Source organism: Andrographis paniculata, unplaced genomic scaffold, assembly GCF_009805555.1.
Source record: "Andrographis paniculata isolate CXL003 unplaced genomic scaffold, ASM980555v1 Contig37END, whole genome shotgun sequence".
NCBI lineage: Eukaryota > Viridiplantae > Streptophyta > Magnoliopsida > Lamiales > Acanthaceae > Andrographis > Andrographis paniculata.
Window position 1 is genome coordinate 2,681,435 of NW_026137570.1, and position 72,089 is coordinate 2,753,523.

The 72,089-nt window shown below is 31.6% G+C and overlaps 4 protein-coding genes and 1 long non-coding RNA gene across 9 annotated transcripts; all 5 read right to left on the bottom strand.

The window, feature by feature from the left end:
- Nucleotides 1-5,195: 5,195 nt before the first annotated feature.
- On the bottom strand, nucleotides 5,196-9,422 carry LOC127250447 (cation/H(+) antiporter 15-like). The gene is made up of 3 exons (XM_051273731.1): nucleotides 9,207-9,422; nucleotides 7,952-8,947; nucleotides 5,196-6,416 (listed from the first exon to the last, which is right to left on the bottom strand). Exons 1-3 carry the CDS (start codon nucleotides 9,420-9,422, stop codon nucleotides 5,196-5,198), a joined length of 2,433 nt encoding a protein of 810 aa, XP_051129688.1.
- Nucleotides 9,423-12,636: 3,214 nt separating this feature from the next.
- Nucleotides 12,637-15,692, bottom strand: LOC127250530 (expansin-like B1). Its single transcript, XM_051273860.1, has 4 exons — nucleotides 15,491-15,692; nucleotides 15,011-15,117; nucleotides 14,079-14,387; nucleotides 12,637-13,075 (listed from the first exon to the last, which is right to left on the bottom strand). Exons 1-4 carry the CDS (start codon nucleotides 15,630-15,632, stop codon nucleotides 12,872-12,874), a joined length of 762 nt encoding a protein of 253 aa, XP_051129817.1. The 5' UTR covers nucleotides 15,633-15,692; the 3' UTR covers nucleotides 12,637-12,871.
- Nucleotides 15,693-33,331: 17,639 nt separating this feature from the next.
- On the bottom strand, nucleotides 33,332-36,185 carry LOC127250632 (sm-like protein LSM36B). The gene is made up of 4 exons (XM_051274017.1): nucleotides 36,020-36,185; nucleotides 35,783-35,917; nucleotides 33,715-33,828; nucleotides 33,332-33,618 (listed from the first exon to the last, which is right to left on the bottom strand). Exons 2-4 carry the CDS (start codon nucleotides 35,883-35,885, stop codon nucleotides 33,572-33,574), a joined length of 264 nt encoding a protein of 87 aa, XP_051129974.1. The 5' UTR covers nucleotides 35,886-35,917; nucleotides 36,020-36,185; the 3' UTR covers nucleotides 33,332-33,571.
- Nucleotides 36,186-37,804: 1,619 nt separating this feature from the next.
- Nucleotides 37,805-43,328, bottom strand: LOC127250633 (uncharacterized). 4 transcript variants are annotated; one of them, XR_007838709.1, is made up of 3 exons: nucleotides 43,042-43,281; nucleotides 42,582-42,721; nucleotides 37,805-38,964 (listed from the first exon to the last, which is right to left on the bottom strand). It is a non-coding gene; the product is annotated as an uncharacterized LOC127250633 (long non-coding RNA). The 4 variants fall into 4 exon arrangements; XR_007838706.1 differs by having other exon boundaries at nucleotides 37,807-38,983; XR_007838708.1 differs by having other exon boundaries at nucleotides 37,808-38,872.
- Nucleotides 43,329-43,806: 478 nt separating this feature from the next.
- LOC127250634 (eukaryotic translation initiation factor 4G-like) lies at nucleotides 43,807-54,264 on the bottom strand. 2 transcript variants are annotated; one of them, XM_051274019.1, is made up of 11 exons: nucleotides 54,091-54,264; nucleotides 53,732-53,970; nucleotides 53,394-53,527; nucleotides 53,013-53,195; nucleotides 52,510-52,580; nucleotides 52,332-52,388; nucleotides 50,786-51,556; nucleotides 50,256-50,636; nucleotides 47,120-50,172; nucleotides 44,523-44,717; nucleotides 43,807-44,436 (listed from the first exon to the last, which is right to left on the bottom strand). In XM_051274019.1, exons 2-11 carry the CDS (start codon nucleotides 53,899-53,901, stop codon nucleotides 44,106-44,108), a joined length of 5,346 nt encoding a protein of 1,781 aa, XP_051129976.1. In that variant the 5' UTR covers nucleotides 53,902-53,970; nucleotides 54,091-54,264; the 3' UTR covers nucleotides 43,807-44,105. The 2 variants fall into 2 exon arrangements, with proteins under 2 accessions (XP_051129976.1, XP_051129975.1); XM_051274018.1 differs by having other exon boundaries at nucleotides 52,510-52,586.
- Nucleotides 54,265-72,089: the final 17,825 nt, after the last annotated feature.

The following is a 72,089-nucleotide window of genomic DNA, read 5'->3' on the forward strand; positions in this document are numbered from 1 at the left end:
CAGCAGCAAGGTGAGATCGTTTAGGTTTATGCATGAACTGACTTAAAACTTGAACAGAAAATGCTATGTCAGGCGAGTCATAGTGAGATATATCAATTTTCCGACAAATTGTTGATACACGGCAGGATCAGATAGAAACTTATCGCTTTCAGTCTCAGTATTATCAAGTTTCAAATTTTGTTCCATTGGAACAAGAGCTGATTTGCACCCCAAAACACCATATTCTGCAAGCAGCTCCAGGGTGTATTTTCTCTGACTAAACACAAGGCCCTTACTACACTCAATTGCCTCTATTCCTAAAAAGTATTGAACTAAACCAAGATCTTTAATTTTGAATCTATCATGCAAGAACTGTTTAAAGAAAGAAATAACACCTATATCATCCTCTGTGATTAAAATATCATCTACATATACAAACGCAACAGTGATAAGACCATTTTCAGTTTTAATGAACAGAGAATAATCATGAAGAGACTGAGTAAACCCAAACTTTATCATTGTTGTTTTCAGTTTTTCATTCCATTGGCGAGGGGTTTGCTTTAGTCCACAAAGAGACTTTTTCAAGAGACAGACCTTGTTCTTAAACAAGTCAGGATACCCTTCCGGAGGTAACATATAAACTGTCTCATTAAGATCTCCATGTAGAAAAGCATTATTAACATCTAGTTGAAAGATTTTCCACCCCCGACAGACAGCCAAAGAGACAACACAACGAACTGTAACCATTTTAACTACAGGTGAAAATGTTTCATGAAAATCAAGACCCTCTCTCTGACTATAACCTTTGGCAACAAGGCGTGCCTTGTATCGTTCAACACTGCCATATGAATTATATTTTACTTTGAAAACCCACTTACAGTCAACTGGTTTTCTATTACTTGGTAAATTTGAAAGAATCCAAGTATTGTTCTCAAGTAAGGCTTGCATTTCAATATCCATGGCTTTCTTCCATTTTGGATATTGTAGGGCTTCACTCACAGAATATGATTCAATTGCTTTATCAAGATTAGCAAGGAAACAGGTGGCTGTTGGAGAGATTAACTTTGGAGTTTGACAGACCTTGGTTATTGGATATCTCACACTAGCGTGTCCAAGAAACACTTCACAGTCTCTCAAATAGGTTGGAAGCTTAGAGACTCTATTAGACTTGCGCCTGCTTTAAATTGCCCCAGAAGAGAGAGTGTTTGTGTCTGGTATGTGAGAGTCCTCACTAGAACAATCTGTGTTGTTGTCCAAGGTTGCAGATTGTTATGAGTCCAAGTGAGAGTCTTGGACATCAACAACAGGTGCCATCAATGGACTGCCTTCACAGGGTTGAAGAATATCATCATAGGCACTAGTAGGGGGTGCTGGAGTATAGTTTTGAAACTGCAGAGGTGAAACTAGAAGAGTATCCTTGAAAGGAAAAATGGACTCATGGAATTTGACATCACAAGATATAAAAATAGTATTTGACTCAAGATCCAGCACCTTGTATCATTTTCTATTTTCAGCATAGCAACAAAACAACATCTAGTAGCACGTGCTTGAAACTTATCGGTGGGATTTACCATTGTTGCATAACACAAGCAACCAAACACTTTTAGCTTTGTAAAATTAGGCTTGCACCGATGAATTAACTCAAAAGGTGTTTTACCACCTAGAAGAGAGGTAGGCGTTCTGTTTATCAAATAAACAACAGTAAGAACAACATCTCCCCACAGAAACAGAGGGCAACTACTGTGGAACATAAGAGCACAAGCAACATTGAGAATATGACGGTGTTTTCTCTCAACAATTTCATTTTGTTGAGGGGTATACACAAAAGATTTTTGGTGAATAATTCCTAGAGAGGAGAACAAAAAGGATAGGGAGCTGTTTAAAAACTCAGTCCCATTATCAGAGCGAAAACATTTTGTTGTTTTTCCAAACTGAGTTTTTATGAGAGACACAAACTCTATGATACAACCACTCACATCAGATTTAGCAGCAAGTAAGTACACCCACACAACGCGAGAAAAGTCATCCACAAGTGTTAGAAAGTATTTAAAACCTCCTCTAGACTCAACTCGATACGGTCCCCACACATCTCCATGAATGAGATCAAAGGTTGAGGTGGACTTATGATCACTAAGGGGAAATGGTGTCCTAGTTTGTTTGGCCAGGTGACAAACATCATAGACAACACTTTTCTTACAGGAGAACTCGAGGTCAGAATCAAGGAGACTTAGATTAACATCAGAGGGATGTCCTAAACGAAGGTGCCAAAGATCGTATTGGTCTAAGGTATTTACACTACAGGATTTGTAAGAAGATGACACTTCTACCGGTAGTGTATAGAGACCATTATTGAGCTTGGCAAAGAACATACTTGAGCCATCAATGATACTGTAGATGGTAAAGCCATTCCTAAAAAAAGAAACAGAAAGTGTCCTAAGGGAAACAAGCTTTCCTATTGACAACAGATTGAGAGTGAACTCTGGAACAACCAAAACATTTTCAAGGACAATGTTATTCCTAAACTGGAATTTCCCACATTCAATAACCCTAACAGTTTTTCCAGTAGGTAAGGTAACATGCAGAGGGCCACTTGAAAGCTTTCTAACATCAAAGAGGATATTTCTATCGGCTACTATATGATTAGTAGTTCCTGAGTTTAAAATCCACTCACAGCACATAGGTGAATTACAAGAAAAAGTTGAGGATATAACATTAGCTGATGAATTCTCAGTACCAACAGTCAAAAATTGGCTAGATGAAAATTTTGCAGAATTACCCACATGTTTATTTTGTCTAGGAATTTGTTTTCTATCAGGATAGCCAATTAATTGGTATCATTTCTCAACTAGGTGACCTGAGCGACCACAGTGATAACATTTCAAATTTGAATTTTTTGCATTTGATCTGAATGTTTTCTTAACAACAAAAGCACCTGTTTGTTTAGGTGATTCTGTGATTGCACAGATTTTTTTGTGTGACTTTTCTTGTGAAACTATGTTATAGGCCTCAGACACAGAAGGAGAAGGGTCCATAGCAAGTATTGTGCTCCTAACAACAATATATTTATCATTTAAACCCATTAGGAACTGCACAAGTCTTTGAGTTTGTTCATATTTATCTAAGGAGTACTTGGCAGTACACATGCACATGTCAACAACCTTAATAGAAGCTACATGATCCCACAAAACTCTCAGGTTTGAATAGTATGCACTTACACTGTCATTTCCTTGAACACAATTACCTAGTTCTTTCAAGAGAGCATATACATTGGCTGCGTTACTCTTTCCATATGTTTTCTTATTTTCCGTCCATATATCTGAGGCTTTGGTATGAAAAACAAGAGTTCTATAGATGGATTTATCTACATAATTTAATATCCAAGACATGATCATAGCATTACACATGCTCCACCTTTTAGACAACTCAAGATCAGTAGGCATAGGCACATTACCTTTAACAAAGTCCAGCTTATTCTTTCGTAATAAGGCTATAGTCATCGCTCTATCTCAAATTATATAGTTCTCACAACCGGTGAGTACACATGAAACCAAGGATGCACTAGATGAATCTGAAGCATAAAGGTAAAGAGGATCAAAGTAATTCAGACTCACCATATGAGGAACATTAGACAAACCTGAAGTTTGAGCAGAAGTCTCACCCATAGTGACTAGGGTGAAAGAAGAAACTAAAAAATACCAGTTACAGTGGTCAGCTACTGGACCTCTTATAGAGACTAGCCAGTTACTTGTACACCTAGACTTTCCTAAACACTTAGAAGGAGGATGAGACTTACAGAACTCTTGTTGAGGTCATACAGTACCTACGAAGACAACGAGAAGTGAGTTAAACTTAGCTCTGATACCATGTTAACAACTAAAAAAAAATTTAACACACAAATTTGTAGCAAGAGTGAGGAACACCTACACTCCAATCTCTATTATTAGAGAAAAAGAAACCACATCGGTGTACATAGGCAGCGATAATGAATGAGTAATCGCTAAAGTCACACAGGATCACAAACTAAGTAAATCGACACATGAATCAACAAGGAAAGCAACGTGTTCTCACAGGAACACATCCAACAGTTCACAGTCAGTCATAAACCAGCAGACATCAAGGTAATAAGAAATGATACAACCAGATCTGTAGTGAACCAGATGTATGTATCACACCAGTTGCTTTCCATAAGCCTTGTAGACCGGAACTTCAAGGTACATCACATCAACTCACTGGATCAGATTAATAGCCTGCGAAGAGAAGAGAAGTGATAGAAACTCTAACAATAATATGTATAAGTGATGTATTAGCAAAGATGAAGTGAAAGAAGATCGATACAGAGATCGATTAGAGTGCGAACGAATGATGGATGCGTAATGAAGCGATTCGAGTAATCGCGTGTAGATTGTGCACAAGTGAGAACAGTGTATGGATTAGAAGTGAAGAGCGATTGATGTTAGGTGCTTTGTGTGTGATGGCAAGTGTATGAAAGAGGATGATTGCGACTGCGATAAGTGCACCGTGAAGCAGTGTATGGAAGGAAAGGGCAACGAGTGCAGCGGCGTAAGGTGAGAATGAAGAAGATGAACTCTATATGCCCTAAGGGGCTGGTTTATATATATATATATATATATGTTCTCACAATGGGTTGGCCCAATAAGTGTATGACCAAGTATCAATTTTAACATATTATTTCATTATTAATTTTCATATAAATACATTATTAATTTCTCTTAAAAGATATCACATTCAATCATTATATAAACAAACATAAAACACAAACGTAGCAAACATACCCTAAATCATTTAAACATGCTACAATTAATTCATTTTCTTTCATTTAAATTGTTGATTCATAACAAAGCAGTTGGTTTTTGTTTTAGTTTGAACTTCTTTTTTAAATTTAATTAGTATTTTAATATGATATTTTATTTAAAAAATATATATATTTTTATAAAAAATCCGTATAAATAGAATAGTAAAAGAAATTTAGTTTAAAACACAAATCAAACCAAACAAACCCATGCATGAACTTTTATTTTCACTTTTTTCCCCAAAGTGATTGATCGATCCATCCAGCAATGTAAACAAGACTTGAATGTGGTGAACTATAAGTATCACACTACATCATAATAAAATAGAAAGCTTACTACGTACATTTGGCTTTTCTATACCCTAATTTCTAAACATTAGGGTTAATCTCCGGCAAGCCTTTAGGGTTACGGTTGATGACCAATTTTTTCCTCCGGCGCCGGCGACGGCCGAGCCTCGTCGTTGTGGTGCTCATTAGGACTTTCCGGCATGTTAATGGTGGCGACATCACCGAGTACCTCATCCCCTTGGTATTGTTGCACTACGAGCACCGAATAGGTCGACGTGAAATCCGGCGAGGCCAACAAATCTCCTATTGCGCCGAGCTCCGGACACTCGCACCAATCGCTAAGCCCCGCCGTCACCGGAGAAGTCACGCCGCGCCCCCGACCTACTATCACCAAGTCATGGTTTTTGTTCATCGACCTTATGATTCCGACGGTTTCTTCGCCATGACTCACCTCTCTTTCCATGTATGCAACCGACGAATTGTCTTCGGTCCCTTCGCAAAATTTATTTATGTACTTCTCATCAAGATCTTCCTCGAGCCCATTGTGTGACGTATTTTCTCCTGTTGTAAAACGTAGTATAGTGAGGTTGTTCCTTTGGTGCTCGGAGAGCCTCCACGCGAAGGCCAACGCCTCTCTATCATCGGGCCCTCCAAAAAATAGCACGGCGACGTGGTGGAACTTATTGTTCCCGGAGAACGATCTCGCCGGCCCATTGAAGCCTCTATCGACAAGAATTGCCACACTACACGGCGCATTGTCGAGCACATTTACATTAATAGTTCGAATGGCCGGATTGGTGACTTCCATTCCACCGTCGACGGTTTGTTGCTTGTGGAAAGGCAAGACGATGAGCGTGACATGCTTGTCCTCGGCGACGCCACATATGTCTTCATGCATTGTGGTCGGGGGAGATATCGCCGTGAGCGGGTTGAGCGTGATGAACTCTTCTTGTTGCACGAAGTTTTCGAAGGCTTTGAAGATATGGTACGATTTGTTGTTGGATTGGTTTGTCGCTAATTTTCGCATGTTGTGGACAATGAGCATCGCGGATTGGCGACCGGTGACCTCGAGGAGGTGGAGGATGTACGCGCGAATTGGCGAGTTTTTAGTCGCGTTTGTGGCCTCGAGGAGATGGATTATTGTCGGGACATTCCTCGGCGTATGTATGCATACTAATAGGCGAAGCTCACCGCCGGGCTTTGCTTGTTGAACGGTTCGCCTCTTGTAAGGGACGTATTTTCGACCCGGTTTTTGTATGTTCGTGATGGCCGGTTGGACGATTGCCGTCATGCAAGTCGCTACTACGATAAGTATCGCGAAAGATTTGTCATCCAAAACCTACATTCGAATACCAACATTGATGTTATTTTTCAAGGTAATGTCAATGGAAGATTACAAATTTAGTTCTATACATACGGTTAATTATTACTACCTCTGTGTGATTCTAATAGTCTCATTTACCTTTTACGTGTTGATATTTAAATATTAATTATTATTTGAAAACGTAGTTCAAATTAAAGGAAAATAGTAAAAGTACTTGTATCAGTGTCTTATAATACTATTATAATGATATTTGTGCAAAAAATTATATAAATATAAGGATATTTTTAGCGTTAAGTATAATGACGCAAAAGGTAAATGAAACCTTAGGGCCGGACGGAGTGAACACTTTTTATCTTCGATTACACTATTATTTAGTCCCTTAACTTCATTTATCATTTTAGAATATAAATAAATTATACTCCTTCCGTCCCAAAACTATAGTTTGGGTTATTTTTTGCACGAGATTTAAAGAATATTGATATTATATTGGTAGTGGGTGAAAAATACGGGTAAAAGATTTTTTTGTCCTTGTGAGTGTATTAATGTAAAAAGCAGTGACAATTGTGGTAAAGGTAATTTTATAGTGATATGATTATTTATGAAAATAAGACTATTATTTTAAGACGGACAAAAATGATAAACAGAACTACTGTATTGGAACGGTGAGAATATATGAAAACAATTCCACAATAATAAAAAAAAAAAGGGCAGAAATAGTTATTCGATACCGGAGTTGACTATGGTGTCATTATGACCTGTTGGAACTGATGTGTTCACATATATCTATGTTGTAAGTGCCATTTGTAATGCTATATTTTGTTTATATCTCATCTCATTAATAAAATAAATGCAAAATCCAAAAGTCTACATCATTCTTCTATGTCATTTAGAATGGTCCGACTTCACCGTGTTTTAGAAAATATTATATAAAATTTATTAAAAATTGTATAATATTTTTTCGTATTTTAAAAATTATTGTACAGAAATTTTAGAAAAATAATTTTATGCAATATTTTTTAAAATATAAAATAATTTCACATAATTTTTAAATCACAAAAAAAAGGGGTGCAGATTTCATAAAATAAAGATAAATTAGGAATAATTTTACCTAAATAAAATATTATACGTAGCTATGTTGTTAGTGCTACATGTGCATCAACTCCGGCAGATCATGATAGTGTCATGTAGGCAACCTCGTGCCAAATGATTAATTCTACCAAATTGTTTTAGTTGTAGGATTATTCATATCCAGGAACAATGATAAAACGAGAGACTAAAAAATAATTTATCTTTTGATCTTCAATATTTCATCGGTTGTGTTTTGGTCCTATCTTACAGAAAAACAATATTTTCTCGACCTCTCATCTACTATCTTGCAAAAAAGTCGATCTTCTTATCTAGAAAAAAAACTAACTTTTTTGCAAGATATGTGACAAAAACACAACCGATGAAAAATAAAGATTAAATAATCATTAAACTATAAACATAGAACAAAATTTACAATTTTCCCTAACTTCATCGTATGTATCATACCTAGAAGAAACATATACCTTTTGATCTTTGCCAACATTAAGCACAATCATCTCAAGAAGGCCTTTGGTGTTCATGAGCAATCCAAGAGTAAGTCCTTCATGGAATGGTATGTTACAATAAAGAGAAGCGAGTAGTGTCCCGGTAACTTTACCGAGCGAAGCGAGAACTATAACAAGGGCGAGAAGCATCCAAGTCCCAACGCCTTTGATCGTTGTAATGTCCGTCTTGAGACCATTTATCGCGAAAAAAATGGGCAACAATAGCGCCGAGACAAAGTCCTCCAACTTCTCGATAAGCATCACACCGATAGGTCCATTAGGGATGATCAAACCAAAGACGAAAGCCCCAAACACGGCGTGTGTCCCCATCGCATCGGTTATGAAACCAAAGAGCATCACGAGCGTAAGAATTAGGCATATGTAGAACTCATTGATCGCTTCGCCTTCGGGTGTTCTTTGTAGAATCCACACAAGCATCGGTCTTACCGCGAAAAAGCAAAAAAGAACAAACCCTATGCTTGAAAATAACACCCACAATGAGGATAGGGACAAGGCCTCATCCTCGGCTATTGCTATCGCGAGCGCCAATAGAATCCACGCGGCCATGTCGTTGATGAGAGCCGAAGCCATTGCTATTTTTCCAACATCGGTGTTGAGAAGCTTCAACTCGGCTAGAATGCGCGCAAGCACGGGGAATGCCGTGACCGATAAGGAAACACCGAGGAATATAATAAATGTGCCGAGTTTTACCCATTGCCCGCTCGTGTGTAGCACGAATGCGAATGATACGCCTATAAGGAAGGGTAGAATCATCCCGGCCGATGAGATCACCAACGCTTTCTTTCCCGTGTTTTTTATCATTACAATGTCCATTTCGACTCCTACGAGGAATAGGAAGTAGAGAATCCCGACATTCGCCATTGTCTCGAGGACCATCACGCTCCGGAGTGGAAACACCATCTCCGCAAACTTCTTGCTTTGTCCGAGTATCGATGGCCCTAAAATTATCCCGCCCTGTCAAAATTTTATCGCATAATTCACTTTGAAAAAATTACTATGTAAGAAAACTCTACAATTTTTATCTCCAAAACGATTAAAAATTAAATAATTTTTTATAAGTAAACGCACCCTAAATAAAAGCATAGTTTCATTACACAACATTAAAAACTAAATTATTCTTAAACTATTAAAAACTAAATAATCCTTCAAACTAAACGCACCCCTCAATCAAGTGTAGTTTCATTACACAACATTAATGATCAAAGAGACGTACGAGGATCTCAGGGATGACACGAGGTTGGCGAAACGGTTTCATGACGAAAACGAGGAAGCGAGTGGTGAGAATGATGAGTGTCAATTGCAATACAAAGAGCGGCAACGCGTAGTCCAACGGGTTATCTCCTTGCCAAATGCCGTTGGTCGTGATCATGGTCGGGGCATAGCACACGATCGGCCGGTACGACGTGGTGTTGCTGCCCTTTTCCGCCATCTTCTCCGATAAGTATTGATGTAATTTCAGGTTATTACAAGAATAAACTTTGTAGTGTTTGTCCCTTCAAAGGCATGTCGGAAATATATGTATCAAGTGTGTCATCTTCGTGGATTCATAGTCAAAATTATATTCGAAAGTCGCAGTCTATGCAACTGCTAAATTAATGCTAAAAGGGAGAGAAAAACACAGAAATTTGAGATGAAAAAGGAATGAAAATTTTACAGAAATTTAGTTAGATGAAGAATGGGTGTTTTTGCTTTCCTTTTTTGACCCCTAAGTTTTTAGGGTTTGTGTTTGGGAGGTTGGCCTGTTGATTAGGGAGTATTATCACTTCTGTGGACGATATACCTGCCAAGAGATTGATCCCTAATTATAGAATTAATCAATTAATTTAAAATTGGAAATATATATATATATATTATCGGTACAATATCGATCATTATATATCGATATACCGAATACCAAGCTGAATTATACATAGAAATACAATCAAAATATTATACAATAATCTTAACAAAGGTACTTTAGCTGAATTATAACATGAGGTAGGTGATATAATATTGTACATATATTATTATATTCATAAAGTAAATTGTTTTTTTAGTCCGTAACGACCTCTTTATCATTTTAGTCCTGTATGTGGAGCATGTTGCAAACTAGTCCCAGTGAAAAAATTTTGCATAAAAAAAATAAAAATAAAATAAAAATAAATTTAAAATAAATTAAAAATAAGTTTTAAAAAAAGTTTAAAAAAATAAAAAAATAAAAAAAAAATCAACGTGTCCACCAGGTCAGCGACATCTGGCGGGACCTGGCGGACACTTCACTTCCGGCTAGCCACGCGGGCATCTCCGGCACCGGAGGACTAAAACAACGAAAATTTTTCACTTATGGAACTAGTTTGCGATAGGTTCCACTTACGGGACTAAAATGATAAATGGTCCATTTAGGGGACTAAAAAAATAGTTTACCCATATTCATATGGATTATATAATATACGATAAAATAATTCAATGTTTACTAGAATTGATTATTGTATAATATTATTAATTTTGCCTAAAATATCCTTAATTAAATAATAAAATTAATAGTAAATTAGGTATTAATAATAGATAAAATAGTTTTTTTATGTTAATTATATTTTAGTATTATTTATTATCACTTGTAAGAGAAAGATTAATAATTTTTAATTATAGTATTATTATACCAGGTTTTACCTTATCTTGGATTATAATAATAGATAGTAAATATATGATTAGATTGTATAACAAAATATTATACACCCTAAACATTCAAAGTAAACACACCCCTAAATTTATAAGATTGTAAATTGAAAACAAGTTATGATTCGAGTCTATTATTTTCTTGAAACGAAATATAGAACTATGCTTGTTTGGAATGGATATATCCATTATTGACAATGCTTACAAGATAATAAATCACACTAAAAGGTACTAAATTTATTACATAAGTTTGGATCTTACGAAAAAAATTGCAAAATATATTCTCATGTATACCCCGATATCACTTTTATCCTGTATTTATCTCGCTGGCAAAATATATCCTACATGTTTGCAAAAATCGTTATTTTTTGTTTTTAGCCGGGCGTGACGTTTCACACCACGCGCAGTGATGCGCGATCATGTGCCGATAGGCGCGACCAAAAGATATAAATAACGACTTTTGCAAACATACGAGATATATTTTGCTAGTGGGATGAATACGGGACAAAAGTGATAATGAGGTATACATGTAAAATATTTTTTGCAATTTTTCCCACCTAGTTGTGCACTCCCATTTTGTATTTTTTTATTTTTTTTTTTTAACGTAAGAATCCGCAGCCGATTCTATATGTTTTTGTTATAATGGTGGTTGAATGCAATATTTTTAAGATAAAAAGAGAATTGTACTATAAAGAAAAAAAAAAAAAAACACACGAAGAGAAGAGTTTTTATTTCTTTATTGAAGAAGCAATTATCATATGGTATTGGATAATTTTGTCCTTCGGTATTGTTAATAGATGGTATCAATGGCAGGGCCCAATTTTATTTTATTTTATTTTTTTTAAATATATAATATATATTTTAAAAATACTTAATATGATTAAAATTAAAATATTACAAACAGTCAAATTTTAATTTGTTTTTCTCATTGACCCTTTATATATATATATATAAACTTATAGGCTTAAGAATTATTATATCTAGATGATCGAATTAAATATTTGTAATACTAATTTTTTCTATTAAATTAATTGGGGTAGCCAATAAATAGGGCACCCCCCTTGGCTTCGCCACCGGATGGTATGCTTATACATCTTAACGAAGGACCACGATATAATTAAATATTACGTGGAAATTCGCAGCCACTATCCGAAAGTGTGCACTGGGTAAATTTGTTATACGTGAGATTTTATCATCGCATAATTTAAATTTGCAACAAATTATGCGATTATTATTATTGTTTTTTCTAGTAGCAATCGTATCAATAGAATTGTTTTGACATCGATTTTATAGGGTTCATTCTTTTTGTGTTTTTGTATATATTTTTTCATTTTTGTTGTTTTTCAAATGAAACGGTAGTTGGACATGATATTTTGTATGAGTTATTAATATGGGTAAATTGGTTTTTAGTCCCGTAACTGAACCCTTTCCCGTAAGTAGAGCCTATCGCAAATTAGTCCCATAAGTGGAAAATTTTCGTTGTTTTAGTCCTCCGACGCCAGAGATGTTCGCGTGGCTCGCCGGAGGTGACGTGTCCGCCAGGTCAGCGACACCTGGCGGACACGTGGATTTATTTATTTTTATTCTTTTTAAATTTTTTTATAAAATTGGACTAAATAAAAAAAATAAAAAAATACAAATGAAATTAAAAATAAATTAAAAAAAAGTTTTTAAAAAAAATTTAAAAAATAAAAAATAAAATAAAAAATCCACGTGTTCGCCAGGTGTCGTTGACCCGGCGGACACATCACCTCCGGCGAGCCACGCGGGCGTTTCCGGCTCCGGAGGACTAAAACAACGAAAATTTTTCACTTATGGGACTAGTTTGCGACAGGCTCCACTTACGGGACTAAAATAATAAAAGGGTCCAGTTACGGGACTAAAAAAACAGTTTACCCTATTAATATATTTTTTACTAAAAACAATCAAGCTACGTAATGAAAAAGCAAACAAAAGGTCAATCAAACTAGTATATCAAATTATATAAATTTTATTTTATAACTCACATTCGTGTCAGCAAAAAATTTTGTGCACAAATACAAGGATTTTATGCACATTTTTTTGACAAACACAAAGGAGAAGTATACAATAAGATTTACACAAGTTATTGTATACATTTATGCTAAAATACAATACTACATTTATATATATATATATAGGTATCTATGCATTCTTTAGAAATATCATAAATTGCACCCATATAGATATGTATGTATATAATAATTAGTCGAACTGGATTGCCGTATCGTATGCTAATCCCGCCTTCCATTCAGTAGGAATGACGCCGACAAGCTGCACCCACTTTACTTCACCGTTGATCGCGCTAACCACTTGTATCCTTATCGTCAATGCCCCTCTCGGAGGATTTTCCATATCCCATACTGTACCGAACACTCGTCGCATATCCCTCCATTCCTTGCAATCCTCCTACGTGTATATATATTATTTTTTGTGTTAATTAATTTTTTCACGAATCCACATATTTCTTAACAATACGGGAACAATAGAATAAATATAAACAAATAAGGCGCGTAAATGACAAAAAGATCTAGGGAATTAGCTATGAGAAAACACGACGAATAACAAGAATTTGATATTGTAATTATATGTGATTACAAGTCCTACAAAAAGAATTATACTATATGTATTTTATTTTATTTTCAAGAAATTAACAATATACGACAATTAATGGAAAGATTCACTTTGTTCATATGATCAAAATAGTTTTGATTTTATCTAAACCAAATCAAATAGAATTTTAGATTATAGCAAAAAATATTTATTGTATAAATATTTCAAGAAATTTACCAGACATGATTCCATCTTTCAGTTTCGAAAGCTATGTTTACTAGTTATATGTATGCTTTCAATTCCAAATCTTTTCTTATTAATTTTAATTTAGATTGTATAAGTTTTCTCAAATTTTCTTTTATATTTATACTAGTTTTTCGATCTGATTCATCTAAGAAAAATTAATATAATTATTTCAAATAAAATGTAAAGACAAATATTCTTAAAAAAATAAACTATTAAAATTATGCATCTCTTAGAATTTCATGTCAAAGGATAAAAATAATAAATAGTATTTAACATTTAATAGTTGACTATTAAAACATTTTTATTACTTAAGTCATCATTCTTTATATATTTTGTATTTAAAATGTCAAATCAAATATTTATTTTTAAAATATCTCAAAATTCCAAAATACGATACAAATCCTTTATTCACTCATCATAATTAAAGTATTTATTTTTTGCACGGTATTCTTTTTTTTTTTTTTTCCACTTTGTCTAATGTGAGCGAACAGTTGTTTCTCAAAAATAAAAAATAAAAAAATCTAGAACAACGCATACCGCTATCGTCTACTAATTTGTCACGAGACGACAAATCAGCATAAATAGAATGAAATAATTGGACGGCGAGACTTACCAGCCACACTTGAGCGGCAACAATATCGTAAAACCCCGCTTGGTATATAGGGAAAATGGCAATGTAGCTCGGGAAGCTACTACGCTCGTGAACTTTGAGCTTGAGATTATAGCTATACTTGCAAGGGATTCTTCGGTACTCAACATCGATCACACCATAGGCAATGAGCTCAGAAGCCATGTTTGGGAGCGCCAAACTGGCGTAGGCGCGAGCATTTAGTACAAAGTCAGTGTAATGCCCAATGGCAAAATCTGTCACCACGATATTTGTCCCCTCTTTGCTACAATGTGTCGGGATCGTGCACCTAACCTACAACATAAATTATAAATCCATCATTTGTTATCAATTATGTTATCTATGGTCAATTATCACTTTTATTTTTTTTTCCTTTCTGGTATGTATCTTCTCTATTATATGTTTTGTTTTGTACCTTGTGAAAAATCAATCTTTCTTTTTAAATTTGTGATATTTTATGGGATAATATGTGAGTGGAGAATGCATAATGGAATAGTGAATATTTGTATTTTAAGGGTTGTGGATGTCCTTATCCTTCCAGGCTAGCCATCCAATATGTTTATTACACAAAAACAAGAACTTGGAATTAAATTAGTATGTGTTGTATGGATTATTATCGTGTACTGTCAGTTTATATTATGCATTTATGTTATATTAACATGCACATTCATATGTTGTGTGAATTATTATCATATATTGTCAATAAATAGCAACATTGGTGTTATACTAATTTACATCTTTGTCCTTAAATCAACTGTAATGTATGTTATATAAAACTATTATCATATACTGATTCAGCAATCTAATTTAGGGTAATTCCGATCATCTCATTCAAAATATATGTAAAGTACCTAAAAAAAAGATTACTTCAAAATCGCCTTAGTCCAATATATATAGCTATAGAATTTATCTAGTACCTGGTAGCAGGCACCACAGCCCGATCCATTCTTGTAAAGTCTCGACACCCCGGCAGTTAGACCGTCGTTCACTATTGTCGCATATTCTCCATAACCACATGCTCCATCTACAATTAATTAGTATTTTTTTAAAAAAAAAAGTCAAAATAAGTATTGAATATAAAACTTTACATAAATTTTTGCTTGAAAATGAATTGTATGTTTGCTTATGACTTTTTTTTTGCGTGTCTTTATATATATATATATATATATTGTGGTGAAAAAGTTGCTAGATGTGGGTTTTTAATGAAAAAACTGCTTTGGATGTGAGAAAAATAAAATACGAACATGAGCTATTGCATCAATTGCAGCGTGTCTAGAAGTATTTTTTTTTCTCTTATAATTATAATTTTAAAAAGAAAAAAATTTTATAAACACACGTAATGCGAAACAAAGATTAATAATACAAACAAAACACGCCCGAGTTAAAAGTATACGTACGAGGATTCCCAGGACATTCTGGGCTTCCGTAATATGTAGCCCTTGTACAAACATACCCGTCTTGGCAATGACACGGCGAAGCAACAACGAGCAACACAAGAACCAAAATTGAGAAAATAGGAAAGTTCATATTCATATACATATATAGTTGTATCTTGATTAAAGAGTTGACTAAAATCTATGTATGTAATGAAAGGGAAAAGAGTGTCGAATGTGTGAAATATTTGGACAAGAATATGGCATTTATATAGCCCTGAGATGAAGCTTGGTAGCTTGGGATGAAGTACGTACGCGCTCTGTTATTTTGACGTCTGACTTTAATTTTGTTCTATGCAGTTATTGCAATTTTTTGTAAAAACATATAATATTGTTTTAGGTAAAATTGTCTATAACTTTCAAGTGATTTCGAAATTTAACGTAAATACTATTTTTATTTTAAAAATTGCATGACGTCCCTTTATACTTTCAAAAACGTTGCATGAAACCCCTCTGTGCTTTCGAAATTCAGTGTAAATCCCTATTTTACTTTAAAAATTGGATAGCGCCATTTATACTTTTAAAATATTGCATAAAACCCTGTCATACAAACATTATAGATAAGAGATCTTCTCATCATACAATGAAGGTTTAATGGCGGTGAAATTTTATGCAATGCTTTTTTAAAATATAAAGAAGTGTTATGCAATTTTTAAAATAATGAGATATTTTAGGTTGAATTTTGAAACCACTGTGTACTTATGGGCAACTTTATTTATTTTTTTTATAATGAAATGTTAAATTCAAACTATTATTTTAAATAATAATAATAATCTAAAACCAAAAGAACACGCTTAAAAAAAATCTTATTTTGTATATAACAATATTTTAGTGAATGGTGGGAAGTGAGATTTGGATACAAGTGTGCCCTTTAGATATGAGAACACCTCCACTTACTCCTCAATGCACTTTCTTTATTATTATTATTTTGGTATTGTATTATTATATTATATTATATTATATTATATATAATTATTTTTAATAATAATCCATTGTTTGTTCTTTAGCCCAAATTAATGGATCCAATTATTACACGAATATGTGATGATGATAATTGATTAGCTATTGCTGATGATGTTTAGGAATGTTTAAAATTTTGGCATGATTAGAGACCCCATTTATTTATTTATTATTATTATTTAGTACTACTTTAAGATCAATGGAATTTGAAATTTTAGAATTACATATGAACTATAGTTTTGTGGTACCAAATTTAATGTGAGCTTTAATTTAACTTTAAAAACTAATAGTACCTCCGTACACCACCGATCTATCCGTTTACTTTTTTCATGTTAATTTTTGAATATTAATTATTATATCAAAACTTAGTACAAATTAAGGAAAAACAATAAAAATATTTCTATTGGTGTCTTATAATACTAATGTAATGACATTTGTACAAAAAATTATACAAATATAAGGATATTTTTAATGTTAAAAACAATGACGCCAAATACAAATGATAGATTGGTTGTGAACGAAAGTTGTAGTATTTGTGCAATAATAATAATGTAATATTATAGTGATATGACTATTTACAGTAACGAGATGATTTAGGACGAATATAAATGATAAATTGAGACAAAAAAGGGTATTATTTTTTTTTATATATATATATAAAATATCATATTTAAGTTCCGTAAGTAATGGTATACTGGTGTTGGATGAATTATAACGATTTTGTTTACAACACATAGTTCGTCTAATATAATTTTTCTTTTTAACGTAGTTTAATTTATACTCCCTCCGTCCCAATACAATAGTCTTGTTTATCATTTTTGTCCGTCCCAAAACAATAGTCTAATTTCCATAAATAACCATATCACCATAAAACTATCTTTTTTTTTTCATTATTATTTACACAATTGTCACTATTTTTTACACTAATATACTCACAAGGGCAAAAAATTCATTTATCCTTATTTTTTACCAACTCTACCAATATAATATTAATATTTTTTAAATCTCGTATCTAACACAATAAGACTATACTTTTGGGATGGAGGGAGTACGTTGTTACGTTGACTTGCAGCGGCCACGTTAGTAAAAAAAAACATATATAATGATAATAGAACCAGAACCAAAAATCACCCAAAAATTTGTAACAATAATAGCACTTGGATGTCCTCATTATGACATGTGCATTCTTCATACAAGATCTTTATTTATTTATTTATTAAATATTCACCATATAATATATATATATATATATATACACACACACGCACGTCTTATAGTTAGGCTAAAGAACGTTTCGTGGTTCAAACAAGTGTGGAAATCGTTGAGGGCTATTGTGCTCACCCCCAATAGCACTTGTAATTAAAAAATTTACAACACAATCAATTAAATGTGTATCTCATTAATTAATGGAGTTTTGGTTTTGTTTGTATTTGAGTTTTAGTTTTTTTATCGAGATTATATTTTTAAAAAGAATATTTTAAATTAATGAAGAAAAATTAATATATTTATAATTTAAAGAATTTAAAAATGAAGATTCCAAAGCTATATGCAGTTTGGATGCGTGGAAAGCAAACACCGTTAAATAAGGACGGTTGAGAGGGTTAGACACATATATGTTGAAGTGCAAACTTAAGTCTCATATTGAAAGATAAAAAATTAAAACAAGTATCCACAACTTATAAGTCCACGTATGATTCCACTAGTATGAAACTTTTTGGATGAAGTTCAAATATAAATCTGTGCGTGTTCTACCCAATACCAATCTTGAGCTCCATGGACTATAGCACCACTATCAAGTCCTTGCAACAAGGCCGCCTGCCTGAAGCGTTGAAGATAGAGAATGTTGGTTGCTTGTTGATTGATTCGGCATAACGAGTGATAGATATACCTTAAACGGAAAATTGTTCGTTCAGGATGTTTCCTATTGGTTGTCTTCTAGTTGTTCCAGGTATGTATCTTTAGAAGTTTTTTTTTTCTCTAACAACTTTAATAATATAATAATAAGACAAACCTTCAAACATCTGCTCCCCTTTCTGACCTAGGGAACCGCTACCGAGTAAACAATATCATAGTAGTATTGAATTATCTAGTTTTAATAAAATCTGCCAAATAGTGAGTGTGGGTTGGCTCACCTCATCAATCTATTTTGACAGTTCGAATCTTAAAACTCATTGTCTAAATAAGTTGAAAATTGATATTTTAACTTTTGTAAGATTAAAAATTGGATAAAGCATGTAAGAAATTTAAAATAAAAAAAAAATTATAAAACTATCTCAATATTGTGTATAGAGCTGCTAAAATAAATTGAATCCACTAGATTGGCTTGCTCTCATTATGACTACCCATACTTTAAAGGATTGTTGGATTAAGTAAAATTTGATCCACCCCCTCCCTAGATCTCCCAAGAAAACTACCAATTTGTGGGTTATAGTAAATTATGGATTAGCTCGCCTCATTAACTCATTCTAACAATTACATATAATATTATAATACATATAATTACTACAAAACCACAATAACATGAATAATGTTTATTGTATTGGATTGCAAATGATTATCTATTTATTTCATATAATTAACACACAAATAATTCTTCATAATCGTTAGAGTAAACAGATGCCAAAGGCATTCAAATGTACAAAACTTTTAATTCTTAATCACCCATGATTATCATTTCCCCATCCATATGAAGCTCTTACCGTGTCACTTGTAAAAAGGAACTTGTTCGTTAACTACACGTTACTTTGAAATTCTCATTATAGAGAATTTGTAGGAGTCGAAGGCCCAGTAGATCCACAATAATTATAATTGAATTGAGTTCCTCTTTTCACCCTAGTGTTTATGTTTAGGAATTTTATTTTGCGTTATTGTTGTATCCAAAAAGTGCAAATGGAGGGGGGGAAAATGGCGAAACAACATGATTTGGAGATGATTCAGTCCAAGAAAATGATAATCCGCCAAGAAAAGTATGAATGGATTGTGTAAGAGGAGGACTACAAGCTAATAATTTCAAAATGATACGATTGGAGTGAAATCGAAACAGAAGATAGAAGAAATGAAAGTTAAGGCAGCATAAATGACAATTAAAGTGGCGAAAATGACAGTTATTGTTGTTACTTGGGCGAATTTATGAGAATATGGGGGAACTTATGAAGGATAATAAATAAATGAAGTCTTAGATGACTTTGAGGAGGGAGGGAGATTTAATGATGAAAATTGATTAATCTATTATGATGAACATTAAGGAAGTAACTTACATTAAAACTTTGATTAAAAAAATGGATAGTGGTGGAAGTTACAAGAGTTAAGTGATAGAAGATATTACTTGGAAAAATAAATTAGCATTATTTTGGTACTGTGTATTGAAATACTAATTGCATGATGATAAAAATGAGAGGAAGTCATAAGGGTTGGCGGATTTGGAGTTATGGATTGTACTAAGTAGATCATTGAAGAATTTAAGGGTTATGAAAGTTATGAAGAAATAGAGGATGCCTTAATGATCTCCAATAATGATGAATGTTAAAACACTTATTGAAGTGTAATAAAAGTATAATGAGGTATATAAAAATCAAGATGGAAGAAGGAAACAAAAAAACAACCAGCACACCACAAACTTGTCTATATTTTTTTCTACCATTTTTCTTTCCTTATATTATCTTTTTACTTTTGTTCCTTATAATTTTCTAGTAATATATTTCATTTTCTTCCTTAATATAACACAATTTTATCTTGTTTTTCCCTCTTCATGTTGGATTTCTCCAACTTTTGTCTATTTCTTTTACCTTATTTTATCATATTTTTTTTTTTTGTTTATAATATCATCTTATGCGAGACTAGCCCGAAGGATTTTTGAATCATCCGGAGAACTCACATTTTTAACCCTTTCGACAAGCTTTAAAATTAAAGACCGGCCGTCAGAAATCAAAATTTCAGATACAACAGTTATATAAATAACCTTGTTCAAATTTTTTTTCTCACTGTTGTTCTTTTAGCGGTTGACACGTATCTACCTTTGTTCCAAAATAATTTAGATTTTCTACGTTGAAATCCGTTATTCCTCTTCACAATTAATTTTTTATTTCTTGATATTGTTGGCTAAAATTTATAATGCTATATGTTTATTTTCCAATAATACATCCAAAGTACTCATATATATATTAAGTGAAAATATTTGTTAATGTGATACCTTGATTTAGGATAGGGTTTAGATTGATCGATTAAAACTAGTCATATCAACAGTGTACATTTTTTTTTTTTCATGAATCCAATTAAAAATAAAACTCTAGAATTGAGTGTGTGTCCTGTAGAGCAATTTTAGGAACTAACGACCTCTTGAAAAGTTTACCAAGATGTGCACAAGTAAGAACAAAACATTTGAAGTACGTGTATAAGGACAAACCATACTAAGAAAATTTAATTCATGAAGAGCTAGAAAGTCGGAGTGAGCTAGATTTATACAGGTAGATAGAATGATTTTATTTTATTTTTTGAATGAGGGAAAGAATAATAGAAGAATATATAGTTTGTAAGAGCAAGAATACTCCTTGATTATTCTCAATGCTTTAGTCAAAATTTTAGAATCAAAACAAAGGATTGATCTATAAACGAAGGTTGTTATAGCAAACTTGGTTTTGGCCTTGTGAAGTCTAAATTTTGAATTCCAACAAGTGGGACTTTATAGTGCTTCTCAACCAACCATACATATATAGATATAGGTCCTATTTGTTACACTAATTTAAATTAGTGGGTGACAACACATTGAGTACCTATGTGTGTTTTGTACGTTAATTTTTATAATAACATTGATTGGAAAAATTAATTATTACACCTAACATCATTTTATATATTAGTAAAACCATTAAGTTTTAATTGTATGATTGTGCACAACATCGAAAGTATAGTCCGTACACAAGAATTTCACATCGATTTTCTAGCTTGAACAAAAAGTGTTAATACATATATTTAGAAAATATATATTTAATTTTTTTTTTATAATCATAGTATTTATATTGTTTGAGATATTTGTAAGATTTTTAATTTATTTAAATGACTTATATGTCACTATTAAATGTATTATTTTTTACTATTGAATAGAAATTTTCAATTTTATATTATAACAAAAATAAAATTACTTAGGCGTCAAATGGAGATTGAGTCGTACAAATTTGTTACAAATGAATGTTTACAAATGAATGTTTATCAAGAAAAGTTATCTCCACGTCAAGAAAAAATTAAATTTGGATATAAATTTTTTTTTTTTTGGAAAAAAAAAACTCAAATTAATAAGTAACAAAAATTATAGATAAAAAATATATATATAAATCCTAAATTTTACTAATATTGTCTCTCTCCTCCACATTCATGTCATGATTTCATTTTGGAAAATAAGGGAGTAGGGAAACATGAAATGAAGTATTTGAAATGTCCGACAAATAATTCACCAATTTGTGTAAAATTGTGAAGAGATTATTTTACTGATGAGAAATTTGGCTCTCATGAGTTTTTATATATATATATATATATATATTGTTAAAATTTCATAGAGTTCAAAATGTTGATACTTTGATGGAAAAGAAATTTTCAATGTTATGTTTTGACAAGTTTATTTAGTTTTCACATAAATTATTATTAAGTTTGAATACCTAGGAGTTGCTTGGTTATGATCCTAAATTAAAATTAATATAATTCAATTTATACAAATTTTACTAAAACTTTACTATTTATTCTTACAATATATAAAATTAAATTACTATTTAAACTAAAACTAAAAAAATCTCAATTTTTCTAAAGCATATGTTTAATATGTTTACGTAACATCCAAATAATAATATTGAAATGCCACGCATCAACACCAGAAGAACATCACACAAAAGCGTAATGTGCCCCGATGCTAAGACTAAAACATAATAAAAGTGAGTATAAAAAAATTTCTTTGCAAAAAGTCTTAAAATATATTTATCAACACTTACAAGTATTTTCAAAAGCATGTAATCGTAAAAAGTCTTTACGTGTATTAAAATTCTCAATGTATCTCAAAAGTAGGGAGTATGTGTAATTATAAGTTCAGACACTATCCAATACAAGTCATGCATGCTCTATAAAAGTCTCATTCCTATGATGCATCAAGTGGACAAATGTCCACAAATTAACTCTACATTGAAAAAAGTAGTAACATCAGCTAAAATTAAGAAATGAATTAAATATACGATGCATGAAATAAATCATCAACAATAAACGATAACCAAGAAACAACTATAACTAGCCAAAATCTGCTCATTCAATACATCAACTGACCTGCTAATTAACGGCTAAGTCTAGTCAAAACTATGGCTCAGATAATTTATCAATCGAATTTATAATCAACAATTGAGTCTAGCCAAATTTAAGGCTCACACAATTTATTAATAGATTTGTCAATCAACGGCTAATTCTAACAAAATCTATGGCTTACACAATTTATCAATCGACATGTCAATCATTGGCCAAGTTTAGCCAAATCTACGGCTTACACAATTCAACCGAATATATCTCATCGTGTAGACAATGTATTCATACATCAACTATCAACAATTTGTTCATCAATTGCATCAATAATTCAATAAACGATTTGTCATATATCCTATATATGTCACATCAACTTCCAATAGCAATTAGTATTGTCATACATAACAAGTTCATCACATATCACATACGAATACATAATCATAATACATATTCATTTCAAATGTGCATAAGTTAACACCTTACCTTACTTATAGAAACTTAACTAACTCAATTACCATTAACTCGTGAAACTTGGTTCGATCGTATTTCACCTAATCACCAAACATAATTAATTAACTTACTCAAATTTCGTACAAATCTTATAAAATTCATCATAAATTCATAGTTAGCCCGAACATTATGAAAGATGTGCCAAATCAAAGATCAAAATTTCAAAATTTCATTTCAAAGACCAAAAATTTGATTAATCATTTGAATCATATCTAGAATATCATCTTAACTCACACAATCCATTCAATTTGGGATAATATAACAGTTAATTTTATTGTAAAAATTACTAAAACTATATTTTTACACTCGAATTATTGGTTTCTAACTAAAGATAACACGTATCTGCATCTAAAATGAAACAAAAATGCGAAAACAATATCCAAAAATTACAAAAAACTCTTCGAACACATTACAATATTTTTCTGCCAAGAAAGCAAATGCATAACTTTAGAAAATCATTAAAATCTATTTTTCTTTCAAAGAACTTATATTATATGTCAAATTAAAGTTAAATCATGAAGAATCAAAATATTATTTAAAAACAAAAAGTCTATATTTAGATAACCGAAATAACTTAAGATAATGCGCACAAATTATGAAATCGAGTTTTAAGGGTAAAAAAAAAAAAAGGTATAATGATTTACTCAAAAGTCACTTCAAACTTGAGTGGGAGGGAAGGGGGAGACTAGAGCTTCTTAGGGATGTTTGGGGGGATAAAATGAAGGTAAAATATAAGTGAGAAGTAATTTTTATATTCAAATTTTGAATTAAACATGTTATGACTTTTTAAAAAATGAATTTGGTGAACCAACTAACCATTGACTACTATCTTGGCTATAATTGAAGCAACATGTCATTTTTGTTTGAAGAGATAACTTAAGAACCTATCAAATGACATAAATTTATGCATATCGGATTCGAATTTAAAAATCAGCATTCATTTGAAGTTGATGTATTGACGACAATTATTCAATTAAAAAAACACCTAATGAGTCAATTCAACTATAGACCGGGTATTACAATTTACTATTTAGACACATACAATAATTATAGCCACGAAAAATTGTGCACATTTCTCGTTTTAGACATTGTGGTTTCTTAATTTTGTGTGCATACATCAGCCAAATCCTACGACACTTTTTATTAACTTTTGTTATGTTGTACGTATATTTTTTCTTTTAATTGAAATACACACGAAGATCTAATTAAAAATTTTAAAAAATACAATATTCGTTTGATTAAAATTACTTAATGCTTAAATGTCGAAATTTAGAATACTCAATATGTTATAGCATACCCAAAACAAAAATGACAAATCCTTTCCCCCCCCCCCTCCCAAAAAAAATAATAATAATTAAAGGGGGATCAAACTTCTAGGATGAAAAAAGAGAAAGGGGGAGAATTCATTAGATATAAAAAATAATTAGAAATGTACATTCTTCAACCACAAGATTTACTACTCTCTCTGTCATCAAAACTTAGTCACATTAAACCGGACATGAATTTTTTTTTAAAAAAAAAGTAAAAATAAATTTTTTTTTCCTTTTATAGTTCACAAAATTCTTTTGTACTTTGATTGAAGATCCTTTTATAGTTCAATACATAACCATTCTACAAAATATATGTTATAGTTAAACAATTTTTTTACTTCGTTTAACACGTTTATATTATATATAATACAACTTATTGTTGTTCAATACGATATAGTTTAGCATATTTACTTTATTTTAGTCCTTAATTACCAACTTTGTTGTAACCTTAACATATATAATTTAGTTGTTAATTGTTTAACATAATCACTACAAAAAAAAAATATTTAATTAGCTACAATATTTTTAACTATGAAATATTTTTGTAGTTAAAATGTGTCATTTAGCAACAAAATTAATTTCATCGCTAAAAATAAATTATGTACTACGAAAGTAATTTCGTTGCTATTTTTTTTTTGTGAGAAAATCACATTTTCATAGAAAAACGGTTTTAGCTACAAAATTATTTTCCATAACTAAGACCATTTTGCTACAAAAATCATATATATTTTATTGCTAAAATTTTTTTGTTCTAAATTTTAATTTTATAGCAAAAGAGCTTTAGCTTCGTAGCTATATATTTTTTCTTAACTTTCATTGCAAAAAACTTTTTTTTGCTACCAAAGTCATATTTTGTCGCCAAAGACCTTTACTAACGCGGTATAGGCTTCGAAATGAGTTTCGTCGCAAAAATATTTTTACTATAATTCATATCTTTTGCTACGAAATTTTATTGTTGCTAAATTTTAACTTTTTGTAGTGTTAATTGATGATTAATGACTAACATTCGACTAATTTGATAGTTTAATGACCAAAATTATTATTTGAAAATATATAACCAAAATTGACACACCTAAAAATAAAAGAAACAATATACTCCCTCCGTCCCAATACAATAGTTATGTTTATCATTTTGTTCGTCCCAAAACAATAGTCTCATTTTCATAAATAATCATATCACTATAAAACTACCCTTACTTTTTCATTATTATTACATAATTGCTACTATTTTTTACGCTAATACACTCACAAGGGCAAAAAAGTCTTTTACCCGTACATTTTATCCACTACCAATATAATATCAATATTCCTTAAATTTCGTGTCAAACACAACCCAAATTATAGTTTTGGGACGGAAGGAATATATCATATACTTTAACCCTTTTAAGTCCTACTTCGATAAGTATTTATTTTTTGTTATTGGAAATTGATATTTGTACTTTGTTGTGCCAAAACATAAAAGATAATTTCATTGTATAGTTACTTCATGTGATTCTATCAAATCTTACACTATCTTATAAATGACATTAGATAATTAATAATGAGTATGATAGAATTAAACTACTATAAATATTTTGTTAATCTAGAGTAATTTCATCCATTCAACATATCAATGTTACAAATGTTTTAACAAAATTTCGGGTGTATGCTTTGTAAAATAATTTGAAGAAATATTTTTTTTATGTAAGGTATATGAATTTGTGTAGATAATAAAAATAATAAGTGTGTGTAATATATTAATTTTTTTTGAGAAATATATTGTATTTTTTTTACAAAAAGAACACATCCATTTTCTTATAAGAAATTATGTAGATAATATAAAAAAAAAAAAACAGAGTTTTAAATATAACTAAAAATATTTATTGATTATGGAAAGATTTTGAATTGATCCTACATCCTACGATATGTATGATGCCATAAGTTATAAAGTTAATTAAATTAATTTATTTTTATTAAAATATTATAAACGAATATAATTTACTAGAAATAAAAACATGTCAAATAAAATTAAGAAGACTAAAACAAAAAATGTGTAAATTGATTTATGTCGGAAGGAGTACTACTTTTTCAGACATGACCATTTTTCTTGAACAAATATCATTAATCACACACACATATATTTTGGGTGCATATGGTTTGTGTTTGTATTTGATATTATTTTTAAATGACGGTTTCATGATATTTTACAAAATAAAATTATATATTTTAATAAAGAATCGTAGAGATTGCATAATAAGAAATTTAAAAATTAATAAAGGTAAATAAATAAATAAAATTAAATAGAACAAAGCCTTGGATTAATATTTTCTAAATTCATAGGTCAACCACATATATATATATATATAAATATATATTGTGTTTGGATCAGATGCTGAAAACTTTAATTTCAACATTCTTGTTGAATGCTTAAAAAATATTAATTCTAATAACTTAATTAAATGACATAATTAATATAATTTTATATAATCTATTTTTAAGTATCAGCATAGGTGAGCACCGGATCCATGTTGATATCTATGTTAAAGACACGCATCGTCGAGTGGCCTAAGTACTTTATGACCATTATATTGTTCTATTCGCACGATGAACCCTAATATTGTGGTAGGTGTTGATCGATCGAAGTTGTGACATCTACCCCTTCCCCTTTTCCATTCATTATTGCATCATAGATCATTTTTTTTTTGTAGTTAATTCTTCATTCTTTTTGTATTCATGTAGGGTTTGCTTTCTTTTTAAAAAAAAAAGTTGGTTAGTACCATAGTTATTTTGATTAAAAGAAAATACTGAAAATTACATAGTAAATAAATTGGAGTTAATATGAGATATCCCCTCGTTGTAGAAGGTGATGTTACAAGTTTGTATATTAATATTATTCTCATAATTGTTTAAATGAATAAATTTCTAGATGCTATCACACATAGACATAAAGGAAATTGGCAATTTGCTCTATCTATATATGTTTTTACTTTATTTTCGTATTATTTATACATTTATAAAAATAAACTCAAATAGAATAAAAACATCTTTTAATAAACATTACATTTAGGGTGTGTTTGGTTGAGGGTTTGGATTTTGAGTTGGAATTTGAATAGTAAAAATTTTGAATTTGAATAGTTGTATAATGTGATATAAATAGGCGTTGATGTGATGTTTTGAATGTAAAATTGATTTTTAGTATAATATAAAAAATGAAAAATAGGTGTTTGATTTAATGTTTTTGGGGAGAAAAAATAGGATGAATAGTGAAAATCCAAACAAATCCCTCAAACAAACACATCCTTAATATATCTATTCTTGTTATCTAAAATAGTAGATTACACCAGAAATGTATTATTTTATCTCATAAAATATTATAATAAAATACTATTTAAATTTAATTTCGAAACAAAATCTCAAAATCAAATGAAAACCAAATATACTAACAATTTCTCATTCAAATTATCATATCAAATATTGTTTCAAATGAAATTTTCAATTGTTTCCAAACTTCAAACCCAATCCGAACCCCCAAACAAACGGACCCGAATTCTAGTCTAGTCGAGGCCTTATACATAATCTTCGAATTCGAATCCCACCAATGACAAACAGTTCTTTCCTTTAAGGATCGATCCCAAAGTAATTAACACCCAACACATATACCATATATATATTATTAACTAAGATTGAAAAGGATTAATGGAGCAACATTATACCTGTCTCTATCCATCGATCCTTTCTGTAACTTATAAGGATGTGACAAGAAACAAGATCACAAATTAAATTCCCAGTGGAGGTTTAACTGGATTGCAATAATATTAATTGCCTCATTCTTTCTGGAAGACAAAAATGGCACTCACTGTTCAGTTGGTGACCAGCAAACCCTACCAGCTATACATACAGATGTATATATATATATTTATATTTATATGTATTCTTTTCTGTGTGTGTGTTTATGGTGACATCAGGATGAAGAAGCAGTGGATGGATTGGCCACTCTGCACTATAGATATTCCTACACTTGTTCCTTTTCTAGCTAGAGTGAATGAAGCACAATTTAAAGTGGCCCATAAATTTATTAATTTTATTTACTTTTGGAAATGAAGATGAAGTTGACAATCTTATTGCGTTTCGATATGTTTCGAAAGTGTTTTGAAAGTTTTTTACTTGTACGGGAATAGTAAAATATTGAATATAAAGTAAGGTTCTGTTTAAATAGAAGTTTTGAAATTTAAGTTTCGAAGAGTTTTGATAATAGCTTTGAAAGTTGAATAAAAAATAGGTTTATAATATGATATTTTGTATAGAACATAAGTTTTTGATATAATCTTTCTAATTATAAATATATTTATTTTATATAATATTTTCTTTAAAAAAAATATATTAGAGATAAATAACGACAGAATTTTCAAAATATTACTCCCTTCGTTCCTTTTGAATGGGCTCATTTGGGGTTTTGCAGTAAATTAATAAATAATAGTATTTTATTGGTTAATGGAAGTGTACAAGAGGTTTTGATATTTTTGTTCTTTGATATTTTGTATAAAGTAACTGTACGTGTAATGGTACGTTTGTAATTTAAGTAAAAGTTGAGAATATTTTCATATTAATGTATGATTATTTTTTTTAAAAAATTGATACTTTCAAATAGAACAAACACAAATAGTAAAAAGAATACTTTGAATCGGAACGGACGGAGTATATATAAACAAAACCTAAATATTTGACACGACTATAAATAGATATTGAATGCAATATTTTTAATGAAAAATGAGCTTTTTATTATAAAATTTTAAATAAATAAAACATGTATTTAATTAATATTGTATCTTTTGAAAAATTGAATTGTTAATAAATAATGCGAAAATAAAGTTGAAAACAAATCGTCAATCAATTCATCAACCACCATTAACACAATGGAGGGAGGTTCTTGTATCTTCTTCTTGCCTTTCCACATGTTTGTTTTCTACGCCTCTGCGTGTGTGTTCTTGTGCCATCTATGGAGTTGTCCGGAAAATTTTGTTCCGTCAACATCGCTTCCAATTATTACCAACTATTAGGAGAATATATATGATGTGATACAATTATTGAAGTAGCAAATTTAATATTCGTCGCGATTTTGTGACTAAAATGGCAATGAAACACAAATCAAGATCGCCCGAACATATTGGTAGTGTAGTCATTAATTTATTTATAGCTCTCCCTTTTTTTTGTATGAATATGAATTTTGTGTGTGTGTGTGTATATATTATCGAGGCAAGAATTACGCAATAAAGTTTAAATATGATAATTCTATAATTCGCAATAAGGATTATTATAAGGAAAGTTTACTTATTGATAAATGCTTTCATTATTTCTTTTGGTTCTGGCTAATTTTTTGTTGTCACCGATGTTTTAACAGCATTATTAAGAAGAAAATTAAGAAGCGCGTATAACTCATACTCCGGGTGTAATTTGTTGATTCTATGACTAAAGCTATGATGGATTGCAAGAATTATCCAAATAATAATAATAGAAATAATTTTGTAAGATATAATATAGTGGTGTGAGGCTGAACTTATAATCATAAGATCATATATATTGAAAAAGAAAATATGTACATTAGACGTAATACTACAACCAAAATGCTATGTAGCAGCATAAAAAAAATCGATTAAAACCATAGATGACACATTGGGTCGAAAAGGCCAAAACTATATTTAGGATTACTATGGAATTATGAATCACACAATCTCTTGAAATATTGTCAATCGAAAAATGGCATAAGAATATATTGTCCGACAAAAATGCATCACTATTTTTCAATTAATATGTTCCATTGAAGTCTTCTCTCGCATATATCTTTCATCTTGTCTATTTGTTGTTCTATACATTTTTTTTTTTTTTTATGACATGAAAATCGACAGTTCAATTGTTAATTTGCGAGTGTTTTATACAAAAGATAATTTGTGTGAAGATGGATAGCATTCATACATATGATGAGTGTTTGGTTTGTTTTTTAAACTAAAATTTTTACTATTCAATCGACAGTATTTTTATATATGTATTCATCAATAACGTAGAGTTCACTCACTCTTAAGCAAATATGGTTAATGTTTACTATAATTTTTTAAGTATTTTATAGTGAAATATGAAAATTTATAAAAATATTATAAAGAATAATATTTTGTATATTTTAATTAACTTTATTGTTATCCGTATATGTATATTATATATATTTTTTGTAAATTCTTTTATTATTTTGTGTAGAGTATCAATACTAAACAAATACACTATAGTGTGTGTTTGGTTTGGATTCTAAAACCAAATAATATTTACTCGGTACTTAATATAATATATTTTTTTACAAAATATTATATTAAAATATTACTCTCTCTGGCTCATAATTAGATATTCATTTGTTTTTTCCTCCTAGTTTTAAAAATATTAGTATTATATTGGAACGTAGTAGGAATAAAATATAAATAACTCAAATAACCTTATTAGTATGTGTGATATAAAGGTAATGACATTTGTGTAATATATTGTAAGTTGTAAATGTATTTGTAATGTTAAATAGACAGTAAGGAAATGACTACTTTGTCATGGGACGGACTAAAATGAAAAAATAGATACTTTATTGTGAGACGGACTAAAGTGAAAAAATTGATATTTTGTTATGGAAAAGAGGGAGTATTTAAATTCAAATTCAAATCTCAATTTCGAATCAAAATAAACACCTTAGTGATTACAAATAAATTAAATTTTATTTACCTATTTTAAAATGGTGATTAAAATACTGCATCATGTTGTAATATATCGGCATATATTTCACTATTTCAAATGTAAGTTGTAAGTTGGATTGAAAAATTTTTATTTAAATAATATTTTATTTATGAGGCAATATAAAATTTTAAAATATATTTAAGTATTTTAAAAATTATATTTATGTAAAATATACTTTTTTCATCCCAAATAATAGACTTGTTTTACCATCTTTATTCATCACAAAACATATAATTTTTACCATAAATAATCATCTTTATAAACTTATCCCCACTTTTTTAATTCTAATTATACAAATATCACTACTTATATCTAAATTAAAACACATACGGGTAAAAAAATCTTTTTAAGTTTTAAGAAGCACTTTATGCCAAAAGTAATAAGCCTATTTTTTGGGACAGAAATAATGTACAAGATGAATATCATTTTATATGAAATCAAATAATATAAATCTATTCTTAATATAAAGCTAATTAAATTAATATGTTAGAAACCTAATTAAATTAATTTATAATAGTTCATTAATTTTTGTGAATATATTTTACTATAAATAGAATTTTTTTTTAAAAAAAAAAAGGTCTTATGGGAAAAAGGAGTATATATTATTTTATCCAAAATAAAAAAATATTATACACTACAAATAAATAAAATATATCCACATAATTAACATATATTTAAAAAAAAAAAAAATCAAAATTTTGAAGAGATTGTAAGCAAGTCCTACAAAAGAAAATATTGAGAAATATATTAAATAATTCATTTTCGAAAATAGGAGAAATTTGAAAGTATAGCATTCATATTCATATAAAACGAAATAAAGCTTTATTTTCCAATCCCAAACCACTTTTTCTACTGTTCATTTTCACAGTGCCTAATGAAAAATATAATATTCTTTCCCACAAAATCACATCAAAACATTATTTAAATTAAATTAAGAAAAAAAAAATCAAAAACAAACAAACATATGCTCACCCTTCAAACTTAATTCAAGTATCAAATTTCTATTAATTCAAAATTTGTGCACTGGAGTATACACCATCACTAATCATTCTAACAGGGTTAAAAATAGTTTTAAAATAGTGAATCGAGTGAATTGCCAAGAAACATTACAGTTAGTTTTTTTTTCCTTAAACGAATTCTAAAAATATTATTCAAGAAATACAAAATATATATATATATATATGCATAATAACAAAATTCAGCAAAAAAACACACTAAGACACAATCCCTTGTGATACTTTCACGATTCTCCATACCCCACAGCAAAAACACATTAAATACTATAAACACTAAACAAATATAAATTAAGCAAAATCTTGTAAAATAAAAATGTATAGAAGTGGGATGTAAAGCTGACATGCATTCTGATTTATTGACTTTGAACATGCACTTACTGTACAAGCATAGAAGCCATGAAAGAGTCCAGAAGCTTTTTAGATGAGGTCACTATAATCTCAGATAACTGCCCATTCTGTACAGAGCTGAGCTGAATCAGAGTAAATGTGGAACCAAATATTCCCAAGATTAAACTGATTCATCTGTAAAAATCTCAAAAAGTCCGGCTATAATAATGCATGGAAATGAAAATAAAATAAAATAAAATTCAGCCCATAACCTGGATGCAGTTCAAAATTAGTTTTCAGTCCTCCAAATGAAATCCAAAAGCCTCAAACACAGAAATGTTGTTGTAAATTAGCATGTTATGTTCATTCTCTTAATTAGGTGTTTTAACAGTCAAAGTTGTTTCAAATAAACTTTTTTGTATGCAGAAGGTTCGTACCCGAGACATCTAGCTCAAGCAAGTCATCCCTCTACAAAGTTAACTTATCTTTGTTTCATAATTAACATAGTTCGAAATATAAGAACTGCAGATAGCGAGTTAACTAATAAGAGTACGGAAAAGTTTGGAGTTCGACTCTGTCCATAGGGAGCACACTTCCAAGCAAAGTCATATTGCACAAATGCAACCTAATTGAAATCCAAACTAATTAGGATTGTTATATCACCGAATAATAGATGAGATAAAGTGATAAATATATAAAAGATACAAATGTAACAGTCGATTAAATAGGTGAGCATTTCCAGGCAACAAGTAAGTTTAACAATAAAGGGATCTTGGATGAGTCAATATTACCTTTGGGTGCACATATTACAGGTGTGCAATGACCTAATCAAGCCAATAAAGTTACCAAAACAAAGCTAACCAAGTTCTCGCAATAATAATTACCATAAGAAGCTTCTGACGTTTATCATGACTTTATGCACCTTCTGCCAAGGTTCCCTTTGATGTGCTGATATAGAGCACTGCATTTAGGAAAATAAAATGAAGAAACACACCTCAGTTCAGATATAATCGTGTTTTCTGGCATCAGATTGAAAGCTTGTGTTAACAATGGTTACCATTATTTCCACGAATAAAGGCATCCCCATATTTGTTCTTCAACTGGCCATTCACGTACTCTTCTGTTTGTTCCATTGCAATGTTCATATAACCATCCAGACATGCAAGAATACCTACAGAATAAATTAAGGTAGTATTAGGGTGGGTTGCATCAAATTGGATGGAGAGATTCGGAGTTCAATCACTTTTTTATTTAATTAGATTATTTTCATCATTAGTGGTTAACTAGAATGTTGAAACCACTATGGCTATCTGTCAATTCCAGGGCAAGATGATTAATAGTACAAATTGTTATTGATATTGCCCAGTCAAGCTGAAATTAAAACATGTGTAAACAGTATAGATGAACAAGAATATGGATCAAAACGATGCAAATATTTTAACAAAAGAGCATTAGCATCTGTTCATCAAGATCACAGGTCCATATATTATGTGGCAATTTAAACATCACAGATATTAGATTTCACATGAATCATGATCATTGCACAAGGCTAGTTTCAAGTTTATCCTTTGTTACTAAATCAACGTGTATGAGAAACCAAATCACACATAAACTACATGGATTCTTCAGCACTGTCATCTGCCCAACAAATCATTGTTTAGATAGAGACTTTTGGAGTTTTGAAAAAAATTGGGAATAGTACAAAATTAGTGTTTGATGCGATGCTCTGTGAGAGAATATATATTGATCGGATTTTTTGAAAGAAATTACTGTTAGTATAAACATGCAGAGTATTTTCCAGTGCTCAATAAAGATATAGCATTTCATTGAATAGAACTACATTAAAGGGTTCAATAACATTAGCCTATTCCTCAAGAATTTCATACTGCCACTCCTTTAACCTGAGAATTATCGGCATCAAATAAACACAATATCAAAAACCTGCCATCCCCCCACACCATTATGAAAAATCACTTAAACCAAAGCAATCACCACACTACAATTGCCTATACATGCATTAAGCCAGTGTGATAAGTAACCACCATCCATGCATATGCCGATAGAGAAGCCAATCTAGCACTAGTGAAACACATACGATGAAAAAGAAAGCTATGAAAATGACAATGGCTAATTAAAATTAACTAAATAAACTAACATTATTCACTTCCCAGACTTTGAGAGTTCATCACAATGTTTACAGAAACGAAACTCAAAATGGTACCAAACCCTTCATTGTAAGAAAAAAAAATAATCAAACCATTTTTGGATACAATACTTGACATATATTAAATAACCATAAGTGAATATGTAAAGATCCAACATTTAAAATCAGAATATATATATATATATATATGCATGTATATGCCAACACAGGGTCCAAAAAACTCTTAGTCCCCATTTGGTTGGATGAGTTTAGATCTTAGAATTAATCTTAAATTAATGGATTTGAATTACATTGTATTTGAAATATACTCCATAACTAAAATTCATCATTTGGTTGCAGGGAGTAATTGAAATGACACAATATAAATATTAAAGAAGATGAATTTGAATCCACCCCATTATCAAACAGAACGAATGAATTTAGTGGAGTCATTTGAAAACCCTCTGCCCCAAATCACTCCAATCAAATGAGGCCTAACAGTGTGTTTTGTTTGTGTTTCTGTTTTGTGTTTGCATAGTGGTTCGACATGATGTTTTGTGAAATGAAAGTGTATTTTTCTTGGGAAACATCGGATTATACAGCAACAAAGTGGGGAAAAAAAAAAGAAGAAGAACTTAAACCTTTAGTTCAGTACAATTTTCCACTATTACAAAGCATCTACGCCCCGCCCCCCGCCCCCCCCAAAAAAATAGCCATCCCAAATCACACACTCAGCCATCAGAAGAATATCGTCCAAACGAACAGATAATCTTTTCGTACAAAACTTATCCATAATTGAAGAAAAATTACAGCAAAAGTGGAACAAATTGCAGCAAACCCTCGGAAGCAAAACAGCAGGCTTTTAGAATTGCCTTTCAATATTCACCAAAACCAAAAAGCATCATATATTCAAAAACAAAAGAAAGGCACAACAGAACAGAACCAACGGAGTGGAAAAAACCTGAAATTGATATAACAATACCTCTATAATCAACCCCAGAATTCAGTTTAACTACAACGGGACGACCGCGTATGGACTTGAGAAAATCGGCAGGGGTTTTCGCCGTTGATACCTTCTCCGCCATTATTCCAATCGATAGATCAACTGATACCAAATCTGAAACACACAGGCACACGATTAGCCGAATCAAAACAACGTAGATCATTTCCTTTAGCAGCAAAATTCAACATACAGTAGCAGCGCACGCAAAGAACTCACCTTGGAGCTTGATAATAGGAAATCAATTGCAGTCCAGCAAAAGTGTAGCAGCAGCGAGAAGATTATTTGGGAATAAAAGCTTTGATTTACGAACTTTTCACCGGCGGTCGAAGTCAGAAAAATTTTCTACCAGTGGCAGGCTGAAGATGAAGAAGAATTTCATGACATTGGTCATCTAGGGAGGGCACTTTGGGAGGGTTCGATGACCCGACCCGGATTCGATTTTAATGGAGCGGGTTAATATACTGTAAAATGAGTAGCGGGTCGGGTTTTTATTTATTTATTTTTATAACCCTCGTACTTTTATTTATTACTCCCTCACTAACTATTCACGTTAAAATCAAAATTAGACATTGTCTAAGGTATTATGAAAAAAAAAAAAAAATGAAATTTTTTCAATCAAGAATGTAAATGTGATACTTATTATCTATTAAAATACAAATATTAAAATTATAGATAAATTTTGGCCAAATTGTTTATAAGTTAAGTTATTGTAATTTGAAAAATACGATGAAATTTTTTTTGTATTATTTAAAATATTCCATATATTTCTTTAAAAAGGGATTTTGTATAATGTTTAAAAAAAATATGATAAAATCTCAAGTTCATGAATCATGAAAAAATAATTATACTCCGTCCCATAACAAAATATCTACTTTTTTATTTTAGTCTGTCTCGTAACAAAGTATCTATTTCATTTTTTATAGTAATTGTACTATCTACCTAACATTACAAATACTCTTACAAATTACAATATATTACACAAATGTTATTACCTTTATATCACACATACTAATAAGGTTATTTTAGTCATTTCTATTTTATTCCTACTATATTCCAATATAATATTAATATTTTTAAAACTACGTACAAAAAATAAATGGATACTTCTTTATGAGACAGATGGAGTATAATTTTTCCCAACTAGAGTTACGTTAAATTCTCCATTCATCTCAATTCAAATGGGTTATTTGAATTTTGTAGTAAATTAAAAAATAATAAAATCGTAAATCATTTGGTCAAATCAGTATATATATTTTCACATAGTACAACATAGGCTATGTGATAAGATATCATATATCGTGTTACAAATATAACATATAATATTACGGTCAAATCAGCACCATCAGCATGTGATCTATGTTCGAAATAATAATATTTATTAATTAGTTAAAGTGTATAAGATTTTTTTAATATTTTTTTCTTTTGTATTTTATATATAAATTAATTATATGTTTAATAATATATTTGTAATTTATATAAATATTAAATGATATTATGGTATTAATGTATAATTATTTTACTATATTAAAAAGTTAATGTTTTTGAATAAAACATGACAAATATGTAAAAAGAAAAAGCTATGTTCAATTGTTACAAAAGGAGTAATTTTCTTACGCATAAAATTATCGAACAACTATACTATATTAAATTTTCATTCACTACTAAGCTAATTAATTTATGATTTTTATTTGTTTAATTATATATATATATAAAAAAAAAAAATAAAAAAAAATAAAATAAAAAAAAAAAAGGAAGAAGAAGAACATATCCATTTTCAAACAAGCCGTCAATAATATGAGTAAATGTCAACTAAAATATTACATTTATATTTGTAGCACAAAAAAATTACCATTTTGTTGTACACAGTATATACGTATTAAATTAATAATTTAATCCTAAATAATTGAATTATTTTTCAACACTTCCCCTTATTCAAATTTGCGTACTTTCAGCAATGATCTAAAATAAACATGTTTATTTATTGGAAGCGTCTTGGTTAGTATGTCGGTCACCTGCTCCCCAGTGCTGTAATACTTTAATGCAATATCTTCCTTGGCTACGAGCTCACGAATAAAATGGAAACGTATGTCGATATGTTTGGTCCTTCCATGAAATGCAGAATTTCTTGTTAATGCAATAGTAGTTTTATTATCACAAAAAATTTATGTCGCTCCAGATTACCTCCTAAACCAAACACATTGACAAGCTGAATATGTAAGCTAATTATTGTATTGTTTGTAGTCGGATGTCACATCGCCTTTTCTTTCTTTCTTTGCGGTCTTCGTTAGTTTTATTACTTCATATACATGCGTAAATGTTAGATATATATAGTATTCTTAGATATATATATATATATACACACACACACGTATATTTGAATTCATTGTAACCCTCGGTACAATGTAAAGCAATAATTTTTAGAGATTTTGAATTTTATTTTTTAAAAGGAAATGATTCGTTAAAACATTTAATTGATTATTGTATTTAATTTATAAGATTTTTAAATTTATGTAACTCGTTTCAAAATTTAGAAATTCTAATTTCTTTTTACAATCGATATCCTTCCTAAAACTCTTCCCTTTCTTCTTCCTTCGTCCTTCTGATTTCGCCGCCGTTCCACCGCCTTCGACCCCTTCCTCGCAATTTTGAAACTCCACCGATGGTTCATCGTAATTACCGTTCGAGTCACCGGTAAAATTTACTTATTTTTTATTCTCTTTATATTTTCTCTTTTTAATTTTGATTTACTTCCACATCTATGCATAAAACCCCCGCCACTCCACGGCCATGAATCCCTACCTTGCTCCGTCGCTCCACCCCTCGCAGTTTTAAAGCTCCATTGTTGTTGCCCATTCTAATTATTGATAAGATTTATTTTTATTATTTTCTCTTTTTTTTTTTTAAACTTCATCTATTTCAACACATATAAGAAAAATGTGTGTATACAAATTTCTTTAATTCCTCTTCTCATTTTCTTATTTTTTTCTCCTTCCTTTCACCATTTTCTCCGGTGGTCGCCGTTGTCGTCGATTTTAGCCCACCAAAATGTCGTTCTCTGTTTCCGTCGTCCTTTTTGATCAAAGACAACTAAAGGTTAAAAAATCTCAATTTGATCTCACTGTGGTGTCCAACCCGATTGTGTAAATGAACGGCCTCTACCACTGTGCAATTGTGAAAGTGCTGTAGAAAATGTCTAAGTTCGTATTTTTTTCAACATATAAAATTATAATGATAATATAATGAAAATAAATTGAGTATCAATTTCTGTAAATCAATGTTTGCAAGCGGTTAGGAAAAAAAAATTAATATTTTTTATATGATTAAATTTGTTCAAGTTATATGATTTGTTCCTAATAATTATAATATATATTTTGCTATAAATATTTTAATATAAATACAAAAGAGTAACTAAATTAAATTTTGTATTAATTAAACAATAAATATAAATATAAATAACAACAAATTGTTAAAGATATAAATTCTTTTGTAATCATTACTTATGTAAAAAGTTGAAAATTTTATTTTGATTTCTAAAATACAAATCTTACATTGAAAATGCTAAAGTTTTTTTTAGTAATAATTATTTCTTAAAAGATTATAATAATTATTTTTTATAATTTTTTAAATAAAAAAAGTTGGGGAGCTTTTTTTTTCTCTCAATATTATTTAAACATATTTAATTTTAAATTTTACATTTATTCTTCCGTATGTACTTTTCCTCATTTTTCTTTTCTGTCTTTTGCATTCTCTTTCTCTTACTAAAAATCACCCCAGTTTGATATCTAAGATTTTGATAATATTTTTTCTATTTTCATAATTTATAATTGTTTATTACTGACAATTTTCACCGTAGGAATTTGTCATGCAATGCATAGTTCATAAGATTAATATTGACAAATTGAGTTCATGTATTACACGAGACATTATTTATAATATTCATAATGCATAAGTGATAATAGCGAATAAAATATACATATTAGTACCTCATCGTTATCAACTAATCTTGCGGCATAATGTGACCATTGAAGATTGACGAAGATTTTTTGTACGAATTCCACAATATTGTCCACTATAACATATATATATATATATAACAATTCACTAATCTTAAATTCATAATTTATTTTATTAAATTGTTGTGCAGATGTATTCAAATTGATTATTTACATGGATGATTGGTACTTATCGAAGAATGGTTTATCTCATGCGTTAAATTATTCTTCTTGATATAATGTACATTGTTAATTTTTTTTTTATTTATTTTTAGTACTAAATTATATTTACTTTACTTTTCTTTATAATAAATATAAGTATAACAGTCGTTCATATGATTCTACGCATCAAATATGCCATGGATGACGGTGAAATACTAAAGAATATTTTTTAAAAAAATATTACTCTATGGGCATATGGTGTTATGATAAAAAATTACGAAGGTATATAGTTAACTCTTTATTATATTTTTATTTAAATTACATTAATTATATTGTAATTTTTTATTTACATATTTATTGTTTCTAAAATTTTATAAGTTGATATATTTTTCACACATCATCAACTCTAAAATGTATATTTTTTCTAATATTCTAATTATAATTGATTTTAAGTATTTTATTTAGGTTTAAGGGTGATTATTGTGCGAGAAGTTTGTGTCATTTTTTAGGTCAAGATACTTATTGAAAATATCAAATACCAAACGAATTTGGATACATGACTTCAGACATGAGGAAGGGGTTGAATATATAATTTTAAATATATGTTCGACTATATGTATAATATTATTTAAAATAATTACCATTTATTTATACATAAACTTTTTTCAAATGATTGTGCGTGTCCAAGATATTGATGTTAATAGCATGTGAAAATTTTACATTAATTATGTATATCAAGTTTACATAAAAACGTATGATAATAATGAGACCATGAAATTCAAGTTATTCGACAGACATCTTAAATATATATTTTATATGAAAGATCCATGTATAAGTATATGACAACCCACGTATATTTTACATACTAGTTTTATTATAAAATATATTTTATATGATTTACTTATATTTTAAGATAAATGGATAAATAATACTAAAAAATTATTTAGGTGCATTTATTGACCGCGTGTTCACATTCAGGTTACGAGAATAAATTGATGTGAAGAATATGCACACATTATAAAAAGAGTTATTATGGAGATCTTTTTATAATATGTGCATATTATTCACACAAATCTACTCTTATAACCTAAAACATCGAAGATAAAACATATGGTCTTGCAAATGTTAGAGGCACAAGAACAATGAATATGAACGCGGCGGTCAATAAATGCATTTAAATAATATTTTAGCATTGTCTATCTATTTAACTGAATTATAAGTCAAACATATAAAATATATTTTATAATATAAAATTATATAAAACTAATACATAAATTATACCTGGATCGTCGTATACTTGACAGATGAATCTTCCATAAAATATATATTTCAAATGTCTGTCGAATAACTTGAATTTTATGGTCTCCCTACTATCATACGTCTTTATGTAAACTTGATATATATATAATTAATTTAAAATTTTCACATGTTATCAATATCAATTTTTAGGAAAAATTTTACCTATAAAAATTATGGTAATTATTTTAAATAATATTGAACATATAATCGAACATATATTTAAAATTATATATCTAACTTCATACTCACGTCTAAATAAATTTGATATTTTCAATAAATTTGATGTTGAAAATATCTTCACCTGAAGAATGGCACCAACTTCTCTGTGCAACAATCGCCTCTAAACTTAAATAAAATAGTTATCAATGATAATTAGAATATTAGGAAAAAAAATTGATATAAATATTAAATTTAATTACTCATCAATTATGAAAAGATTCGTTAAAGCTCGTTGGTGGGTTTATATACATTTTAGTATAATGATGTATGTAAAAAAAATACAATGTAAAGATAACACTGTAACTTAAATAAAAACATAAAAAAGAATTAACTATATATCTTCAAAATTCTTTATCATAACACCTTAATATTTTTCGAAATATATTTTTTAGCATTTCACAGTTATTCATAGAAACGACTGTTATACTTATATATATAAATAAATAAATAAATAAATATAATTTACTTTGATACTAAAATATACTTAAAAAAAATAGAAATTAACAATGCACCACTTTGTATCTGCCCACTTTGTATCCACCTAAACAACCAAACCGAATACATATGCACAACAATATAATAAAATAAATTATGAATTTAAGATTAGCGAACTTATTATATATATATATTTCGGTTTAGAAGGACATTAAAATTCAGCCATAAAATTTTCGTCAATCTTTTATGGTCACATTATGCCGCAATATTAGTTGGTAATTTGTATATTTTATTTCTGCGATATGAATATTATAAATAGTCCTTTTTACATGACATAACAGAATCGGACACTATTAATCACATGAACTAAGGTTTTTTTAGTACGAGGAAGGGATGCAGAAGAAGACAAAAAAGAGGAAAAAGTATATAAAAAAAGAATAAATGTAAGAATTTAAAATGAGATAAGATGTTTAAATAATATTTAAGGATAAAAAAAAGCTCTACAACTCTTCTATTTAAAAAATTCTAAAAAAATTAATTATTTTAACTTTTTTAAAAAATAATTATTACTAAAAAAAAAATTTATGCATAATAAAGTTTTCAACTTTTTACACAAGTCATATGATTACAAAAACAAAATCTTATATCTTTAACAATTTAAAAATACGAACCTCACTTTTTTCTTCTGTAGGTGACAATGGGGCTGACACCACAGTTTCAGATCAGATTGAAATTTTTTAATCTTTATTTCTCGAACTGATATTTTTGTGGGCTAAAATCGATGGCACCAGTTACCACAGGAGAGAAAAGGCTGTAAGGAAGGAAAAAATAAAGAATGAGAGCAATAAAAACAAAATTGTATACTCATTTTTATTATATGTATAGAAGTGGATCAAGATTAGAAAGAAAAAAAAAAAAAAAAAAAAAAAAACAAAGAGAATAAATAATACATATAAGTCTTAGATCTGCGAATATACGTGGAAGTTGATCAAAATCAAAGAACAAAAAAAGAAAAAGTAAAAGATAAACAGAATAAAAATTAAATATAAGTCTTAAATCTGCGAATACATGTGAAAGTGGATCAAAATTAAAAAAAGAAAAGAGAGAATAAAAAATAAATATAAGTTTTACCGGTGATTCGAACATGTAAGGCAGATGAATCGGCGGTGGAGCTTCAAAATCGCGAGGAAGGCGGCGGCGCAGGACAGGAGTCGAAGGCGGTGGAGCGGGCGGCGCAAGCAGGGATCAATGGTGGTGGAGCGGCCGGATCGACCAAATTTGGAGGATGAAAGGAGGAAGAAATGGTACAGTTTGAGAGAGACGGCGGTTGTGAAAATAATTTAGGGTTTCTGAATTTTGAAATAAGTTACATAAGAGTAAATGTAATTTATTTTCTATTTATAATTAATAGTAAAATATTTTAACCAATCAATATTTTAAAAAAAATATAATTCAAAATTCTTAAAAATTTATAATTAATAGTAAAATACTTTAAACAATCAATATTTATAAAAAACAATAATTCAAAATTCTTAAAAGAATTTGTTTTATATTGTGGCGGAAGTCAGGATGAGAGTTCAATTGTGACGTAGATTTACAAATACTTGTAAAATAAGAAAATTGATATTTTGTTATTCTTTTTAATATATACGACATACTTTACCATACTAGTTAATACATAATATATATATTATAATCATTACATACATTTATATATACACACAATATATATATCTCTATAAATATTATATAAATTAGTGATTAGTATTAAAAAAATAATTAATATTTCTATAGCTGATTATCACATTTAAATGTATGTGAGGTAAAAAAATCAATAAAATAAAATTTAAAAAGAATATACCTATATCGAGCATTTAAAACACTGTTAAAACCAAATTTCAAAAGAACACTGATCTGATCTGAGAAGTTCCCAACCAAAACATCATAAGCTTATAAAGACCACAGAGCTAAACACATAACGAAGCATTTAAACCATAGCCATAGCCATAGCCATAGCCATAGATATAGAGCTGTCAATATATTTCATTGCAAACTTTGTAATTAATTTCTGGGCACGAAATAATATAGAACAAAGAATTCCCTACAATGCCGCCGCAGTCGAATTCATACCCGAAAATTTTTTAGTTTAGTAAACCATACCGTACAAGAATCTCCCCCTTCTATCCTTCCTTCCTCTACACGAACTTATCTATTCTCGACGGTCTGTTAGAGCCGGGCGGCTTGAAGTCCCCGAGTTGCAACCGGAAATTTGATCGAATCTCCTTAAACACAGCTTCGGATTTTTCTTCCTTGATCATCTCCAATAAGCTTCCCATTACTTCGGCTGCTAACCCTGTTTCCACGAGCTGCCCTCGCTCTTCTCCACCGTCGAGTATCAACTGCCCGATTTCAGAAAGTGAAATGGTTTCCTCTATAACAGCTTGCGCGAAAATTCGGCCGAGGAATTCTGCTGCCTTTGGGGCGTCGTTGACGACGTCTTCCAAGACGGTAAGAACGGACTCAAACCTGCAGGAAGGGTCGGGATAAAGAAAATTACCATGTAATGTTGTTTATGTATATATATATATGTATGTGTGTGTGTGTGTATATACCCTTTAGCGAGTAGATCTTTGTTTATGACTCCATCTTTGTGTTTTGCAAGGTCGGTAAGAAGCTTTGCCAAGAGACCCCGCTCCAGGTCTTTCCTCTCGAAAGAATCCGTGATCCAGAGGGAAATCATTGAGGGGTAGAAGCTCAGGGAATTCAGTTCCTTGATGCATAAAATCATTTCATTGTTGTCTCTTGCACTGGAAACATAAACAGAGAGTCAGTGAAAGCCTAAAAAAAACTTTGAAAACACGACATATTTCAGTGAATCTATACATAAGAATTGTGTGCACATATAAAATAGAAATCTGATCAGGTTTTGGGCAGCTCAGTCTCATTCGATTTTGCTAATAAAGCTATTTCTATTACTAAATTAACTCCATAGATATTGTGGTGTTCTGTAAAGCATTTTCCGTCTTCGCCTAGTAGCCTCCTCAGCTTCTTAATGGGGTTTTTAAAACAAATATGAATTCCTAAGCTTGCAGGATCTCTGTCCAGGTGAAATATTCAATAATATTGGTTCTGATTTTACAGTTGTGCAAAAGCCTATAACCTAAGAGACATTCTTCACCTATGGTCATTACAATACTAGTACACCAATAATCAATCACTTCTCCCGGCCCAACCTATACTGATGACAAAGACCACAGAGAAGCATCAAAAACACTTTTTATGGCATTGCAATAGGCAATGTAGAACATAGGTAAAGAATATTCAGAAACACAAAACAAAAGTAGAATACACTCAGTCAAGCATATGTTTCCTTCAATTTCGAGAGCATTGTCTTTTCTTTGGGAGAATCCCTCACAAAATTTAATAAACCGTGTACTTTTGTAAAGCTTCCAATCCAACCGAGTGTCATCTCAAGAAATTGGGTCAACATAAGGATGGAGTTTGGAACAATTTCATTTTGAGGATCATGACAAAAGAGTTGATCTAAAGATAGAAGTAATTGCCCTAGTAAACTCACCTCCAATCTTTCCAATTTTTTACCAAATAATGTTAAAATATTTTAAGTGATGTTAGTTGATAGGAAAGTTTACATACGAGGCCCCACATATACTAGTTATGCATTTAAATGTTCAACAATAAAATTTCATCAATTAGTTTCCCTCATTCTAGTTTCCATACCACTCCAGAGAAGAAATCTTAGGAATTGGAAGTACACTTTGACCTACTCGCTACAACATATCAGTGATTCATCTTCCGTCCAACAATAGCATAACCATTAACTACCACAATGGCCAATACTTGCATATGAATGAAGGTGTTCTATTGAAATTCTTGGTAAGCAAATGATGCCTAGAATCCCAGGGAGAAAAAAAACAGACGGTCTATCTGTGAAAAACTGACAGATTTATAGAAATGAAAGTGTAACCCAGACAACAAAAGAATTGCTTCTATGATCAATTGTCATATCAAAGTATGAACTGGAGAAGACAGTCTCGAGCGATTGAACAGTTCAATTTCTAGCGTATAAGCATACCATCATGCAGGATCTCAATTCTCAAGAAAGCCCAAAGCAGATTCATTTTACCTTCAAGTTGGCATGCTACAGCACTACAGCAAATATCTCTGCAATCATACTAACATAAAGTGTTTATGGTTTAACTAGTGCATGGAAATGCAAGCTAAACACTTCCGTCAAAGACTCAATTATATATTATAATAACTAATACTCCTTCCGTCCGCCAAATTTATTCTCACTTTTCTTTTTAGTCCGTCCGCTAAATTTGTCACATTACTAATTTTGGCAAAGTCAACAAATTAACATTTAATTATTACCGCTCATTCAACACTTATTTACAACAAATACCACTAACTTTATTACATTCGCTCTCTTCATTTACTTTCATTTCTAACTAAATTTCAAAAAATACCCTCAACTACCTATTACTTTTTCAATAAAATGTTCATTTTTCTTAAATCCCGTGCCGGACCCAAATGGGCTATTTTTAGTGGACAGAGGGAGTAATAGGCAAGAGAAGCTAATTTACTAATGCAATCTGAACCTAAGTCATCTTTCCAGAGTCTTAGGATGTGTTTGTTTGGGATTTTTCAAAAATTTCTACCATCCACTAATTTTTTCTCCCAAAACATCAAATGAAACTCCTATTTATCATTTTTTATATTATACTAAAAATTAAAGCTTTGGATCAAATACTGTAGTGATAAACAATTCAGCATAAGCTGAAATTGATCCAAACCCTTCATTTTAATTAATTAAATAATTTAATTAATTAATGGTGTAGATCAAATTCAGCATCTAATCCGCTCTGAAAAATTAATTATACATTCAAAACATCACATCAACACCTATTTATATTAGATCAAACATCTATAAAAATTGAATTTGTTACTATTCACATTTTAAACATAAAATCCAAACCCCCAAACAAAAACACCCCTAGTTACCCCCTACAGAAGAACTAAAAACATGTTGGCCTCTAATATGGCACTACAAAACAACAAAATTCCAATACATGCAAATCCAAGTCAAAACAATAATCACAGATGCAAGATACAGTCTTGGAAACACACTGCCAGACTGTAATATGAATAATAGCAAACAGAAAATGAGAGGTTGGATGCAGAATAGTACCTGTAGAATTCTCTGATGGCAGACAATGATTTTTTCTGCAATTCCTCTTCAGAAAAGACATTTTCTGTAGAAACATTGTCCATACTAGTGGGTGGACCACCTTGCTGGGAGGTAGAAATAGATCTATCTGAGCCACGTTCTGTGCTTCTAACATCTCTATTCCCAGAGTTGACATTTGGCTCTTGTGAATGCAGTTGATCAGAATCAGATGGAGCACCAAAACGAGCCGGCATATGTCTTGGCATAAGATCCTCTCTTTGGACTTGAGGTGTCCTATCAGGGGTAGTACTGAAGCCATTTAGACCAGGGCCCACCACCCGAGCATCAACACTGTGTGGTGAAGGCTGTCCTCGGAATCCCATTCCTCTCACAAGACCACCCTGGGGCCCAAGTGTTATGGAATCATCCACAAGGGCTCTTTGGGGTAAAGGAACAGACACCGGCCTGTTCTCAAAAGATTGTCTTTCATCTATCCGAACATCCTGGAACCCAAAACCACGCAATTGGGGAGAGGCAGCACGAAAGCTGCTGCCCATATGGGAATTTGGAGAAGATAACATACTAGGAGCTCTAGAAAAATCCATGGATGGACCTCTTCTAACAGAATTTCCCATGCTGGGACCACGTGACAGCCTGCTAGTTTGTGCCTGCCGCTCTTGTGCTGCATCTCTGTGCACCTCCTCAATCTTTTTTGGACCTTCAACTTTCCTCCTCTGCTGCCACTTATTCTTTCTCAGATCAATGGCATCTTTCAGCATGAACCTGACTCTGGAAGACAATTGCATATTATTGGACAGCCGTGCCATAATGTCAAAATAAGCATCCATGTGATCCTTTGCTCGTGGATGATCAATCATCTCCCCAATTGTGCTCATCAATTTGCACAAGGCTTCAATGTTTTCTTCATCTGGATCTTGATTATGACCCAACAATTTATTGATGCACTCATGCATTATCCTCTCTGTTAGCATCCTCTTCTTGTACAGTTCGCCAATTAGTCTAATGTTGCCTAACATGCGCCTCCGAACTCGAAGTCTCTTCTCCTCCCTTTCCTCTTCTGTCTGTTTAACTTCACCTTCCTCTTCAGCTTTATTGGCTTCTTCTTCTTCTCTTTCTCCCCTTTCAAATTCTTCTTGGCATTTGTTCAGGAGCAACCTCTTGAAAGTAATCTTGTCATCATCCACTCTCAATTCTGGTAAATCTGCTGCAAGGTGAAAGCAGAAATCTGCATACATCTGACAAAATGTAGGTTCCATCAGAGCTTTATCAAAAATCTGAGAGATTACCCCAGACAGTGTAACAACATTATCTATGTTCACTTGTTTAACTTGCTGGAATAGTTTTTCAAAATTTTGTGGGGTAAGCTTGTTCAAAATGCCCTTCAGCTGCCTCTGCTTAGCTTCTTCTTCATCGGTAACCTTACCCACTTCATACTTCTTCTCAGCTCTGTGCATCATCGGAGGTGGTGTTTGCGGAGAAGGCATCAGACCTTTCTGGAAACCAGTTCTCCATTGCCTATCAGAATCAGAATAATTTCTTTGCAGGCCAAGCTGAGATCCATGAGTCTGCATTGGCCCGGCGAGAATTCCCCCAGCATACTGAGCAGTACCTTGAGGCATTGGATTCCTCAGAACACCATAATTACTTCCTTGCATAGTTCGAAAACTGACAATATTATTACCAAACCCGACATCTGTCCACATGTCGCCACGGGCTGGCATAAGTGGGCCAGGCATTCTGGTCCTTCTATCATCATCAGCCAAGCTGCTTGATCGACGATCTGCTCTAGGACCACTACCCGGTCTGTCAATATTTCGTCCAGGACTATGATGTTCACGTAAAATGTTCGCAGTGGAAACCATCAATGCCTCAGGTATATCAGAGATTTGTAATCCATCCGGAAGATCAGTGCATTGGTATTGAAATTTGAGGAGAAAATCCCGAGTGTATCGTTTCCTCATTATTCCAACTGCATCTCTCTCATTAGTCTGGTTTTCATTCTTCGTAGGCCCTAATTGAGGGGAGGCCTCCGCGGCATCCTCCCAATCGTCCGGCTCTGCTCGCACAGCAGGTTTCTTCGGTGGCACAAGACTATCTTGAGACTCTTCAGGTGTCTGTTTCGAACTAATGCTTGAATCTTTCTCTGGGTTTTCTGCAGAGCCGACATCTTCCTTCTTTCCCTCTGGGCCCTTGTACGCCATGTACAGGTCGGAGCTGGTGCCCGCGGCCTCTGCTTTCCTGTAAAGCTCCTTCTTTTTCTTCTTTGCTCTGGGAACAGCAGTTTTTACAGCATTTGCATCAGATGAGGCTTTATCTTTGGTGCTTTCTGAAGGAGAAACTAAGCTGCTATTAGAACTGTCAATATCATCATGTTCACACTTCAAGGTAACATCACAAGGAGACTCCTGATCTACCACAACAGGCTTAACAGCTATTTCCATCTTCGCAATGCTATCTGTAACACTTGACGGTGCATCTGGAGTAGGAAATTTATCATCCTGTGCAGGTGAGGAATTCACTGGTACAGAATTCCCAGCAATTCCACTAACTTGTACTTGAGTAGAAGAAGGTAATGCATCGGTCATCTTAACATCAGTGGAGTGTAGAACTGCAGCTTCTTTTGGCTTTTCCTCACTTCGCTCTGATAAATCGCCAGTTGTTGATGTTAATTCATCAGATCTTGGCTCAATTTTACCAGTAGGTTCTATAGACTCCAAAGAAAGAGACTTTAAAGATGATTCCAGACTATCCTTGTGAAGTTCCAAACTGCCAGACCTACTGGCTTCTTCTTTTTCTTTCCCAATAATATCAGGCTTTAATTTATTGGTATGTACATCTTTTGTGCCTAAACTTTTAGACAAACCATCTTCCTTCTCTTCTACAGAGCCAATGCTTATCAGATTAGCATTCTCAGAAGAAGTAACAGCTGTTGAGGATGATTCCTTAGCAATTTCAGGTACCAAATTAGAAATAGATAGGTCAGATTTTGTGTTCAACGGTTCAGATTCTGACAGTGGAGAAGCCAATGAGAGTGAGGTTGATTGATTTCCATCCTGGATTTAATGTGAAAATCATGGTGAATATGCTTAAATAGGTTAATATACATAACTGGATCAATGAACAAGCCACAAAATACCTGATCTGCCTGGCTTTTATTGCCCAACTGGTTAGGTTTATCACTCGTGGAATCAGGCACAATAACCTTTTTTGATCCATCAGAAGGGCCCTTCAATGAAGACACAGAATCACCTGCACGAGCTGAAGCAGAACTTGAAGTGGTTGATGCATCTCTCTCCCTGTTCATTGAGCCTGTTGAAGGTGTGGATGCTGATGTACCCGACTTGGCACGAGGTAACAAGCTCAAAGACGAAGTGTCAACTTCTTTCTTATGGCTAATTGATTTTGCATCATGTAATGTTGAAGATTCCAAGGACTCTGTCTTTCCAACTGAATTTGGTGTAGATCCTGGAAGCAGCTCTTTCTCCCCATAAGTGGTAACAGGTGGCTTTATTGTCACCTACAGGAAACGTGCCAGAAAGGTTATAGAAAAACAGGCAACTTAATCACTCATGTGAATACGTGATTAATGTGCAAGCCATAATAGCGAGTTTCATCTTTCATAAGAATAATGGAGAAACAATCTTCTGAAGAATGTCACTGACCAACCTGGTTATATAACCTTTGCGATTGAGTAGTAGGCTGAGCATGGGTGCTATTCATGGGAACAGAGCTTCCAGGAGGATAATAGATGGGACTGGCACCGTAAGAAGTTGTATAAAAATTCATAGGATGATTGGGAGGGAATGAAGAGATAGGCTGTGATTGAGGTGGCACATTAGGTTGTGACCTTGCACCAGGTGAGCCGTCAAGCCTTAACTCCTCATGAGTTTCTGGGTGGGTGATCCTCACGGATTTGCGAGAACTACCATAATTTCCAGCCTGCTGTTGTGGAAACTGTGAGCCCACATTAATTGCCATGTTCCCTAACCTAGGTGGTAGCTGATGACCCATCTGTGCAGGGAAATTAAAATTTTGGACGGGATGCAGCATTCCTTGGGACTGCATGGGGTGTGGCTGAATGAACATTGGCTGCTGCAAGGGAGGAGTACCCATAGGCATCTGCATTGTCAAAGGCATTGATGTTCCTGACATTGCTTGAGATTGAATTTGAGGACCGGGACCTCCAAATTGCACAGGAACGTGCTGTTGGTGAAATGGCATCTGTATGGGCAAGCCAGGGATAGGATTTACAGCAGGCTTCGGAGTTTGAGTAACAGAGGGTGGAATTGAAGCATGTGCATCCTTTTTAGGTTTGGGAATTTGTTGAGCTTGGCTAATCTTAGCTTGGTCAGGATTCCCGGCATTCCTTGGCAGTGGTTGCTTAGGTACAGATGGAATTGGCGCAGCAGGAGTGTTCCTTGAAAAGTCTAGGTGTGCCTGTCAAGAAAAAGGAAATTTACATAAAATTCATCTTCAAAGATTTAGTACAAACAATAGTTCAGTCATCACCACCACATATGTAGTTAGATATAAGCCACGTATAGAGAAATTGTAGGTGGTTTCACTTTAAAGTTTATTCATGCTTGAGAAATTATCAATAAGGTAAAGGAGTTTGACTATTGACCGCTATCAACGACTAGCTGAACAAAATAATACAGCCAAAGCCATTGAAATCAGCTGAAGAGATGATACAGAAAATAAATTGTAAGTTTAGAGGGGCAAAAGGAGGGTTGTAGTTGATATGTTGGTGCTTCTTGTAGACCCTACATTTTTATTTATATTTGTAAAGACTTCAATTTTTATTTGGGGAGCCCAAACTCGATTTATAAATTAAATCACTCACTTAAAGAAATGCTTATCTTTTTATAGATTCAACTTTCCATCATTGCTAGTTTTTAGCATAAGTTATATATGTGATATTAAGAGCATATTTTATTTCCTTCTATACTTTTACTAGTATGATTTATTATGAAATATTTAACAAACATAATAAATTGGCCACCTTGAACTTTGAGTTGTCTTCTGCAAAGCAGTTTGTAAAAGGAATCAAAATGATTAATTTCCTTCCTGACATTAATATAAAAAATAAAAAACTATCTAAACTTCTCCACTTTTGCAAATTATAGTCAAATGAAACACTTCTATTTGAAAACCAACTCTCTTGTGCCCTATTTAAAAAACAAGAAATAAAAGGCAGAGGAGACCTACACACCTGAGCCTTCTTTTGCTCATCCAAATTTGGTGGTGCAGAACTCGTCCGAGCAGGTATCTGGAAGAGAATTAAAAGTAAACAAGTGCCTTCTTGTTGTGGAAGTAGTGTTTGGCATTTAAGAACAGAAATTTTAGAAGAGAAATACAAGGTATGCTGCCGTCATGCAGCTATGTAATACCTGCACTCCTCCGTTCATGAAACCTGGACTTATAGAGCCGAATTGAAGAGGAAATGACTTAGCCGGATCCCCTGAAGCTAGACATTACAGAATATGTACAAGCATTAATTCAACTTTTAATTTTATTACAATGATTAACCAGCAAATGAATATTGAGAATAAATCACTAAATAGCCCCAAGAGCTGTAGATACACACATAGGGTGTGTTTAACTGTGGGATTTGATTTTCGATTTTATTATTTCACACCTTTTTTTTCTAAAAAAACATCAAATAAAACACCTATTTTTTATATATTTTATTACACTAAATTAAATTTTACATTCAAAACATCACATCAATACGTAGTTATGTCACATCAAACAACTATTTCAATTCAAAATTTTACTATTTAAAACCAAAATCCAAAACCAAAACCAAAATCTTACAGGTAAACACACTCATACATACGTGAAATCAAAGATAAACACATACATACTCATGTAAAATCAATCAATTTTATACCTTTTGTAGGCGTTTTGGGGGCTCCAGATTCAGAGCTGGTACCAGAAGAATTTGTTGTTGGGGCAAGAGGGGGAACACCAGGGGACGGCTTGGGAGCATCTTGTGTATTTATTGGAGTCACAACTTCGGTCGGTTTGACGTTCGGAGAAGACTTGGCAGCAGTTGCTTCATATGCTCCAACAACTATATATATACACACATTAACACATACTTGTTAGAAATCAGAAAATAAAACATAATACTCCCCCACTTCACTTTACCAGTCAGTAATAAAAAGATCATCACTAAGACGAACATCCTTGTGAACAGAACTTTCAATTCAAACTAGCATAGCAAATAAAGGAAAGGATATCTAAAATGAGATGTAATAAAACCACATACTATTAGTAGGTTGCTGTTGAGGACCATTCTGCCCGGGATTCATCTGCCCGGGATTCGTCCCCCAGTCTGAATCCACATTCGGGCCTCTTGCCCGGGAATACCCTCCTGGTGCATTGTTATTGTATTTCTTTGAACTGCATTTTAGAACAATTTACAAGCGAGATATGGAAATTTGATGAAATTATGAGCAAACAATCCAAACCCTAGTACATTGAGCAATGAAACAGCCACTCAGATCCACATTCCTCCTCAATCAAACAATCGACACACATAAAACACATATTAAATTTTAAAACAAAACCCTAGTTCAAATTCAATTACAACAACAAGTACTGTACCCGCGGCCAGCAGGATTAGGGGTGCCGGGGGCGGCGGCGGCGGCGCCGCCGCCGCCCTTACTCGAGACGCCGCCCGGAAAGTTGCGCTGCTGATTAGAACCACCAGATCGGCCGGATTTCCTGTACTGCGTAGACTCGTTCCTCTCACCCCTGGATTGATTACGGGACATAAATCCTAACCCTTGAGGAAACAACACCACTTTCCCAAAATCGAGAGCAATCCTCTGCTCGGAGAGATCCTACAGACAAATGAACAGCATCAAAATCAATAATTTCTCGCGCATTCAATAGTACCACCAACAATCTAAACGGCGATTAGGTAAAACCAACGCGAACATCACGAATTGAAATTTGTTTACCTGAAGCGAATTGGGTAGCAATATCTAGTGGCGAAAACGAAAGGGCGGAACCATGAGCAGTGGATACCGCTGGAGAAAGGAGACGACGTCGACGACGAACAGCAAGAAAGAGAGAAGAAGAAGAAGAAGAAAGAAGAATAGTGCTGTGTGTTTTTGCGCAGCGGTAGAACTGAACACGTCAAGTATTCGTTTGGCGAATTGTTTCTTTATATATTTTTTATTTTATTATTATTATTATTTATTATTAATTTACCGTCTTTAATTTTTAACAAACCTATTAAAGAAATACACGCTGTGGGCATCTTTTATCATACGCATTTTTATTTTTATTTTTTATTTTGTTTGTATTTAAGATTTCATATCGAATGTTGATTTCATTTTACATTAAAAATCACAAAAAGATCACACCTTATAATTATGTAAAAATTAAAAAAATAAATTTATTAACTTTTTTATTTTGCAAAGTACCTTTTTATCTTTTTTGTGTCTTATTTGAAAATATATTTTTTTATTTTAATAAAAATAATTATATATTAATATCTCACTTTCCTTTTTTGGAAAGTGTATACAAAATTTCTAATTTAATTTTTTTTAGTTTTAATTAACCTAATCGGTTATTTTAACCTTAATCTATAATTATTTATATTATAAAATAATTATTTTTACTAATACATTTTTAATTATCTACTAATTATACTTGCCCTAAATTCTAGTGTCTACTGTGACCCAAACATTCAACTTGAGACAGAGGGAGTGTTTCAATATTTTATTATTTTCAACTTTTTACATAAATTATTATGAGACTATCCACTTTTTATTCTAAAAATAGTTGAAAATGAAATTAATTTTTACCGTAATTTGTAATTTATAATAGTAATACTTTGCAACAATCCAACCCATGCTTAGCTAAATTTTGTCAGTATGTTCATATGTACTTTTGGATAATTTTTACATTTCTTCCATTTAATAAATGTTATTATCTCCGTTTACTTTACATATATTTATTTTAAATTGTCTGATTACAAAGCAATCATTTTTAAAATATCATATTTTTTTTCTATAAATACTTATATTTTATAATCACATTATTATGTTTACCTTAAAAAACAAAAGCAAAATTAATTTTACACTACTTTTAACTACTTACCGCAATTAAAGTTATTATTTTTTAAATTTCGTGCCAAAAGTAAATGTATACTTTCAAATTGAACTGGGTAGATATAGATAATACGTGTATCTAATCTTTAACGTGTCAAGTCTAATTTTATTATTATTATTATTATTATTATTGAATGCTTCCAAAACCATAAATCAAATATAAATATATAAGTCTCGTCAGGGATGACTTGATAATGTGGAGAAAGACTCGTAATCGTAAAATTATAGATTCAAATTCTGACACATCTAAATGGAGCTACAAGGAAAGTCCTTCTCCTCCTTTCTCATTTTATTTGGTGATTTCTCACTTATATTTTAAAAATATATGTATATAGTATAAAAGTAATAATTACAGTGAAAAAAATATGTTGAAAATATGTAAGTATGGATTTTTTGGTTTTTTATTTTTAGTGAGAAACTATAGGGAACATTATTTTTTAAAATCTTGTACGTGATTTCTATTTTATTTTAAACTCATAACTAAACTTTGTATTAGGTTAGTCTCACAATTAAAAAAAAATTGGCAGAAATGATCATCAGGGGCTGGAGAGTAACCGAGGTGGCACACCGGATATGTTGATGACACGTGAACAATTTTTTAGGATCATTTTTGTTAAAACCTTTTAGTTATGGGACTAATCTAATACACAATTTAGATATGTTTTCTTATGTATATGCATAAAATAAATTGTATTATTTTGTAAATTTCAACAATTAGCTCCTTTATTTTTTTTTTTTTATTAAATTTTGGTTCCGCTATCGCTATGCACCCCACCATTTATATATCAAGTCTTTTTTTAACAAATGCTTCCAAATTAGAAATCATATATAAATCCAAAGAATTCTATGATATTCCACGTCTATTTACCTATTGATATACATATCATGTGTACCTCACCTTTTTCGTGTCAAGTTAAAAAAATTTACGAATACTTTCAAAATCTTCAATTATGTGTATCCCACTCTTTACGTGTCAAGCCTAGATTTTTTTACGAATACTTCCAAAATCAACGGTCATATATAAATATATAAGACTTCGGGTGTTCCGCCTACTTACATATTGATATACATGTCATGTGTGCCCCACCCTTTACGTGTCAAGCTTTTTGTTTTTTTTATTAATGCTTCTAAAATTAGCAATCAAATATTAAAAAATTAAATAGAAAAAACTATATGATATTTCGTAACTAAGTGCATGTTGATATACATACAATGTATATCTCAACCCTTACGCGCAAGCGCATCAACCTCACCTTTTTCGTGTCAAGTTAAATGTTTTTTTACGAATGCTTTCAAAATCCTCAATTATGTGTACCCTACTCTTTATGTGTCAAGCCTGGATTTTTTCACGAATACTTCCAAAATCAACAGTCTTATATAAATATATAATAACTTCGGGTTTTCCGCCTACTTACATATTGATATATATGTCATGTGTGCCCCACCCTTTGCGTGTCAAGCTTTTTGTTTTTTTATTAATGCTTCTAAAATTATCAATCAAATATTAAAAAATAATATATAGAAAAAACTATATGATACTTCGTAACTAATTGCCTGTTGATATACATGCAATGTATATCCCAACCCTTATGCGTAAGCGCATCACAACCCATTGTAGAACTTACCTAATATTTATAACAATACCGGATGGCGTCTAGGCTTTTACTCAATATAGGCCATTTACGAACATTTCTATAAGACTTGTTTAACACTATTGTTTCAACAATGCAACAATAGTTGTGAAATTTTATGCATAACTTTGCTTTTTTTTTTTCCCCTTAATTAAAATTATCATTTCCACTTATAATAAGTAAATATACAAGCAATTTGTACCACATTATCCATGTAAAAGTAATTTATTGCTAAAGGATTTATTTTTTAGCGTTTTAACGTCATCACATGTGATGCTCGCTAGGCAGTTCTTCAATTTAAATATTTTTTGACATTTGTGTCAGACTTAATTATTCGGCACTATTCACGGAACGGTTGCGGAAATGGTTGTTGAAATTTACTATAACATATTTCACTTGTTTGTTTTCATTAAATAAAATTATTAAAAATTAGTTTTCACAACGGCTTCTGAAAAATGTATTAAAGAATTTGGTGATGATATAGCTATAAAATGATGTAATACAATGTATATTCTACCAACCACATGTTGAACATACCAGAAGTCGTTACTATATTAAAGGGCTTGCATACGAATTTTAACGCCATTATTTATAAGATCTATAAAAAATTTACTTTATTTTATTCACTATTGGACATGTATGCCTCGGATTTGTTTGATATTGATTTTTTGAACACTGCAAAAATAGTTGTGGAAAGCTTGTATGGCTTTTTTTTTTTCACTAAATAGTTTTTTTATTATTTTGTGGCTTGAAATTAAGCTCATTTATCAAGTAAAAAATAAACCCAAAATTAAACCCTAAAAATTAGGTTAATAGATATGAAGAAATGAGTGAAGATGGTGTTGCGACTGAGATTTTGGAGAGATTAAAATTAAAGTGTTATCACTGTCTCAACATTAATTTATAGTTATATACATCAATCGAGATTTGAAGTGGATGTGACTTGTGAATTAGACTATTCATAAATAGATTGGAATTGTAGTTTATGTTGCTTGTAGCCGTTGTTCCACTACAAAAAAACTATTGATTTGTGAGGGAAAAATTCCCTCACAAATAAAATTATTTCCTTCGCAAAACATGTTAGCGAGGGAAGTTGAGAATGAATACATGTCATCGTTATACACCTGCTCGCTAATTTAGATCCGAGGAAAAATTCCCTCGCAAATGTTTGCGAGGAAATTTAGCGAAACATCGATTTCTTCGCAAATGTTTGCGAAGGAATTTTGCGAAGATATAGTTTTCCTTCATAAATTGATTCAAAATTTGCGATGGAGTTCATTCCTTCGCAAATATCCATCGCAAATTGATTCAAAATTTGCGAGGAAGTTCATTCCTTCACAAATATCCATCGCAAATTAATTCAATATTTGCAAGGGAATTCAATCATTCCCAAATATCCATCGCAAATAATTTTACAAATTTTCATCACTAGTTCATTTCGAATTCCTATACTTCCAAAATAATTAAAAACTAACAATATATATTTATTTTAAATTCGTACACCTGTCTCAAACAAGTATAAACTAACATTATAAGAAATTATTTTAACAATCCAAATAGTAAGCACCGTGTAATACAAAATAAACTCCATCTCCAATGCCATATAATAACATAAAATAAAACAAACATTCCATCAATTCAAAAAATACCAAAAGTAAACGAAATATAAAGCAAATATACATCACGCGATCGTGGGAGCACCGGTATCGCCGTTCGGGTCATGATGGTCTAAGTGAGTCTGAATCTTTCGTAACTATTCCATGATGGTCATATTTTGTTTCTTCATAATCTGCTGCTTGTGTTCTATTCTCATTATGCATTCCATATCTGTAGGTTCAACTGTAGGGGTAAGACCGTCACTGTTAAACGATGATTGTTCAGTAAGCACCCTTGATGCCAACGATCCCAACCCAAATATGCGTTTTCTCTTATCACGGGGGACTAAGCTTAGAAACACCTTGTCCTTGCTATAGTCATTGTCCCCAAGTTGGGACATCCCTTCTTCAATATATTTCATTCCATCCTAAAAATACAAATATATTCATGAATTGTATGCAATACTTTAAATAGTGCTTTAAAACATATGATTTTTATACTGCTACTCAGGTAGCATTCGTGTTGCACCATAATTTTTTATCGTGTTTCCTCGTGTGAGCCCACTCATACGTTCCCCATTTCTCAAGATTCTATATTGCATATCGAATATTAAACCAAAAGAATACACAATTATATATGAGTAAAATTAATGCTAACCAACTTTTTTGCCGCCTCCATGAACAAGCGTGATCCCCCGGTATGCATCGACTTTGGATTATTTGCTAAATTGCCCCGACGTCTATTACTTTTTGCAGTCTTTGATCTTTTTTGTGCATCATTGAAGCTCCAAGCCCTTTTCCATGCACCAAGCACCCCAGTGGGAATGATCTTGTGTGTGGTTTTATTCCGCCCACCTCGAATATCACTCATCCACTTGTTATAGGCCTCTTGTGCCCTAGTATTATGTTTCTTTAGGACCTTTTCCTCATGAGCCAGATCCCACCTCATGTACTTCTGCATTGATTAGAATACACAATATAAAAATGTTAGAAGAAATAGAAGTGAATCTAAATTATTATGTTAAGAATTCACATAATTAATTGACATACCTTCATCTCAGTCGTATACCACCGGCATGTATATTCTGGTACGGAGAGCCATTTTTTTCCTTCCTCCATTAATTTTGATTAGAAAATATCTCAGAACTTAATCGTAGCATCACGCAGCCAGAAGATGCTATAATTTTTATACAGTTTAAACTAATACTACAATACCAAGTTGAATGCTAGCAAAAGGATCTTAGACAAAAACATACCTCCCACCCGACTCGACTCTCACTTCGACACTTGGGTCATCTCCAACAGCAATATCCCCTTGAGAATCTCCAACATCTGTTGGAATAAGAACTTCATGTCATCTAAAAAAACTTTAACTATAGCATTCTCATAAAATTTACTTACGTGATGTGGTAGCCTGTGTATTCCCGGCCGATGTAGCATCTACGGACATACCTGCATAATGAATAGTTATAAATTTTATTTATATTTGTACAACTTCAAAGATATTGAAATTTTTATGCATTTCTTACATGACCCTTTTCCCACTTGGGTCTCAGAAAAAACTCGGCTCATGTTGCTCATCTTGCATTTCCGCGTGCCACAACAACATTTATGACCTTGCCAGACGACGAATGTTCTTACTTCGTTGTTCTTCATTGGATCCTTGCGACATCTACAATTGAAAGTACATTATCAGAAATCTTAAATATAGTTCGGAATCATGAGAAAATATAAATAAGACTAAATCTTATAAAGTTATAACCTAGTCATAAGATACATCATCATCCAAACTCAAGGAGTAAAATTAATTGTAATCAGAACTAGATGTCTCAAGAAAGACATCTTCCTTTGTATTAGAGTCATCAGACATTTGCAAGGGTATACAAACTCCGCCACCTATTGATACCAAATTTATATCTTCCCCGATTTTAACGAATTCAATCATGCATACTTCAACAACTGGATCCTGGTACGTCTCAGTTTCTGGTTAAGTGAACACTTCTCCATCTACCAATTCAATCTAACCTTGAGGTTTCACCCGGAAAACAACCAACCAATCATCTTTGTCCTTTCTCAAACTTGGGAATGAAATATAGCTGACTTACATAGCTTGCAACCCAAGTATAAAAGGTTCATAAGTGCATAGCTTTTTCCGTTTGTTTACCTCAACCAAGTTGTAATTTTCATACTTATTTGTTCTGACATTACTAGTTGGATCGAACAATTATAATGAAAGAAGATGCATCGTTTTATGGGTAGCGCATAAAACTCAACCTCCATAATTTCTTGAATATTTTCGTAATACTCTAACCCTCCAGCATCTATGTAAACCCCGAAATTATAAGTCGACCTGCTTAATCCATGAGTCTCCGTGTGGAAAAGTTAACCATTGATAACACAAATTGGATATGTGATAACCTCCACCAACAGGCCGTGCGCAATATCTCGAAATTTTTTATCCAAAACGTGTTGGTTCGCCGCCTAACATAGAGAAGTAGATAATTATACCATATTACTAGAGCATTAAAGTAGTTGTATGTCAACACCAAATACATACATATTCGTAGAACCATGTTATAAAGTTCTTTTAAAGCTGCGAAGCAACCTTGACCTCTAAAATATGTGGATACAATTGCCTCAATTCATTGTCAAAGATCCTACAATAAAAACATCAAGTTTCACTAATACATAATAACATATAAACAAAAGTTGTAATCAGGAAGCCCAAAAAGCTTACGATATGAACGGATCTATTTCGGGGACATTCAGGAGAAAGTATGTTTGAATTGCATTTTGTTTTCTAGAAGTTAGAAACCGTTTCTTGGGTTTGCCTTGCAATCGGGATAGATGGTTGAATACAAGCAATGTATCACTATTTCCATAAATAGGTGCACCACCGTTATCCTGTCTAGAAACATTCATTGCACGCGTATAGACGTTTTTTTTCAAAATAGTGCGAGCAAAAGAAACTACCCTCCCTTACGGGAAATGCATTTACAATGGATCCTTCACCAATGGCCTTATTTTTAACCATCCTTTTGAGACGATTCAAAGACCTATGAAAAGAAAACAACAATTTTGTGTAGGTTATGCAAACAGGTTTAAGTATACACTAAAGGTGACATGAAAGAACATTTCAGATTGATTCTCTGTACCTCTCGAAATAATATATCCAACGAAATTGAACAGGCCCGGCAAGTTTCACCTTGTGTTGTAGATGGACGGAAATATGTTCCATACTATTGAAGAAGACTGATACAAATATTGTCTCCAAGTTGCAAAGGATCACGGGTATTTCAGACTCCAATATCTCCATATCACTAATAGTAACAACTTTTGACGTAAGCCAACGAAAGAAGTTGCTTAACTCGGTTAGTGGCTCCCAAATCTTCTTAGGCAAGAGCTTTCAAAACCCAATTGGAATGAGCCTTTGCATGAAGACATGACAATCGTGGCTCTTCATCCCAAATAACCGATATTTCGTCATGTCCACACATCGGCCAAGGTTGGACATGTATCCATCAGGCATCTTCAACTTTTCAACCCACGTAAGGAATTCTTTCCTACGAGGTTTATCCAATGTATACGCAGCTGGAGGGTATTATTGTCGAACAATGTCATATTCGAGTTCTTTTCTATCACAAAGTTCTGTCATGTCCGCCCGTGCCTTTGCATTATCCTTTGTCTTACCCTTCATATCCATTACCGTGTTGAATATATTCTCGAATACATTTTTCTCAATGTGCATAACATCCATATTATGTCATACCAATAAATCCTTCAAATAAGGTAAGTCCCATAAAATAATTCTTTTCTGCCATCCACACACACGGGCAAGCCTCTGATTCACATCAGTAGCATCTAACTCTGTTACTATCAAAAATTCAAAACCATCTATCTCTTGGAGTTGTTCCACTTCCGTTTTGATACAAGGCTGGGGATTGAAGTTGGTAATTCCTTTTTTAAATTTCTTTTGATCAAAACGGTACGGGTGATTCTGGGGAAGAAACTTACGATGAGCATCGAACCATGACTACTTGCAACCATTCAAGAGAGTGAAAGCCACTGCGGGTTCCTGACATATCGGGCAAACAGTCTTTCTAGAGGTCCCCCACCCAGACATCATCGAATAGGTAGGTAGATCTCCTAGAAAAAATAGTGTTATTATTAATATAAAATTTGAGGACAATTACTTATAGATAAATATGCATATTTTTACCTATAGTCCATAATAGTGCAGCTTTCATGATAAAATTTTGCCCACGAGATGCATCAAATGTTTTAACTCTAGTGAACAATAGCATGTTCAGCTCCTCGATAAGTGGCTGCAAATATACATCAATCTTTTGTTTTGGATTTGCACTACCTGGTACTACGACAAAAAGAAACAAATATTCATCTTTTAGGCACATGTTTGGGGGAAGATTGTACGGTGTCACAACTATGGGCCAACAAGAACATGGTCTTCCTGATTGTCCAAATGGTTGGAATCCATCGATGCAAAGACCCAAACGTACATTCCTTGCCTCCATTCCGAAAGAGGGATATAGTGCATCGAGATGCTTCCAAGCATTCGTATCACTCGGGTGGCACAACACATCTCCACTTTTATGACGATGACCCGCATGCCACCGCATATATGAAGTCGTCCTTGTAGATACAAATAGACGCTTCAACCTTGGTGTGACGGAAAAGTAAAACATGTACCGTATTGGCCGTCGTCGCCCATTTTTTACTTTATAATGCGGTTTTTTCAAAAAACTTACAACACTCTAAGCACTCATCTTCTTTCCAGAATAACATACATCCCAACTGACAACAATCAATCTTTTGTGCCGGCAATCCCAAACCCTCAATCAATTTTTTTGTTTCATAAAAATTCTTCACGAAACAATTGTCCTTTGGCATGATATTGTGCATTAGCTGGCACTGTGCATCATACCATCGCACGGGCAAGTTAAAATGCTTTGATAGTTAGCATCCTCACCACAGTGGATAATAAATTTGTCTTTATGCAACCCTCATATAACTCCTTTTCAGCCGCACTGAGAAGGTCATATAATTTCTTATCATCTGGGTTCGGTTCTTTAGCTTCCACAACACGTGCCTCAAAATCGGGACCTCCAGCGCCTATCACCATTTGGGTGTAATCACCTATTGCAGGTTTAACAAAACTTTTTGGTACTTGTCTGTTTGATTGATTAGAGCTACCACTCCCGTCATGCTCCTCACCATGACATGTCCTCTTTCGTAAAAACGAACGAATCCTCTTGAGTACAAGTGGTATTTCACATCATCGAAAGGAAGAAAAATTATATTCTTGCAACTTTACATGGACATCTTATGTTACCATCGATCCTATACACCTCTGGAATGGTCATACAGTACTTAAGAAAATTGTCTACCCCAACAATAAAATCCCTATTCAGAATACCATTTTGCATTCTATTGTACATCCAAGACCGCATAGCAGTACTTATGTCGCATTTATATTATGCAGAAAATACAAATTTCTAAAAATAATTTTAAAAACATTGATAAACAATAATGGATATATAAAGAAAAATTAAGCTCATAATAAAGAATAATTACTTATATTAAAAACATACACAATTTTTCTCTTTGATAGATCAATCATAATGTATTCATTGTTATTAGTGAATAAAAAAGAAACTACCAGAGATATAATATAGATTCAAGGAAAATACCTCTTGGGACTGCGGTTGCAAGATTTTCTTTATTTGCTTACAATAAACTCAATGAACTAGTTGCAATCGTGCCTTTGGCTCCACATATATTATATGATTCCAATCGATAATAAGGGGCATAATAAGAAAAATAAAAAATATATATCAGCTAAGGAAAACTCATGAGTCATCTATCGCTTTTATGTTTTATACAATATAATGGTTAATTAACGAGCCCAAATAAATACATAAATAAATAAATAATAAAAAGAATATTAAGGATATATCAACTAGATAAGTGATTAATGAGTATAAATGAGTTAATGGTTTCCGAGGATGTCCCTGACTTCTTGTTCACTGTATCCCTGCACAATAGAGGTGTTGCCGTCAATCCAAGCCAAATCTCAAATGGATTACTGAAAGGAGTTAAGGGAAACTCAGAGCATTGAGTAGATTCTTGCGTTTTGCTAGACGTCAAAGATTTTCCCGGCTTGTTTATTGAAGATAAAAGGAACCAACATGAAGAAAACAATTCTTTTGGATAATGAAATGAAGCAAGATGGCATTGTGAAGGGAATGGGAATGCTGTTGGAAGTGGTAAAGTTGCACATTCTGAGTCAGTTACTATTCCAAATGATGAAAGTTTGAATCAATCTTTCCATGATGCCGCTACCAAAAAGGAAAACTCACACGACGAGTATCAAGGGGCGCGGGTGGTAAAATAGAATCTAAAAAAGTTTATAGCCTCTTAAACCCAAAGAATAATGAAGTCTCTTATGAAGAGCTTCGGTCCTCTTTGGCTCTAAAAAAAGAATTCAAATTGGATAGCAGCAGCAACAACAACCTTGCTGGAGATGAAAGAACATCAGCAAAAGAGCCACTAATGTAGCAAATTATCTATCTATCTATCTGTCTATCTATCAAGTACGCACAACACATCACACAAACCTTGTATGTTTCCTATTTTCGCTTTCTTGACATTTTTAACTCAATATCTCCCTCAATATATGTTTTACACATTCAGATTTGAATTAAAAGGTGTGATCTACTATCTAAGAGAGCAATAATAATTTGTAGACACTGAGATGAGAATAAGAAAAATGGAAACATATGTGAGATTTATGTTTTGGCACTTAGAACCTGATTTGATGTGAGATTTCTTGCAAGCATGTATTAAGTCTTAAATAAAATCTTTGCTAATGCATACTTTGGAGAAAATAATATAGGAACCAACTCAAGTTAGATCCTTATGTTAACAACATGTTCTATGCTTTCAAGAAACATCACAAGAAATCTAGTTGTAGCCTTGTCTTGCCTAAAATATTTTGAAGTTATTGGTATTTGATCTTGTGTATTTGATGGCTAACCAAAAGTTCAATATTTGTGTTTTCATGCACAAACATGATAACCTTAAACCAACAAGTTCAAAATTGTACTCAAACAATAAATGATTTTAACATTATACTACAAACATGTCTTTTCAAAGTAATCTACCTCCAGTGTAATCCGAAAACCAATTGAAGAAACAAAAAATTAAATAAATAAACACAAACAAAACTGAAAATTAAGATTCACTTTTGATATGTACACTCCAAGACTTCTGTGAATCCCAGAGCACTATATGCATAGAAATATACCAAAATTCACACTAGCCCACCGAAGACCTCTGTGATTAATAATAAAATAGACATAAAAAGGTTAGAGATAAAACAAAATGTAGCATTTTACATAAGAAATCAATATCTCTCACTACAAGTGCAATATCATAGAAATTTAGGGTGTGTATTTCTGTTTTGATGTTTTTCAAGTAAAACTAGTGAACATGATGATTTATATGAATAATGAAACTTGATGTGATGTTTTTTAAGAAGGGTTAATGGGTTGAATAGTTGAAGAACACAACATTATGAGCAATACTACTTTGTTTTATATCAAATGCAGACAAAGTGAAATCAGAAAATCAATACTTACTTGATTTGCAATCAGCACATTCCTTGTTTTTAGGAAATTTAAGAAGTCCTTCAAGAATCTGATAAGACAAATAAAATAGTAAGCTCCCAGAAGAAGACAGACAAATTAAATAAAAGGGGACAAACTGTAATAGTGCACAGAGTATTATAATTCTGGGAGGATAGCAATTGTACTAAGCAAATATGAAGGATAAGAACATAATGGAAGACCTCAAATAACAAACTCCTTGCATATCTAAGGTTTAACGTGCACATAAATAGAAGCTTGGAAAAGAAATCATTTTGAGCAATACAAAGGTGAGTATACTATACCAGAATTTTAATGCTATCATGAGAGCTTCATATAAAATTTTATAGATAAAATCTTAATAACTTAATTATCACAACAACAAAAAAATTGTTCTAAATTCCAATCAATTGATATTAATTTAGCATACTATGCCAGAATTTTAATGCTATCCAACATATTTTTGTACATAGCATTCATTAATTCTATGTACAAGATCAGTAGACTAGTAATTAAATTGATCAGATCATATCACCATTTTGGAGAGGCACAGTAACTTTATGTCTTACTGCCTCACTTTCCTATTTCTGCATTGTAGCACTACTTATTTCTACATCTCTCATTACACTCTAACTTCATTAATGCTAATAATTAGTAATCACCCTAGTTACTTATATAATAACACACACTCAACAAAATAAACTACCCTTAACTTTGAACATAAGTAAGTTAAATAAAACAATTAACAAAAGCTGTCAATTCTTCAAAATATATAGATAGATATAGTTTATAGAGCCAATGGATGGTTGTTGACTTGTGTCATTATCTTAAGTTAATTCTCACAAAACATACCAGATCATGAAACGCAAGGAAGAAGAAGAATACAAGTTAATTTTCACTTCTGCAAACAAACACACAAATAGACATAACACACACATATATATATATATATCAGAATAAGAACTTAAAAAATATATCATATATAAATTACCATAGGATTTAGAGTTCATCTTCAAGTACTCTCTCCTCCATCATATCATATGTAGGGTTAATTCGAAGCTCTGGACATCTTAGGAACACATAACAAAACCAATAATTGCAAATCAGAATAACTAACTCTTCATCACATCAGCCGAAGCAAAACAAAATAGATGGATTGGAGAAAATGAAAAAAAAAAAAAAAGAGGAAAAAAAAAGAGAACAAGAGGAAGAAAGAGGAAAGTGATGTGGGACGGCGGCTAGATTAGAAGGTGTTTTGGTATCAATAATTTTAATAATATTTTTGTAATTAAAATTATTTTATATTATTATTTATTTTTTATATTAAAAAATGATAATACTAATATAATAAAATAAGTATTTCATTCGTTATATAAAAATATGTTTATTTTTTTATTTAAAAATATTTGTATTTTTTAATAAAAAATTATATTATATTTTATAAATTTTTCATTATAATTATTTTTTTATTAATTTAATAAAATATAAAATTTTATTAAGAACAATATTTTCTTTTTTACTTTCGATCCTTTTTAAAAATAATTTAAAAAATATTATTTATTAATAAAAATATTAATTTGTAAGTTTTTGAGGGAATATAAATCTTTCGTAAAATTCTTCGTTAATAGCAAGAAATTCCTTGCAAATTATGTTCGTTAATTACGAATTAATTAATTCCCTTACAAAATTCCTTCGTAAAAACAAAATTCATCGGTATTTGTGAGGGATATAAAATCCTTTACAAAAACCCTTCGCTAATGTATATTTTTTTTGTAGTGTTCTTGCCCCTCTAAAGAATTTGGATCTAATTTCATTTTGATTGTTGCCTATTCAGTTGAGTTTGTGTAATATCCTTGGAGTCGGGCCAGTATTAGGCAAATTCTCGTGGATGAGCCGTTGTCAGGTCATCCGAAATTGAATAGTAATTAAATAGATTAAATAGACTACTCATGTTAATAATGTGTGCATTCTTTTTTGAGAGCCCTACTGAAAAAACTCTAGAATTAAGTATACTTGTCCTAGAGTAATTTGAGAATGAGTGACCCCTTGGGAAATCTCTCAGTGTGCGCGTGACTGATGACAGAGCGCTTTGGAATGACTCGTGTTGACTTGTGGGGCCATTCTAAATCCAACATGCCCGATTTTGCATGACTTGTGAGCCGGGGTGTCACAGTTGTTTATTGGTTTTATTTTTCAATTTGTCAAGAGCATGTTGTATTTAGAACTATTTTTTTAAATAGAATTCTTGTCGCCTTGACCCGTGGACATAAGGATTTGTCTCGAACGATGTAAACTGTATCTATTTAATCTTCTATATATGTTTGGGTCAAAGATTTCTTTTTCATTTTTTTTATATTTTACAATAAATTGGTTTCAAAGCTATTATGATTGGTCGTCAAACCGTACAATTATTTGATTTGGATTGCTTTCGAATGCCTTGAAAAAATATAAAATGGGCATATTTGATGAAAATAATGGTTTTGAATTATAGTGGATTAAGATGAGTGCTTTATTGGTTTAACAAAGCACTAAAGAGAAGAGATGCATTTCCGGAAGACATGTTTGATGATGACAAAGAGAACTTTTGGTGCGTGCTCTTAGTGCTATTCAATTCTCTTTGAGTGATGATATTTTGCGTGCTATCGTAGATGAGACATTGTCTAAGTTGTTTACTACTCAACATTATTTGAAATAGTAGCGCTACACTATTCGTATAGGGGAAAGTGCATCCATTATGAATATATTTAGGATTTCAATAAGATCATTATGTCTTTGAAAATGTTGATGTCAAGATTGATTATGAGAATCATATATTGATTTTGTTATATTCTTTACCTCATTTCTTTGAGAATTTTGTTGATACAATGCTACAAGATCATGACTTTTTTTTTCTTGAATGATGCGAAAGCATTATTGAATTCTAAAAAGTTGAATCATAAGGTATCTGAAAACTTTGTTGATGATCAAGCTAAAAGGTTTGGTTTCTAGAGGCAGAATATGTTTCAAAAATAATAGAGATATATCTAGACTTAAAACTAAAGTTAATAAAAGTCAATATTATTATTTTAAGGAAAAAGACCACTAGAAAGATAAATGCTTGAAACGCAGATGATAGAAAAGTTATTGAATCCTCAACCGCTAATGATTCTTCTAGCTTTTCCGAGTTTGGACAATGTAGAAGTTTTTGTATCAAATGGGTCACTTGGTGATAGTTAGGTAGTTGACTTGGGCTGCTCATATGATATGTATCCTAATATAGACGAGTTCTTCTCATGCCATCCCGTTGAAGCTGAAATTGTATCGATAGGGAATTTTATATCTTGTAAGGTGGCTAGAATAGGGATATAATTTCGAAACTCATAAGTCCTATGTGGTTTCGAAATTTAGCATAAAATCTCTCTGTACTTTAAAAATTGCATGGTGCCCCCTTAATTTAAAAAATTTTGCATGAAACCTCACCGCCGTGAAACTTCCCTTGTATGATAAGAAGATAATTTCTTATCTATATGTTTTTCATAGCATGGGGGTTTTAATGCAACATTTTTTAAAGTATAAAGGGGAGTAATGCAATTTTTAAAGTAAAATGAGGATTTACGCTGAGTTTTGAAACCACATAGGGGTTTCATGCAATGTTTTTGAAAATATAAGAGGGTGCAATTCAATTTTCAAAGTAAATGGGAGATTTACGTTGAGTTTTGAAACTATAAGGGAGTTATGAGCAATTTTTCCTTTGAATTAAGATGTTTGACAGTATTGTGAGGATTTTAACTAATATTTGTACATGCCAGAGTTAAAGAAAAATCTTATTCTCTTTGTCATTTAAATCTATGTTCACTTTCTTTTTTGGATTGTCAAAAAAAATTATCACTTCCTTTTTGTTAGCAAAAATACTCCATTTGTCTCAAATATGGTGCAACAATTATTTCCGGTATGAGAATTTAGGTGTGTAGTATTAAATATGATAATTTGAAAATTAAGCAATATAATGAGAGAGAAATTTGTAAATTTATTTGAGTGATGTGATTGGATAAAGCGTGAGGTATGAATTAAATATATTGGATTATTTTCTATTTTAAAAATGTTGCAAAATGTTTGAGACATACAAAAAAGAAATATTGCAGGGTGTTTGTGACAGAGGGAGTTTATAATTTTTTATATATTTTCACTATAAAAGGCAAAATATAATAATTATTACTTATTTTTATTAAAACTCTTGCCCAAATATTTGAGCATACAATGGGATGAATGAGGGAGTTTTTTATTGAGTACTCTTGATTCACTTTCTACAGGTTTCTAGTAGTTTTTTTACTATGATTTGTGAAAAATTAGTAAATTGTCTTCATTTACTTCAAGGTAGGACTGTTATAGGTTCTACCTCAATTTTCACAGATTTTTCGTCAAATCTTGATTTAGATAATGCTAGTTTGTGGCAGATGAGTCTTGGGCATATGAGTGAGGCAAGTGAGTCTATTCTGAGCATTAATTGGAATATTATAATATTGAAAAACTTGATTTTTGTGAGGTTTACGACTGCTACTCACACACGAAGGGCATATTGGATTACATCCATCTTGATCTTTGGGATCCTTCTCCTACACTTTTCAAAGGTGGTTTTCAGTACATGATGATTTTTTATCGATGATTTTTTATCGATGATTATTTCAAATATGTTTGGTTATATTTTCTAAATAAAAAATATGAAGCTTTTTCCAACATTCAAAAAGTTCGAAGCACTTGTTGAGGATCAAACATTTTAAAAAATAAAATAAATTGGAATTTTGTAAAAGTCAATTTAATGAGTTTTGTGAAAATATAAGAATTGTAAGAAATTGTACAATGAGAACAATACCATAGAAAAATAGTTGAATGGATTAATATGACTCTTTTGGAGAGAACTAGTTGCATTCTTGATAATACAGGTTTACTTAATGTATTTTGGATTGAAACCATAAACTTAGCTTGCTATTGGTGAATAGAACTCTCTCTTTGTTCCTATTGGTTTAAAGAATCCTATTGAGGTATGGTCCAAAACACCTACTTATTATTCTTATTTGAAGGTATTTGGTTGTCTTGAACAAGCTTATGCAAAAAATGGAAAGTGCGAGTCTCGGTTGCATAAATGCATATTTCTAAGCTACGGCCTATGCATATGGGGTGAAAAGGCTACAGATTATGATGTATTAATCTTAGTTCATTTAAATTTTTTTATTAGTAGAGATGTCAAGTTTGATAAAAAATAAAAATAAAAAAATCATGCTTCATCCGATGAAAAAAAGTCAGAAAGGACATATGATACAAATAGTGATCATGGTGTCAGTGAGAATGTGAAGTTAGAGGTATAAGTTCCAGAAAAAGGTCAAAAAGGTACTTCAATCCCGCCTTTGGATACTCAGAAAGTCATACGTGTCACTCATATTGAAACCTTTGATGATTTGAGTATACTAAAAGAACAACAACATCGTAGTATCACCACTAATAGAGGAATGAGACATATAATCCCACCTCAAAGCCTTGCAAATTATGTCTCTTTTGTTTTGATTGCAACATAAAATTATGAAAATTTCCATAGTGTGGATAATCAAGTGGATACGTAGGCTAAATCATTGCTGATATTTAAGTTTAGGTATTACCCAAACTTAATAAGTTTATGCAATACATGAGTGCTCGAGTGGCACATTGAAGGGGGCAGCATTACAAAGTTCTTTTGTTTTGGAGTTTGATAATTTAAAGCCAATCTTGAAATTTGTCATTTTGTGGCTTCAAATTAAGCCCATTCATCAAGCTAAGAATCAATTCACAATTAAACTTTAAAACTATGTATATATATATATATATATATAAATGAAGATAGTGCTGCAACTAAGATTTTGGGGAAATTGAAATTAAAGTGTTACCAAAACCACCGACGCCAATATATATATATATTATCACTTGAGATTTGAAGTGGGTGT

What these genes read in the sequence shown, in the direction of transcription:
- LOC127250447 (XM_051273731.1), bottom strand. Translation starts at nt 9,422, where the DNA reads ATGGCGGAAAAGGGCAGCAACACCACGTCGTACCGGCCGATCGTGTGC. An exon ending in GTGTCATCCCTGAGATCCTC is followed by an intron (nt 8,948 to 9,206) that starts GTACGTCTCTTT and finishes AAATTTTGACAG; the next exon opens with GGCGGGATAATTTTAGGGCC. An exon ending in ATGTTGGCAAAGATCAAAAG is followed by an intron (nt 6,417 to 7,951) that starts GTATATGTTTCT and finishes ATTCGAATGTAG; the next exon opens with GTTTTGGATGACAAATCTTT.
- LOC127250632 (XM_051274017.1), bottom strand. Translation starts at nt 35,885, where the DNA reads ATGGCGGAGAAGGTATCAACGGCGAAAACCCCTGCCGATTTTCTCAAG. An exon ending in TTCTGGGGTTGATTATAGAG is followed by an intron (nt 33,829 to 35,782) that starts GTATTGTTATAT and finishes TTTATTCTGTAG; the next exon opens with GTATTCTTGCATGTCTGGAT. An exon ending in CTTTATTCGTGGAAATAATG is followed by an intron (nt 33,619 to 33,714) that starts GTAACCATTGTT and finishes TCCTAAATGCAG; the next exon opens with TGCTCTATATCAGCACATCA.
- LOC127250634 (XM_051274018.1), bottom strand. Translation starts at nt 53,901, where the DNA reads ATGTCCCGTAATCAATCCAGGGGTGAGAGGAACGAGTCTACGCAGTAC. An exon ending in CGCAAAGGTTATATAACCAG is followed by an intron (nt 50,637 to 50,785) that starts GTTGGTCAGTGA and finishes CGTTTCCTGTAG; the next exon opens with GTGACAATAAAGCCACCTGT. An exon ending in AAAGATCTACTCGCTAAAGG is followed by an intron (nt 44,437 to 44,522) that starts GTATATACACAC and finishes CCCTTCCTGCAG; the next exon opens with GTTTGAGTCCGTTCTTACCG.
- LOC127250530 (XM_051273860.1), bottom strand. Translation starts at nt 15,632, where the DNA reads ATGTATATGAATATGAACTTTCCTATTTTCTCAATTTTGGTTCTTGTG. An exon ending in AGAATGTCCTGGGAATCCTC is followed by an intron (nt 15,118 to 15,490) that starts GTACGTATACTT and finishes AATTAATTGTAG; the next exon opens with ATGGAGCATGTGGTTATGGA. An exon ending in GCTGTGGTGCCTGCTACCAG is followed by an intron (nt 14,388 to 15,010) that starts GTACTAGATAAA and finishes TTTATGTTGTAG; the next exon opens with GTTAGGTGCACGATCCCGAC.